This window comes from Loxodonta africana, chromosome 24, assembly GCF_030014295.1.
Source record: "Loxodonta africana isolate mLoxAfr1 chromosome 24, mLoxAfr1.hap2, whole genome shotgun sequence".
Taxonomy (NCBI): domain Eukaryota; kingdom Metazoa; phylum Chordata; class Mammalia; order Proboscidea; family Elephantidae; genus Loxodonta; species Loxodonta africana.
In genome coordinates this window covers 33,520,840-33,586,268 of record NC_087365.1, presented here as the reverse complement: position 1 = coordinate 33,586,268, position 65,429 = coordinate 33,520,840, and the positions used below count along the sequence as shown (strand labels likewise).

The following is a 65,429-nucleotide window of genomic DNA, read 5'->3' as shown; positions in this document are numbered from 1 at the left end:
TCCTGTCAAAGCTGCACGGGTAAAGAAGCAATTGACTGAGAGTCCTGTGGTATCTAGTCTGGTCCTGGCTGGAATTTTTGTTTTTTAAGAAAGGGAGAAGGGAGGATGAGGCTTGAGGGATTTTGTGGAGCAGTGTGAGTAGCCTTTGAAACAAGTCCTAGGTCTGCTGTTAACTCACTGTGTGACTTGGGGCAGGGACAGAAATACCTACCTCACATGGTTGTTTCGAGGCACAAATGATATATATGAGTTATATGACAAGAACTGAGTTTTTTGCTGTATCAGGCGCCAGCATGGGAGGGAGATAAAAGGAACTTAAAATACTTAGAAAATCGCAGGATCTTAGCTAGGAGAACTCCCATAAACAGTTGATTGTCCTGGTTAACAGTTGTTCCCATACCTGCTGTGGGAACCTGTGACTTCTCTTCCTACTAATTGCTGGCTTGTATGTATGCCTGTGTGGTGAAATGAGTTCCTTTATGTGCCCTTTTGCCTTGGTTCTTTGAAAAAACAACTTGAGAGATTTTCCCCCTAAACCCTTAGGAGTTACCTTTGCCCTAGTTTTCTACCCTAGGGAATGTTACTTTTGTCCAGGTTGATTGACATTTCCTGGGTGAGCTGTAAACAGCTTGTGGTTTGATACTATTTGTCTGGTTCTGGGCTGGAGCCTACCCTGTGGTAGGTATGCATCTTGCAGGGATTGGTCAATAGACTATGCAAATTAGATGAGTTGTAGCCCAGCTACACCTACTATGCAAATGAAGTGTCTGTGGCCACAAAGAGGGGATGGGTCAGTTCGTGGCCCTGGTGGGAGAGCCATGCCTTGAAATTGACAAGGAGTTTTATGTATAAATATATATATATATATGCTGCCGTCGAGTCGATTCCGACTCATAGCAACCCTATAGGACAGAATAGAACTGCCCCATAGAGTTTCCAAGGAGCACCTGGGGGATTCGAACTGCTGCCCTCTTGGTTAGCAGCCCTAGCACTTAACCACTATGCCACCAGGGTTTCCATACACACACAAACACCCACACACATACACATATATATATAGCCAGCTCTATTTTTTTTTTTTTTTTTATAGAGGTTTTTCAGACAGGAAGAAGCGGAGAGTGAGAGAGAGGAGGCAAGGAACTTCCTAAAAGAGCTGTAACACAGGTCAAGGCCTGGAAAGGGCCTTGTGGCAAAGTAGGTAGTGACAGATGGTAGGGCCAAGAGGAGGCCTGTCCTCAGGGAGCCTAAGAGAAGTCCTGTATAGTCAAGAGTTGCTGAGAAAGCTGTCCTGCACTGAAGAAGGCAGACTTTGCCTACAGGCTTACTGATTTCAAGTTGTAGCCTGTCCCTTAATAAACCACTTAACTTTAAGTATGATCTGTGAGTTCTCTGTGGCCACTGCAATGAATTATCAAACCCAGAAGAGAAGTAGAGCATGCTGTGGGAGGGATGGCTGGTGTTAGAATTGGTAAAATGATTGGAGAGGAAAGGTATGTTTTATCTCCACATTATAGGGATCAGCCTCGGGCTGATCTTGATTTGCACTATTCCTCCTGAAGTTCAGACAGGTTCTGATGCTACTACTGATACTACTACTCCCTCTCCCATTTTACACCCTGCGAAAGTCTATTCTGTAACTCAGTGGCTCTTAAGCTTGAGTGGGCGTCAGAATCACCTGGAGACTTGTTAGAACACAGATTGCTGGGCATCACCCCTAGAGTTCCTGATTTAGTAGATCTTGGGTAGGGACCTAGAATTTGTATTTCTAACAAGTGCCCAGGTGACCCTAATGACGCTGGTCCATGCCAAGTGCTGTAGAATTGGCCTGTTCTCTGTTACACAACAGGTAGCAACTGCAAAAGAGACCCATCTGTCCTGAAAATGGAGAAAAGGAGCTTTCTTCAGTGGAGGTGGCAAGAAAGAGAGCCTGTAGCTGCTTCTTTGCCCCCATGAGAGGAAGCCTGCTGAGAATGAAGTCAACACAGCATTGAAAGATGGAGAGTGATATATTCCAGAGGACATCATTTGCATGAATGACTCTAGACATGCTTGATACTAACTATATCTACCCTCTGGACTTTTTAGTGACCCGAACCTCCCCACCCCCCCAAAATTACTTTTTTTGCTTAAGTCCATTTGAATTGGGTTGCAATCTCTGGTAATTTCAGAGTTCTGCTGTAGTGGAGAGCACAGGAGACCCCAGGTTGTAGGAAAACAACAGAGAAAAGAAAGGGGGAGAAGACCTTGAATATAGGGCAGTCTTAGGCTCATCCAGTCCCTTCATTGTTCAGATCGGGAGGGACTTGCCCAAAGTCACAGAGAAAGTCAGGGGCAGGATTGGGACAGCAATTTGGACTTCCTAACTCTTAACCTCCTCCATTGCCTCTCATGGCCTCTTAATCCAAGATGAGGTGCAGCCCCTGCCCCCCAGGAGCTCCATTAGAGAAATGGTTCCCCAGATAGTGGCATTGACAAGGTCTTCCAGCAGTGCACTGGGGAGTCAAATGCGGCACTATCTTGTGCTGAGTCTCCAGCAAGGTGTTGGCTCTAGGCAGAAGAGTCCACCATGGCTGGCTTTCAGTGGCCTAGTGGTTAAAGCTTTGGAGTCAGATGGGTTGAGTTTGAATCTCATTGATGAGGTGTGAGGTCTAGGCATATTACACTTTGAACCCAGTTCCTTTAATTATAATATTTACCTCAAAGGTTTAGCGTGAGAAGCAAATTAGGTAGCTTAGGTATTGTGTGTGGCTTGAAGTAGCTGTTCATTAAATAGACACTGTTGGTATGATATTATGATTATCACAGATTACATATGCTTTAAGCTGTGAGCAGGAACCCCAGAGACCCTGGTGAGGGGCAGTAAGCAACCTCAGGATGGCATCTCAGTGCAGGGAGTTCCATGATCCTAATTTGGATGAAATTTAGGATTACTTAGAGTACTCTAGTACAGCTCGGCCTTCCAGGAGGCCTCTGTCAGAAGGGGATCAACTAATTCCCAGACGAATGGAGACCGGGAGACCGAAGGATTCCAATGGTGTAGCCCTTGGCCCATCGGTGAAGTCAACTCCCCAGGCAAGATCTTCTCATCAAGTCTTCATCCTCTCCCCTTGATTTCCCAGCTCCCCAGGGGCTGCACTCCTTCTATGCCTTTCAATCATTTCTACTTTACTGTTGGAACCTTCGACATTATACAGAATTCTAGATGTTGATAGATATTGGGATAAATAATTAGAAAATGAACTGAGATTTTTCCCAGCACTTATTAACCCCAAAACAAAGGCTTTACTTTCAATTTGGGGAGGAGGAATCAGCTTACTCAATAGCTTGTCAATGTGACATCACCAAATTAGGAAGGTTATTTATTTTTATAATCATCTTTTTTTCTCAAGTAGTCATGTTTTTAGTATTGCTGTGGTAGTCTATACAGGCATTGGGTCCAGGAATTCTAAAGAGGAGCTATGAAAGGTGCGAGTAGAACTTCTGGAACCAAAAGAATGAAGCTATTTGCTGTGGCTCCCCAGCAACAAAATGGCACAGTCATCATCATCGTCATTATCATCACCAAGTGGTAACACCTAGTAGACTCCACAACTCTCACATCCAACTGGGAGAGCTGGCAGTTAGCTGCTGTCTCTTCACAAGCCATCAGTAGAAAACTCCTTTCTGGTGTGAACGCTGGCATTTGATGACTTAAAGGGATTTTCCTGATAAAATGAAAGATAACCCCTCCACCACAACATACACCCTATACCCCACAAAAAATATACCTGGTACATGGGAGAAGAAAGAGAGCAAGTCTACTCTAAACTAATCTGAAATTTGCTAATATGGTTTGGCTAATTCAGTTCAAAGCAAAATGCTTTTCTTCACCTACCAGGTCACCCTTCACGCTTGGGAGTTAGCCCTTGCAGTTAAATTCCTTTTAAAAGTTATTGTATGACTGTGGTTAATTTCCTGGGCAGTGGGTAGTGATACCAGATCTGTGGTTGTTCAGACAGATGGTAGAACTTAGAATAAGGATCCAACAGTTGCTTTCAGTTGGCCTGTGGTCCACAAAGTACATTGCTTTATAAGTTTCAATGTCTTCTTTTAGAAACATTGATGCCTTGTAAAATGGAATAAAAAACATGCATGTGTAAGTGGTCTATGTGCCAAATGTTAACACATTGGAGACCACCTGGATCAGATTCTGAAATAAACCTCTTGCTGTTTCTGTTTATAGAAGAATGTTGTGCGGTCATGGGGCAAGCTGTTAAAACTTTTTGCAGCAACTTCTCTGTGTGGGTTAGGCCTCACAGCACTGTGCAGCCAAAACACAAGACAGAAGTAATGTGGGTGCTGAGGCTGATATATTAACTAGGGCAATTATTAATCTCCAATCTCTGATTTCAAATTTGTGTGTGTGTGTCATTACAAAGTTATACTAATTCAAAACTGCTTTAATGTGTCTATAATGAGGTTCCTTAAGATTTCAAATGAGGAAAGGGTATTCCTGTTTTAAATAAAAAGGTTTGAAAACCATTGCTTGAGTTGAGCTTGCAGAATTCCCAGGGCTGGAAGGACCCTCCAAGCAAGTACAGAGTCCAGCCTTCTTGTAGTAGCTGTCTGCAACTTTTGTCCCCCTTCTGGTAACAGCTCCTCAGGTTTTTTCTTGGAGAATTACCCTCCCACATTACAAAGAGACTTTGTGGGACTGTCAGTCAAGACGGCACACCCTTTTCTGGGTAGCAAGTCGGACTATTCAGACTTTCCAGGGAATTTCAATTTTGAATGGCCCAATGCAAGGACTAAAGTGACCTATCCCCATGGCCTCCCCTGGAAGAGACTATCCATTGGTTTTTGCGACCTGGCCCCTCTGTGTCCTGTCCTTCATTTCTGCACTGTAGCCCTTTGTTTGATTTCTGTGAGGTCCCCAGGCCTCTTCACAACACCCCCACCCACTTTTTTTTTTTTTTTTTATTTAGGCTACCTAGAGTTGTTCTGTTGCTCTCAACCCAAGAGCCCTGACAGATTTACTCCGCATTTTACAAATGGGGAAATGGTGGCATCAGGAGGTTAGTGACTTGTCCAAGGCCACACTGTGAGAACTTTGGGCACAAGTTTAAGGCCATCCCTTCCTGGAAGAAACGATCCTGAATCAATAGCCACAATGGGAGACAGGGAGATTTCCTGGCTTCTTTTTCATTTCATAAATGGAGAAGTTTACTGGTTACTGTGTAAAGAGGTAGAACAAATCCTTCTAGGGCAGAATTCACTCATTTCCTCTGTGTGTGTGTGTGTGTTTGAGACAGAAAAAGAGAATCATGATGGTGGACGTGGGGGTGGAGGGCCCCAGGTCTTCATAATAGTAGAACTATAACTCTGAGGCACAGATGGTCAATTCAGGTCACCCAGGACGAATTTTGCATAGGCCTAGAACCATGCTGTCAGCACCCTGATTGAGAAAGAATCCTGAAAAGGTGGAAGAATCTCAGGAATCTCCTGAAGGGTAACTTGGGCAGGTAAATATTTAATCAAGGATCTGAGTCAACAGAAGCAAGAGTGGAGAGAGACTAGACCACATGTTAATGATAGTTCTAGCTTCTAACAAGGGCCAGCGGTCATGGCCCACTGGACTATAAGCTCTGTAAGAAAAGGAGCCATGTTGGACTTATTCACTACAGTATTCACAGCGCACCAGGCACAATTTCTGGCACATAGTAGGTACTCAATAAACATTTACTGAATGAACAAATGAATGAATAAGTTGGTTTTCCACAGTTGTCTGGACCCAGCAGCCTAGCAGCTTTGTCACTAATGGACTGGATCATTGGCTTTGCATCTCTGGCCTCATGCTGGGGGTCAAGTGGTGACTGGTTGGTGAGCAGTGTCTGTAAAACACAGGACAGTGGCTGCAATGTGTTCCAATATTCTCATTACTGATGACATTTACTCAGTAGCAGCTGTGGTACAAAGGAACAAACGGTTCCTGCCCTGTGTACTTGCAGCCTTAATGACAGAAAACAAAACAAGCAATTGGCAGTTTCTCTCTCTGTATGTGTGTTTTATTGTGCTCAGAGAAGCAACAGTGTCCTATATAACAAGAACAGCAGGAATGATTATTTTCCATTTTAGAGACAAATAAATGAAAGCTCAAAGAGATGCAGGGACTTGCCCAGGGTGCAGAATGGTGTTGCCAGCCTAGCCTAAAGCATCCATCTTCTCTTTTTGTGCTCCGTCCAGGTGGCCACTCTCCAGTCTAGAGGCTGGCATTTGCTTCTTTGATTCCATAGTGGCTGTGACACTGCAGGCACGGCTTGGGTCTCCATTTGGGAAAAGGTCCTTGGCAAGGAGGGAGTTTTAAGGAATTTCAAAGAGGATGGGTTGCAAGTGGGCAAGTGGGCCAGGGATATGGCTCCACCTAGCTGGCTCTTGAGCTCCACTGTCCTTAACCTCAAGCAACAGAGACACATGGGGCTTATCAAGGCTGAGGTAACTGCTCCACATTTTTCTGTAGATTCTTTCTTGTGCATATGCCTTTTTTAGTTCTTCATTGTTTGTAGTTTTTTTGCTCTTGATTGGACATAGTGATTCCTTGAGGAAGAGCTCCAGCCTCCGGAGTGGAGGTGGGGCACTGAAAGGTAGTCTCAGCTTTTCTTCCTCTTGGCAGGGATGCCCCTGGCCAAGCAGTGCAAGTAGATGTCATTTGGAGCCCTTCCCCTTCATGCACTGGGTGTTTACCTATTACCCTCCCACCCTGGCTGGCCCTTCCTCACAGACCTTGCTCCCAACTCTTTCCTTTTATCCCTAAAGCAGCATCCCAGGTGCTTTTCTCCCAGGGTCCTTCCGAAGATATAATGCTGCACCTCGGCTTCTCCCAGACTCAGAGCATTTCTGAGGACAGGATTTCAGTCAACAGCCTGGGGCATTTTTGGCCACAGGTCCCTGATAATCCAGTACAAAGGCTGCTGCCTACTCACAACAAGCTCAGACCCATTTTCTCATTCCTGGCTGACAGAGCTGTGATGGGAGGTGAGGAAGGACCCTGGAGTCCTTGCTTCCTACTTGAGAGCCCAAACTCTAGCCTATCAGTTAAAAATGCCTGGGGACCAATGATCAGTATTCATTTAGCCTGGGAGTGGGGGAAACTCCTCCTAGGTTTCAGCACCTCTGCGAACGGCTGGGGAGGGTGGAGTGGGCACAAGTGCATCTGTTTGGCAGAGTCCTACAATTCTAAGGCCCCTCAGCCTAGAGCCTTTGGCTGTAGGGACCCACAGCAACGCTCCTTCTAAATAGCCACCCCAGTCTTTATCCTCAGAGTGCAGACTCCCCTGGAGTTGGAACATTTCTTTTTCTTTTCCGGGGTACAGGGGTAGGAGGGCTCTTCAGGAGAGGGAAAGGGTGAGAGACTGAGTTCCCTGGTTTTGAAGGCATTCCCGGGTGTCCTGAAGTTTAAAGGTAGGAGGCATCAGCGTTCCCAGCTGCAGGACCCGGAGAAGCAATTACAAGGAGCGCAGCCCTATGGATCGGATAGCCGGACTCTCCCAGCTCGGTGCAGATAGTGGGTGCGCAGTCCGCAGGACTTTCTGCGGTGAAGGGGTATCGGCAAAAGGAAAGAGAAAGGGATCTCTTTCAGCCACAGAGCTCGGAACAGCCCACATGTATTTAGATTTTAGCCCAAGCCAAGTCTCCTTGCAGTCCCGCCTCCTGAAAGCTCTGCCCAACCTCAGCCGCCTCGCCTGCGCTCAGTCCTCGGAAGCCACACCTACTAAGATCACCTGCCAAGAAGCGTCCCCTGTTCTCCAGGGAGCCCCGCCGGCCCGCGCCCTGCCACCGGGCCGGGAGGCGGGCGCGCTCAGCAGTTGGGGCTCAGCACGCGGCAGGAGCAGGCGCTGCGGAAGAAGCGGCACTGGCAGGAGGCGCACGGGTCGCAGCAGGCAGGCGCCGGCGGCTTGCAGCTGTCGCGGGTGGCCACGCAGCCAGCGGGCGGCGGGGGTCGGGGCCGCGCCGCCTTCTTCACCGAAGCCTTCTTCTGCGGGGGAAACGCCGGGACTGCCGGAGCGGCCACGCCCGCCCCCTCAGTCCCCACCTCTGCCTGGAGGCGGCCGGCTCGACCCACGACCACAGGGCACCCCAGCCGGTCCCTGCCGGCGCCCTCATCATGTCCCACCTGCCTCCGTCCCCATCAAAAGTTACCTGGCTCCGGCCTGACCCTCTTTTTCCCTTGGCGGACCCCACACAGTTCCCTAGCTTTTAATTACCGTCTCTGTCTTCCCTCTTCCTGTCTATCCGCAGTTCCTGTCGGCTCTGCCTTCACAGTAGTTCCTGAGTCCAGCCCACTTCGCCTCCACTGGGCCAGGCTACCAGCTTTTCTCCTTTGTCACTCTGGGCCCCCTACAATCCATCCTCCAGTGCACTAGAGGGACCTCTCCTAAGGCCATGGGTGGCATCCCACCCCTCCTTAAAGACCCCCAATGGTTTTTCGGTGCACTCAGGATGAAGTACAAACTTTACCTTGGCCCTTGAGGCCCTCTGTGTTCTGGTTCCTGCCCACCCCCGCAACCTATGCTTACCACCCTGCCCTGTGAGCTCTCCTTCTGTGCATTGAACACAGCAAATGAGTTCCTGCTGCAGCTTTGCATGTTCCTCCCTCTGCCAAGACCTTCTTTGCTGTGCTGCCCAGTACAGGAAGCCACTGGTCATATGTGGTTAGACTTCAAGGTACACAAGACTGCAAGTATACCACAAGCCCTATTTCACATGTGTCTAGTGCAACTTGAGGAACTGAAGTTTCAAATGTTATTTTAATCTGAATTTCAATACTGAAACAGTGTTGGATATTTTTTATTGGGTCAGTAGGACTACATTTCACTTTAACTGTTGAAAATCAGTATTACCAGAATTAGGACGTGCTGTGTTTTTTTTTTTGTCAGTGTACAAACATGCACCAGGTTTCAAAGATCAAGAACGTGAAATATCTCGTTAATAATCTTTATATTGATTACATGTCGAAGTGATAATATTTTAGATATTTTGGGTAAATAAAAATGTATTATTAAAATTAATTGCACCTTTTCCTTTACCTTTTTTAATGTGGCTATTAGAAAATTTAAAATTACATGTGGGGCTCACATTCTATTTCTTTTGAACACTGCTGCTCTGGGTTGTTTTCAGGTTTCCAGGCTTTTACTTAAGTGCTTGGAGCCTTGATGGCGCAGTGGTTAAGAGCTATGGCTGCTAACCAAAAGGCTGGCAGTTTGAATCCACCAGCTGCTCCTTGGAAACCCTACAGGGCAGTTCTACTCTGTCCTATAGGGTCATTATAAGTTGCAATCAACTCGAAGGGAATGAGTTGTTTTTTTTTTTTTTTACTTAAGTGCTGCCTCCTCAAAGAGGCCTCTCCCTGACTACTCTTCCCTTCACTCACTCTGTCTCCTTCCAAAAAACCAAACCTGTTGCCATCAATTAATTCTGACTCATAGTGACCCTATAAAAAAAAACCCAGTGCCCTCGAGTCGATTCCGACTCATAGCGACCCTATAGGATGGAGTAGAACTACCCCATAGAGTTTCCAAGGACTGCCCCATAGGGTTTCCTAGGCTGCAGTCCTTAGCTCCTGAGTCTCTTCTCCCACAAAGACTCTGGTGGGTTGGAACCGTCAACCTTTCAGACCTTTCAGTTAGCAGCCAAGTGCTTAACCACTGTACCACCAGGGCTCTGTGTGTCATTACCATGCTTTAATTCCTTCTAAGTGTTTATCATTATCCAAATTTATCTTCTGTATTTATTGATTTACTTGTTCATCTATTTTCCTCACAACTCCATGAGGGCAGGGTAGCTCTCTCTTGTTCACTGCTGTCTTCCCAGTGCCTGTAATGTATATTTGCCAACCATTGGAACAATCTACTTGTTCACTTTACAGCCTGAGAAAAAGGCCCAGAGAGGAACAGATACTTCCTTAAGCTCACCTAGCGTCAGGTGCCTCGTCCAGTGCTCACTGTTCTGGTTACAGTTGGTCTGGGAAACGGAGGCAGACTAAAAGAGGAATAATGTGTGTGCATCAACAATGCTTAAATCCAGTATTTTCCACAATGTGGGAACATGGGCTGCGGTGTTATGATTTTAAGTGGTACACCACTATTCCATGACCTTGAATCCTGTAGTGAGAAAAGTTTCTTTTTTCAGTCTCTTTCAACTTGAAAGGCTCAGTTTGGTGTCAGCATGTTGTTAATGCCTCTCCAACACTTGGTGATCTGTCTTTTAGCACAGAGCAGTCCTCAGATTTACAGCCTTTGACAGGCCACACCATCCAGCTAGAATACACTAACGGTGTTTCATGGCATGGTTAAAATTGTGTGTCAACTTTGCTTGGCCATGATTCTCAATGGTTTGGCAGTTATGATGTAGTGTGGCAGGTTTTTAATGATGTAATCACCTCCATAATGATACATAATGTGGTCACCTCCATGATGAGATCTGTTGTGAGAAGCCAATTAGTTGAAAGGGAGTTTTCTTTCGGGTGTGGCCTGCATCCAATATAGGTGGGCTTTCTGGCAAGGCTCCCTGGCTTTTGCTCACTCTGGATCCTGTAGCTGGCTCCTGTTCATCTGTCAGCTGGTTCTTGGGACTTGAGCTAGCAGTTTACCCGCCATCTAAATTTCTGATCTTAGATTCACAAGCACCTGCAGCTACAGGAATCAGGAGAAGGCTCCAGTCTGACCCACGAACTTGGGACTTTGCTTTACAACCTCTACAACCATGTAAGCCACTTCATTGATATAAATCTCTGTGTATACATTTATGTCCTGCACTGGTTTCCTTCTCTAGAGAATCCAGCCTAAGATATTTCATTTTCATTTTACTTATTTCTATGGTTATCTTCTATTTATGGCAAATGACACTGGTGTTCTATTTATCATAGTTACATAATTTATTAAGTTTTAATTCTAAATAAGTATATTAAATAGGTGAAACTCAGATATGGTAAAAGTTGCAAAAGTAGCTCTGAAATAACTGAGATTTGGAAACATCTCACTAATCCGAAAGAATGGGTAAGGGTGACATTGCAGGCAGGGGCCTACTTAGTATAGGAGGATGCTTTTTAGCAGGTAAGCTATTGTTACATAAAGAAGTAAAAAAACAGCCTGTGTTTATTAGCTCCAGGTTGTTTACTTCTTCATAGCAAGTTGAGGCCCATTAGCCCAAAAATGTCCACCAGTGCCAAGCTCAAATTTGTACATATCCAATTGTTTTAAAAACAGCCCAAATAAGCAGATTTTTAGCTACGTGGAGTCGGCCTGCTTTACATACCCCATGAAACTGCACTCAACATCTGCTACCCCTAAAGAAGATAAAATCCTATACCTTATAAGGACTTTAGGATGCTGTTGTCCTTGGGAGCTCTCTGACCCACCTTGCTGCAGGAAGACATCATCCAGAGACACATAAGCTTTCTCCCCTTCTTTTCCCCAGGGCTCTTCATGCCCTCTTTCCCTTCTGGTGGCTCCCTAAGCCTCTAGTCTCTGGAAGATCTCTTTTTGTGGGGGACTACCTCATGCATGTGGCTGTCAGTGCCTAAATAAATAGCTTGTTGTGCAATGCTATCTCATGGTCATATCTTTTTTCAATCAGCCTCAAATTCCCTCAAACTCACTACAGTTATTTTGCTTAGTGAGCCTTAGCCTCCAGGGCTTCTGTGGGGGTCTGACCCAGGACTGTTAGACCAGGAAGCCTTTAGGTAGCTCTCAGCTTCTTTTGTTGGTGTAAACCTAGACAATCTTCCATTCAGTGACTAGCCAGAGCTTGAGGGTTCTCTCCTTTTAACTCATTGCCGTGGAGTCCATTCCTACTCATAAAAAACCAAACCAAACCTGTTGCTATCAAGTCAATTCCAACTCATAGTGACCCTATGGGACAGAGTAGAACTGCCCCACAGGGTTTCTAAGGAATGACTGGTGGATTCAAACTGTCAACATTTTGGTTAGCAGCCATAGCTCTTAACCACTATGCCACCAGGGTTTCCATTCCTACTCTTGGCAACCCTATAAGACACAGTAGAACTGCCCATAGGTTTTCCAACGCTGTAAATCTTTACGGAAGCAGACTGCCACATCTTTCCACCATGGAGCAGCTGGTGGGTTTGAACCACCAACCTTTTGGTTAGCAGCTGAGTGCTTTAACCACTGTGCCACCAGAGCTCCTTTCTCCTTTTAAGGACCCATTTGAAGTCCTGTCCCACCCCCAGAAGAATAACTCCCAGGCCTACCTTGGAAGGTCCCTTCATCATTTCAGCTTCTTTTCTGCTGAGGATCCTTTTGGATTTCTTGTTCAGTGCTTCAAAGAGAGGCAGAAGAAACAAAGCCAGTTGTTTCTGGGGGCCCTGAGCTTCAGCGCCGTGGGAGGAGGGGAGGGGGCTCAGGAAGTGCCACAGTAGGTGGGAGAGGGGATTAACGGATGAATCATATCTTGGGACACAGGCTAGCAGGTTCTTTTCAGCCTGGCTACTTACCAGCAGCCAAGGACTTTGAGCAAAGTGGCCCCAAGGAGGCAAATGGGAAATCCAAGGAGGCCCTGGGATCTGCCTGTGGCATCTATGAGGGGCCTGATCCCTTAAGTTGGTTGACCCTGGCCCACTCAAAGTCACCCCACATACCCCTTGTTTAGTCTCCACTCTCAGCAAGGGCAAGCACATTGTGATACCCTGAAAATGGTCTCTGTGTCTTGTACACAGATGTGTTTCCTGGAGTCCTATTTTGCAATTCTTAGTGCTTTGAAGTCAGGCAGACCTGATTTGAATCCGGACTCTGTCATATAGCAGCTGTGTGGCCTTGGATAACCTACTTAACCTTCTTGAGTCTCAGTTTTCTCATCTGCAAAATGAATACTGTAGTACCTACCTTGCAATGTGTTGTCTTGACAGTAAATGAGGTGTGTTTATAAAGTGAAAAGTCTGGCGTACCAATAGTGATTGATGACTTCCTGATATGCCTAGAATACTCTTTTCCTTGTGAGAGGGAAGGCAGTAAGGGACGTTAGTTTTGAGCTTAGGTCCAGAAGTTAAGTACCCAGGTTTGAATTCTGGCTCTGCCACATAAGAACTGAGTCATTTTTTTTAAAAAAATTTTTATTGTGCTTTAAGTGAAAGTTTACAAATCAAGTCAGTCTCTCATACAAAAATTTATGTACACCTTGCTATATACTCTTAATTGCTCTTCCCCTAATGAGACAGCCCTCTCCTTCCCTCTACTCTCTCTTTTCGTGTCCATTCTGCCAGCTTCTAACCCCCTCTTCCCTCTTATCTACCCTCCAGATAGGAGATGCCAACATAGTCTCAAGTGTCTACTTGATCCAAGAAGCTCATTCTTCACCAGCATCTTTTTCTATCCCATTGTCCAGTCCAATTCCTGTCTGAAGACTTGGCTTTGGGAATGGTTCCTGTCCTGGGCTAACAGAAGATCTGGGGGCCATGACCACCGGGGTCCTTCTAGTCTCAGTCAGACCATTAAGTCTGGTCTTTTTATGAGAATTTGGGGTCTGCATCCCACTGCTCTCCTGCTCCCTCAGGGGTTCTCTGTTGTGTTCCCTGTCAGGGCGGTCATCGGTTGTAGCCGGGCACCATCTAATTCTTCTGGTCTCAGGATGGTGTAGTCTCTTGTTCATGTGGCCCTTTCTGTCCCTTGGGCTCCTAATTACCTTGTGTCCTTGGTGTTCTTCATTCGCCTTTGATCCAGGTGGGTTGAGACCAATTGATGAATCTTAGAAGGCCGCTTGCTAGCATTTAAGACCCCAGATGCCGCTCTCCAATGTGGGATGCAGAATGTTTCTTAATAGATTTTATTATGCCAATTGACTTAGATGTCCCCTGAAACCATGGTCCCCAAACCCCTGCCCCTGCTACGCTGGCCTTTGAAGCATTCAGAACTGAGTAATCTTATGCTGGTTACTTAACTTTCCTAGCCTCATTTTCCTCAACTGTGAAATATGAATAAAAACAGTACTCACCTCACAGAGTCTTTGAAGATTAAAATGAGATAATCTGTCTAAAGCACTAAGCACAGTGCCTAGCACACAATATGTCTGCTGTTATTACTATTATCAGGTGAAGTCAAACCAGAGATCTCCAACGCCAGGCTCTACTGCCCCTAGTATTTTTCCTTGAGCCGTCATTCTTAACCCTGGCAGACAGGACTGGTTCATCCCAGGCTTGGTTATATTCTGCAGTATTTCCTAAAGTTCGTTACTATTGATAGGGTCTCTGTGATTCAGTAAGTTTCAGAAATGCCAAGTTACATCAAGTTTGCCAAGTGCCTGGACTACAGGCTTTCTCAGAGCCTCTAGCATGCTAATCTGCATATTAGATTGGTGGCAGTGGCATGCAGGGCTTTGCCAAACCAAATGAGTTAAGGGGCACTTTATTCTCCCAGGATTATTTCATGGAATGAACAGGAGGGATCCCTGACCCCATTGCAGTGAATCCAGGCTAGATACCATGAAGCCCCCTCCCATGGGCCAGAGCCCACCCAGGCTAGGCTACTTACCCACGACTGAGACAGAAGGGAAATCCAACAGTTTCATGGAGCAATTGCTCTTCAGGCTCCTGTCATCTCTGGGTTTCTCCTTGAGTTCCAGGTGGCTGTGGGCAATGAGAAAGTACAGGCAGACCAGCAGAGAGGCCAGGAACAGGCGGGTGACATCCATCCTGAGAGGCCTGAGTGGGACAGGGAAGAAGGGGATAGTGGCAACAAGCTGTACCCTCCTGCTTTATGGTGCCTTTTTGGCTGGCGTTCTGACACTATTCAAAAGTGTCCCAGTAGAGCTAGAGGACTAGCAAGGCTTAGGACAGGGAAGAACAATGAAGGAAGAAGAGACACAAGGAGAGATGGGAAGAGGAAGAGAGAAAGACAAGGACAGGAGGAATATTGAAGAAAAGAATGCGCTGGATTGCTTTCTGCCATTTTGAGAGTAGGGTATTGTTTCCGTTTTTTTTTTTTTTTAAAGTCAGTAGCCCTTTGAGACCCTAGGCATAGGCAGAGTTGGTGAGAGGTCCCCAGTAGTGGCTGCGGTAACTAAGGCATGTAGAATAAGGTTAGTAAAGGTAATATGACTCAGTGAGAAAGATGCAGGGATGGACAGCTTCTTAAGACAATCCAAATAATTGCTGGCATCTGCTATATTCCCACGCCCAGGGGGAATAAATAGCAGGTATGGTTTGTGTCAGAAGAATGCACCTGTTGGCATAGGCTAATGGATTTATTTTTTCTAACTGGGTTTCGATGGAAGCAGACAGATCCAGAGTGGATTTCTTCCCTTGAATGCCTGGGTTTGGCTCAATCATGGCTCAGAGCTTCAGCAGCATCTCCATCTTCTCTGACTGCAGGACCCCCACCTCTCATCCCCCATACCCAAGACGGGGGCTGCTTTTCCAAGGATCTCAGTAACTAGGGGGGCCTGCCCCATCCTAGCCTTAAGGTCCTGCAGAAGAGAAAAGGAATAAAACAGTCTGCTTATGCTGGTCCTCCCACCCTGGGCCTCCCCTTATAGCAGCCTGGGCAATTTCTAGCCTGCTCCTCCCGGCCCTCAGCTTGGTTGGAGCAAAATTTTCTGCATGTCTGCTACATCCTGGGAGGAGGGGACTCAAACAGCCACTCTCCACATTCATGCTAAGCTTCTTGAAGCTGGAGGGGACAGTCCCTTCCTGTTGAAGCCCATCTTCTACTCCTCTCAGCCTTGATGCCAATTCTTCTGAGTCCTTCAGATCCTTTCATCATTGGGCATTTGCCTGTCATAAACTGGTCACCAATTTTGTCTCTCAAAGCCTGGTAGTGAGTGAGTGAAATAAGCACTGGGGTGGGAGTCAAGTCCTCCAGTCGTAGTTGCTGCTAAAACGATTACTTTCCATCCCTGACATCATTCCCTTCAGCCTGATTTAGCTGTCCTCGCTCAACAAAGACCTTGGCGGGTAATTTATTGATTTTGTTTTTGCCCTTTAGAAACAAATTTTCTTTGTCCTAGTAATTGCCATGCTGTCTTTTGATTTTGAAACTGAGTAGATGGTGTGTTACAACTCTTAACAGCTTTACAGCAGGAAGAAGGGGAGAGGCTTTGATGTCAGGGAATTTTCTGCAAAAAAGGGTCAAGGCGGAACCAGGGAAATACAGCTGGCAAGCCTTAAGAATATGTGTGAATTAGTTCTGTTTAGGGAAAGTAGAAAAGGTTTTGAGACAGAGTTCTATGAAAGTGTTTTCAGGAGTGAGTCAAGATTTCCTGATCCCAGTCCAGTCCAGCCCAGTTACCATCAAGTCGATTCTGACTTGTGGCAACCCCAAGTGTGTCAGAGTAGAACTGTGCTCCGTAGTGTTTTCAATGGCTGCTTTTCCAGAAGTAGGTTGCCAGGCCTTTCTTTCAAGGTACCCCTGGGTGGACTTGAACCTCCAAACTTTCGGTTAGCAGTCTCTTCCCGTCCTTCTGCTGTAAAATTGTTAACTGTTTGCACTACCCAGGGGCTACTTTTACTCCACTAAGGCCGCCAAAATAACCGAAGAAAATAAAAATGACTCCAATGTGCCATTCACTTAGTCTCCTAGTGTCCCTCCAATAGAATCAGCAGAAAGAATGTCACTGAAGCAGAGCAAACTCATCGGCAATTGAAAACATTAAACTGAGCTTTCTGCTAACGGGAGTTAAAATATTTCAAAATAGGCACCTGCTCTGAAATGTCAAACAATTACACTTAAGAAGGAAAAGGGGGGTTTGCAATAAATGGAATTTTGGTTGTCTATTTTTTTTTTAACACGAATAATATGAAATGAAACCACTGCTATAGTATAGACTGACCCCAAATCCCAAATTCTGCTCTGTGAGAATCATTAGAAATCTGATACTACAGGCTACTTTCTGAAGACATTTAACGAAGTGCTGGGGTCAGGGTTGATATTCTGGAGTACTTCTTTCTTAGGATAATTTTTTTTTTAACTGCTGAGAAATGGAAAAAGCAGGGTAAAGGGAAGTAAGAAGCCTCTAGTTAGCAAAAGACAGATCGCTCCCTTTACACTAAACTCTTCTTAACCGCTCTGACACACAAGTGAAACAAATCTGTTTAACTTTCCTGAAAACCAAGAAATGAGGGATGACTAACAAGTTCTTTAAACTTTTCAAAGTGGCAGCAGCGTCACTCGTTCTGGAAGCAAACTGAAGTTGCCAGCTAAACTCATATGCTTCCCCAAAACAGAATGGACGCCAAAGGAACTTCATTTCTCACCTTGTTAGCAGAAGAAGCTTGTTGCTTGCTTGCCTGCAATTTTAAAGACAAGAACAAGAAAACAACCAAGCGTAGTACAAAAATTATTTTAAACTTCACGCCATCTCATGGATGGGAAGCTTCTCACCAATCCACAATGAAAAAAGGCAACATTTCATTAGTCCAAAAGTAGCATGGAAGCCGACCAGGAGAGCAGGTTTTATAGCTGGCTTGATCCAGAGCCTTCTGATTTGCAAAGAAGCAAAAGTAAAGGGTAGCCCTTATTTTACAGAGGAAATTTCTAGCAACCCAGGTAATTTGAAACTTAAACAGAGAAGGAGATGGGATCTCTGTAAGCAGCAGCGGAAGAAAAGAAAATCGTTTCTCCTACTTATAGCACAAGTGACTATGCCCTTTTATTATCTTCTCTAAGGGAAGCCAGAGCAGAGCATCTTCCCTGTCCTTAGGAGGCAGAGGCAAGGTGTGTTGCTGTGAGTTTTTTTTAAAGACCCCAGGAGCTCCCTGCAGCTGGCTTTCCCATCTCATCTCTTTGATTTCAGCCAAGCAAAAATCTTGCTTTTATATTCATCCTGGTGGCCACAAGTCTTGTTGTCTGGTCTCCCTATATTTCTCCCCAGTCTTTGGAATTGGAATTGGTGTTGACACTGAGGTTAGAAGGGGCTAGGGGAAATGGTTATGCTAAGGATGCTAAGGATACTCCAGGGGCAGAGTTTAATGAGAATTTAATTCAGAATGGATCCCAAGAGACAGATTGAAACTTTGGCCTAGTGAGTTAACCTAGAAAAACAAATCCTGCCAGAGAAGGATTTAACTCAGCTCATGTCAGAATTCTGAGTGGGCTAAATTCTTGGTTAAAAAAAAACAAAACAAACCAAACTCACTGCCATAGAGTCAATTCCAACTTGAAGTAACCCTACAGGACAGAGTAGAATTGCCCCATAGAGTTTCCAAGGCTGTAAATCTTCACAGAAGCAGACTGCCACATATTTCACCTGCAGAGTGGGCTAGTGGGTTTGAACTGCTGACCTTACAGTTAGCAGCTGAGTGTTTAACTACTGTGCTACCAAAAAAAACAAAAAACAAAAAACCAAACCTGATGCTGTCATCATAGTGACCCTATGGGATAGAGTAAAACTGCCCTATAGGATTTCCAAGGAGCGGCTGGTAGATTCGAACTGCTGACCTTTTGGTTAGCAGCTGTGAGTCACTGTAGCTCTTAACCACTGTATCACCAGGGTTCCACTGTACCACCAGGACTCCTTAAATTCTTGGTGGAGAAATTAATCCCTAGATGGGCTGATTGCTGAGACCCAGCCTGTCATATTAGTAAAATCTCCTTGGGGACTTTTGATGATGGCTCGTAACTTCCAGATTTCTGTGTAAAATTTCACCAGTTGAAGGGCTGCGCTTCTGCTGACTCTTTAAACTATTAGGCTGCAGCTCTTCTCCTTATTCACTTGGGTGTTAATTGAAGCAAGTAAAATTTACAAGGTCACAATTTTGACCCCCTGGGTGATATGAAAGAGCCCTGGTGGTCCAGTGGTTAAGAACTCGGCTACTAATTGAAAGGCTGGTGGCTAGAACCCACCAGCGGCTCCCTGGGAAGCAGTCTGCTTGCATAAAGATTTACAGCCTTGGAAACCCTACGGGGCAGTTCTACTTTGTCCTACAGGATTGCTATGAGTCAGAATCAACTCAATGGCAAAGAGTTTGGTGTTTTTTTTTTCTTTTTAGGGTGATATGAAGCTTAGAGGATCTGCAGAAGAAGGCAGCTTAATACAGGGCCTTGCAGGAAGTATTATATGTTTTTGTGGAGATGGGGGTGTCACAGCGCTACATTGATTTATCCTCATTTCTAGGGACCAATTTCTTTTTAGTGGTTTGTAGAGATAAGGGCAACTGAAAAGAGACGTAATTAAGGTAAGGAGTCGGGAGGCCTGGATTCCAGTTCAGGGTTTGTTACTTTCTCTCTGTGATCCTTGGGCAAGTCACATTAACTGTCTGGACCCCACTGTCTCATCTGCCTACCACACTGGGCTGAAAAGAAGATCAAATTAGATCATGGTGACACCTTGACAACTGCGAAGCAATCCACAAATGTGAATGTTTTCTAAATTTTAATTCATTATATGGCCCATCTTTTAGCTTAACCAAGGATGCCTTATGGATAGATAAAGAATTTGAATACAGGGTTGGAGGGAAGGGAGCAACATTCTGAATGTTATGGATGTTTGTTGTTGTTGTGGGCTGCCGAGTCCGTTCCAACTCACAGCAACCCTATATGACAGAGTAGGACTGTCCCATAGGGTTTCCTAGCTGTAATCATTACAGGAGCAGATTGCTGGGCCTTTTCTTCCACAAAGAGGCCGGTGGGTTTGAACCAATGACCTTTCAGTTAGTAGCCAACTGCTTAACCATAGCACCACCAGGGCCCCTTTTATGAATGCTATGTGACAGGAATTGGGGAATGGAGGAGGTAGGGTAAGTAGGAAAGAAGAAAGAAAAGGCAGGAAAGCAAACAGAAAAGACATCGAATTTCTAGAGAAAGCCTTGGCTCTGGTCCTGATTGAGGCTTAACCCCCAGCGCCGTCAAGTTGATCCTGACTCATAGCAAACCTATAGGACAGAGTAGAACTGCCCCATAGAGTTTCCAAGAAGCACCTGGCGGACTTGAACTGCCGACCCTTTGGTTAGCAGCTGTAGCACTTAACCACTATGCAACCAGGATTAAGATTGAGGCTTATGACCCTAAAATATAATCCCGTTTGTGTATGGAGAGACAGAATGTGATGTGAAAAAAAAAAAGATTTCCTTAAAAGTGTGCATGTGAACCTTAAAACTGAAGTGCTGAAATGGGTGACTTCAGGCCTAAATTAAAACTCCATTTTAGATCAAATTGCAATTTAGCCCAGAGTCTTTGCTCTTGCTTTTCTAACAAAAAAAAAATTTAAGCTCACATAAAAGTTTAACTACATGTAACACAAAGAGAGCAAAGATCAGGGCTTTAGCAGTGTAAAGAATTGTCTGTTAAAATGTTTATGCAGCTTGCCTTAGAAAAGATACTTAGGAACAGAAGGTTAGGAAATAGAATTGGTAATGTTAAGTAAATGTGAGGCTTACCATTGTTTCATAAATCTGTAACCAAGATTCAGCCCTTGTCATGGATTGAATTGTGTCCCCCCAAAATATGTACAAGTTGGCTAGGCCATGATTCCCAGTATTGTGTAGATCTCCTCCATTTTGTGATCTGATGTCATTATCCTCTATTTGTGGTGTTATAAATCCTGACCTCTATGTGTTAATGAGACAGGATTAGATTATGTTATGATGATTAGTTTATGTTTGTTATGTTAATGAGGCAGAATTAGGGTGGGATACAACACCCTTACTTAGGTCACAGCCCTGACCCAATGTAAGGGAAGTTTCCCTTGGGTATGGCCTACATCACCTTTTATTTTACAAGAGGTAAAAGGAGAGAGAAGTGAGCAGAGAGAGAAGGACCTCTTACCACCAAGAAAGAAGAGCCAGGAGCAGAGCACATCCCTTGGACTCTGGGTCCCTGTGCTGAGAAACCCCTAGACCCAGGGGAAGGTTGATGCCAAGGTGCATGGAGATCTCCAAGGAACGCTGGGCCCACAGATGTTGAAAAGATACGAGGACCTTCCCCCAGAGCTGACAGAGAGAAAAAGCATTCCCCTAGTGCTGGTGCCCTGAATTTGGACTTCTAGCCTCCTAAACTGTGAGAGAATAAATTTCTGTTTGTTAAAGCCATTCACTTGCAGTTTTCTGTTATAGCAGCACTAGATAACTAAGGCAGCCGTATAGTCCCTAATTTTCTACTTTGACTCCCTCAAATTAGAGCATTTTAAGTTGACTTCATCCTAAATCACTTACTGAGAACTTTGCTCCATTTCTGCTGACTCCTTGTACAACTGCAACTAAGGTAAACCATACATCTGTTACTTTAAGATGAGAGGAAAGACAGGCATGTGGCTGTGACAAAAATTGACGCAATTTTTTTTTTTTATTCCTGACAGAATGCTTTGTCAAACAAATCTCAGGTTATAGCAAATAGGCTTATAAATGCTAAGAAAATGTTTAAGATTGTATTTTAACTACGCTCTTGTAACTTTCTGCTATGCTCCCCCCTCACTCTGTGCTTGTGAGTACAGCCTTTGATTGTTTCACCTGATAAAAACCGCTCACCCTCTCTCTGCAACACAGAGCACACTGCAGCATCTTGTCTGGGTGCTTGGGTGTCTCCCTGTTTTGTGAAACATTTTATCCCTCAATAAAAACTCTTATTTTTAGTAGAGTGTAAGTCTGGTGTTCCACTACGACAAAAGTAATTAACCAATAGAAAAAGCACAAATTGGCCGACAGGCAAAACGCCGGTGGCGTAGTGATTAAGAGCTACATCTGCTAACTAAAAGGTCAGCAGTTCAAATCCACTAGGCGCTCCTTGGAAGAATGGCAGGTTGTAGGAGGGTGAGAGTGGAAAGTACCCTGGAAGTCAGGGGATCTCTGGCTCTGCCACTGAGTTGGTGGGCCTTTGAATAAATTACTCTCTGGTCATTGGTTTCCTAATCTATACAATGAGAGAATTAGACTAGGGGATCCTTTTTTAAAAATCTGTCTTTGCTGCTTACCCTATGTGACCTTGGACAAATCACTATTATATTCACCCCAGAAAGAAAAAAAAAAATTTTTTTTTCTTTTCTGTGCATTCCAAAGATGTTAATATTTTTTTTTCCATATTTGCTTCAGATTTTTAAAACTGAAATAGAACATTATAAATACAGTTCCCCATTCTGTTCTCCTTTCCCTGGAGATAACCACTGTCCTGAGTTGGTGTGTACCACTCCCATGAATGTTTTTATACTTTTTCTGCATATATATGCTTTCAAAAAAATACAGAAATGTTTTGAAAGTTTTAAACATTTATAGAAATGGTTTCATACTATACGGATTCTTTTGTACCTTTCTTTTTTCAGCAATATCACACTTTTGAGAAGCAGTATAGCCTGGTGGTCAAGTACTTAGATTCCAGGAAAGACAGCCTGGGTTCATATCCTGTCTTCACATTACTAGTTGTACGATCTTGGGTAAGTTCCTTAATCTTTCTGAGCCTATTTCCACAGATATAAAATAGGAACAGTGACAGTACTAACCACATAAGGCTTCTGTAAGAATTAAATGTGTTAAAACATGTAAAGCCCATAGAACAATGGCTGCGCATACCAAGTACTATGTGTTTACTACTATTTTTTGAGATTTATCTATGTGGCTACTTAAAGATCTAGTTCATTCATTTTAACTGCATTATAGTAGTTCCTGTCTGGAGCTCTGGTGGTGCTTTCGGCTGCTAACTGAAAGGTCAGCAGTTCAAACCCACCAGTTGCTTTTTGGGAGAAGGATGTGGCTGGCTGCTTCTGTAAAGATTACAGCCTTGGAAACCCTATGGGGCAATTCTACTTTGTCCTATAGGGTCACTATGAGTCAGAATTGACTTGATGGCTTCAGGTTATAGTAGTACCTAGAGGGGGCACTTAGGTCACTGGTTACCCCTATATGTAATCTCTTTGCGCACAGGGGTGATCTCCTTTAGAAGTGATCCGGCTCTAAACTATTATGATCTAATGGGATCCTGTTATGATCTAATGGGCTCGGATTCATGCCCATCTCTTATGTACTGCCTGGATATGGGCATTTATCAAATGAATGTCTTCATCTATTTATTTTACCTGGAGACCAAGAGAAGAATTAATAGCTAATTCCCTTAGTACTGTTCTGTTTGCATTTGAGTTGTCAAGGTTAATTATTGGCTTCTTTTCATGATACCTTGACTTCGTTAAATCCAAGAATGCTCAAAGATAAGTAAAAGCCTGTTTATATTTCCATGGTATACCTGATTTGCTTATCAGGGACTCAGAATTACTCAATATTTCCTTGAACTGACACCTGTAATCAAGGCATAATGATGACCCCTCCCAATAAACTATGTTCTAGCTATCTAAACCTGTATACTTAAGTTTACAAAGTCTAAAGTTAATTTTATCTTTATCATACTTCTAATAAAAATCTAAGAATACTTTAAATCTGATCACCTCTCCTTTGAGTCAACGTATTTTACTTGTCCTGTAATTTATAGATTGCTGTGTTCCACCATGTATTAGATATTTCTATTATTATCAACATTTCTTAAATTTACTCACATTTTAAACCAGTATCTTTGCTCACTATTCCTTGCTGTAACATAGATTTTCCATTTGGATAATTTTTTTTTTCCTGCCTGCATCCATTAACATTACCTTTGATGCAATTCCTTTGGTGTTAAACTTTTCCAAATTTTGTTGGTGTAAAAATATCTTTATTCATAGAGTTTCTATTTGGGATGATAAAAAAGGTCTGGAAATTGATAATGATTATGGTTACATAACATTGTGGATGTATTTAATGCTGCTGAATGGTACATTTAAAAATGATTAAAATGGTAAATTTTGTGTTATGTATATTTTGCCACAATAAAAACAACAATAACAAGGAAAGTTTTCCCTACCAAAAAAAAAAAACCTTTATGTTTACAGTTCAAGTTAGTTTCTCATGCAAAAATTTATGCACACATTGTTATGTGACCCTAGTTGCTCTCCCTGTAATGTGACAGCACACGCCTCCTTTTTACCCTGGATTTCCTGCATCCGTTTAAGGAGTTGCTGTCCCCCTCTGCTTCTCGTCTCGCCTCCAGGCAGGAGCTGCCCATTTAGTCTCATGTATCTACTTGAGCTAAGAAGTATCATTTTATGTCTTAAAGTCCAGTGTAATCTTTGAAAAGTTGGCTTCGGGAATGGTTTTAGTTTTGGGCTAACAGAGAGTCCAGGGGGCCATGTCTTCCAGGGTCCCTCCAATCTCAGTCAGACCATTAAGTGTAGTCTTTTTACTAGAATTTGGGTTCTGCACACCACATTTCTCCTACTCCGTCAGGGACTCTCAGTTGTTATTTGTATTTCATTGTGGTAAATATATTTGCAACAAAACATTTGCTGTTATAACATGTTTTACATGTACATGTACAGTTTAGTGACAACAGCCCTCATTAAAAAAAATTTATTGTGCTTTAAGTGAAAGTTTACAAATCAATTCAGTCTCTCATACAAAAATTTATATATACCTTGCTACCCAATATACTCTTAATTGCTCTACTTCGAATGAGACACCCTGCTCCTTCCCTCCACTCTCTCTTTTCGTGTTCATTCTGCCAGCTTCTGAACCTCTCTGCCTTCTCATCTCCCCTCCAGTTAGGAGGTGCCAACAGTCTCAAGTGTCTACTTGGTCCAAGAAGCTCATTCTTCACCAGCATCTTTTTCTATCCCATTGTCCAGTCCAATCCGTGTCTGAAGAGTTGGCTTTGGGAATGGTTCCTGTCTTGGGCTAACAGAAGGTCTGGGGGCCATGACCACTGGGGTCCTTCCAGTCTCAGTCAGACCATTAAGTCTGGTCTTTTTATGAGAATTTGGGGTCTGCATCCCACTGCTCTCCTGCTCCCTCAGCGGTGCTCTGTTGTGTTCTCTGTCAGGGCTGTTATCGGTTTTAGCTGGGCGCCATCTAGTTCTTCTGGTCTCAGGGTGATGTAGTATCTGGTTTATGTGGCCCTTTCTGTCTCTTGGGCTTGTAATTACCTTGTGTCCATGGTGTTCTTCATTCTCCTTTGGTCCAGCTAGGTTGAGACCAATCCATGCATCTTAGATGGCTGCTTGCTAGCGTTTAAGACCCCAGACACCACTCTCCAAAGTGGGATGCAGAATGTTTTCTTAATAGATTTTATTACGCCAATTAACTTAGATGTCCCCTGAAACCACGGCCCCCAAACCCCTACCCCTGCTACGCTGGCCTTCGATGTATTCACTTTATTCAGGAAACTTCTTTGCTTTTGGTTTAGTCCAGTTGTGCTGACCTCTCCTGTATTGCGTGTTGTCTTTCCCTTCACCCAAAGTAGTTCTTATCTACTATCTAATTAGTGAATACCCCTCTCCTTTCCTCCCTTCCTTCCCTCTCTCATAACCATCAAAGAATATTTTCTTCTCTGTTTAAACTATTTCTTGAGTTCTTACAGTAGTGGTCTTATACAATATTTGTCCTTTTGCAACTGACTAATTTCACTCAGCATAATGCCTTCCAGATTCCTCCATGTTACGAAATGTTTCACAGATTCATCACTGCTTTTTATCGATGTGTAGTATTCCATTGTGTGAATATACCATAATTTATTAATCCATTCATCTGTTGATGGGCACCTTGGTTGCTTCCATCTTTTTGCTATTGTAAACAGTGCTGCAATGAATATGGGTGTGCACATATCTGTTCGTGTAAAGGCTCTTATTTCTCTAGGATATATTCCAAGGAGAGGGATTGCTAGATCGTATGGTAGTTCTATTTTTAGCTTTTTAAGGACACGTCAAATCGATTTCCAAAGTGGTTGTACCATTTTACATTGCCACCAGCAGTGTATAAGTGTTCCAATCTCTCCACAACCACTCCAACATTTATTATTTTGTGTTTTCTGGATTAATGCCAGCATTGTTGGAGTGAGATGGAATCTCATTGTAGTTTTAATTTAAATTTCTCTAATGGCTAATGATCGTGAGAATTTCCTCATGTATCTGTTAGCTACCTGAATATCTTCTTTAGTGAAGTGTCTGTTCATATCTTTTGCCCATTTTTTAACTGGGTTATTTGTCTTTTTGTAGTTGAGTTTTTGCAGTATCATGTAGATTTTAGAGATCAGGCGCTGATCGGAAATGTCATAGCTAAAAACTTTTTCCCAATCTGTTGTTGTTGTTAGGTGCTGTCAAGTGGTTTCCGACTCATAGCGACCCTATGCACAACAGAACAGAACACTGCCCGGTTCTACGCCACCCTTACAATCGTTGTTATGCTTGAGCTCATTGTTGCAGCCACTGTGTCAATCCACCTCATTCAAGGTCTTCCTCTTTTCCGCTGATCCTGTACTCTGCCAAGCATGATGTCTTTCTCCAGGAACTGATCCCTCCTGAAAACATGTCCAAAGCATGTCAGACACAGTCTCGCCATCCTTGTTTCTAAGGAGCATTCTGGTTGTACTTCTTCTAAGACAGATTTGTTCATTCTTTTAGCAGTCCATGGTATATTCAATATTCTTCGCCAACACCACAATTCAAAGGCATCAATTCTTCTTCGGTCTTCCTTATTCATTGTCCAGCTTTCATATGCATATGATGTGATTGAAAATACCATGGCTTGGGTCAGACGCATCTTAGTCTTCAAAGGTGACATCTTTGCTCTTCAACACTTTAAACAGGTCCTTTGCAGCAGATTTACCCAATGCAATGCATCTTTTGATTTCTCGACTACTCCTTCCATGGCTGTTGATTGTGGATTCTAGTAAAATGAAATCCTTGACAACTTCAATCTTTTCTCCATTTATCATGATGTTGCTCATTGGTCCAGTTGTGAGGATTTTTGTTTTCTTTATGTTGAGGTGCAATCTATACTGAAGGCTGTGGTCTTTGGTCTTCATTAGTAAGTGGTTCAAGTCCTTTTCACTTTCAGCAAGGAAGGTTGTGTCATCTGCATAACGCAGGTTGTTAATGAGTCTTCCTCCAATCCTGATGCCCCATTCTTCTTCATATAGTCCAGCTTCTCGTATTATTTGCTCAGCATACAGATTGAATAGGTATGGTGAAAGAATACAACACTGACGCACAAATTTCCTGACAAACTAATCAGTATCCCCTTGTTCTGTCCAAACAACTGCCTCTTGATCTATGTAAAGTTTCCTCATGAGCACAATTAGGTATTTTGGAATTCCCATTCATCGCAATGTTATCCATAATTTGTTATGATCCACACAGTCGAATGCCTTTGCATAGTCAATAAAACACAGGTAAACATGCTTCTGGTATTCTCTGCTTTCAGCCAGGATCCATCTGACATCAGCAGTGATATCCCTGGTTCCACATCCTCTTCTAAAACCAGCCTGAATTTCTGGCAGTTCTCTGTCCATATACTATTGCTGCAGCCGTTTTTTAATGATCTTCAGCAAAATTTTGCTTGCATGTGATATTAATGATATTGTTCTATAATTTCCACATAAGGTTTTCACTGGCTAATGCTTTTCAGAAGTAGGCTGCCGGGTTCTTCTTCCTAGTCTGTCTTAGTCTGGAAGCTCAGCTGAAACCTGTACTCCATGGGTGACCCTGCTGGTATCTGAATACCCAATCTGTAGGTACCCTTTTTACTCTTTTGGTGAAGATTTTGGATGGTCAAAGTGTTTGATTTTGAGGAGCTCCCAGTTATCTAGTTTCTCTTCTGTATTGTTAGTAACGTTTTGTATACTGTTTATGCCATGTATTAGGGCTCCTAATGTCCCTATTTTTTCTTCCAAGATCTTTATCATTTTAGATTTTGTATTTAGGTCTTTGGTCCATTTTGAGTTCATTTTTGTGCATGGTGTGCATTGTATGGGTCTTGTTTTATTTTTTTGCAGATGGATATCCAGTTATGCCAGCACCATTTGTTAAAAAGACTGTCTTTTCCTCATTTAACTGATATGGGGCCTTTGTCAAATATCAGCTGCTCATATGTGGATGGATTTATGTCTGGATTCTCAATTCTGTTCCACTGGTCTACGTACCTGTTGTTGTACCAGTACCAGGCTGTTTTGACTACTGCGGCTGTATAATAGGTTCTAAAATCAGGTAGAGTGAGGCCTCCCACTTTGTTCTTCTTTTTCAGTAATGCTTTACTTATCTGGGACCTCTTTTACTTCCATGGGAAGTTGGTGATTTGTTTCTCCATCTCATTAAAGAATGTCATTGGGATTTGGATCGGAATTGCATTAAATCTATAGAACGCTTTTGGTAGAATAGATATTTTTACAATGTTAAGTCTTCCTATCCATGAGCAAGGTATGTTTTTCCACTTATGTTAGTCACTTTTGTTTTCTTGTAGAAGTGTTTTGTAGTTTTCTTCATATAAGCCTTTTACATCTCTGGTAAGATTTATTCCTAAGTATTTTATCTTCCTGGTGGCTACTGTAAATGGTATTGATTTGGTGATTTCCTTTTTAATGTTCTTTTTGTTGGTGTAGAGGAATCCAACTGATTTTTGTATGTTTATCTTGTATCCTGATACTCTGCTGAACTCTTCTATTAGTTTCAGTAGTTTTCTTGAGGATTCCTTAGGGTTTTCTGTGTATAAGATCATGTCATCTGCAAATAGAGATACTTTTTCTTCTTCCTTGTAATTTGTATTCCCTTTATTTCTTTATCCAACCTAATTGCTCTGGCTAGGACCTCCAGCACAATGTTGAATAAGGGTGGTGATAAAGGAACAGCCCTCATTTTTGAAAGATATTTTTGATGGGTACAGAATTCTGGGTTAATTGTTATTTTCTCCCAGTACTTTGAAGATATTGTCCCACTGTTTTATTATGGTATCTATTGTTGCTATTGAGAAATCACTGGATTATTTTGTTGCTGTTCCTTTGTAGGTTGTGGTAGATTGTTAAAAAAAAAAAAAAAAAAAAAAGATGGCTGCAGATTTTTTGCAGCTCTTTCAGTCAAAAATTGAGTGTGTTTCTCTGCCCCTTGAATCTGAGATTGGTCACATGACTTGCTTTGGTTAACAGAAAATTACCAAATGCAACTCAGCCAAAAGATATTTGTGTGTTGAGGTGTTCCCCCTCTTGCTTCTACTAGGAACTCTTCTGCTACATTATGAAGAAGCCTGGGCTAGCCTACTTGAGGATAATACCACATGGAGCAGAGACAAGCTGATCCCAGCCAAGACCCCTTAGATCAATCAGCCTGACAACTACCAAATATTTGAGAAGGGCCAGTTTCATGGGTGTGTGACCTGTGCAGTTACAAAGGGCCCTGTGCTCAGGAGGGCCCTGGATTTGGTTTAATGCTCTGTTGTCACCATTTAAGAATTTTGAACAAGGAGCCTTACATTTTCATTTTGAACTGGGCCCCACAAATTATGTAGCTGGTCCTATATGTGAATAAGGCCTTCCTAAATTAGTTGGCCCCTGCCAAGTTGTCAACTGATGGCAGAGATCAGCCAAGCTGACCAGAAGAACTGCCCAGGTGACTCATAAAATGATGAGCAAATAAAATAGTCATTGTCTTAAGCTACTAAATTTGATACGTAGGTGATCAGACCTTTCTCTCTTGATGCTTTTAAGAGCATCCCTTTTTCTTTTGTATTCTGTGCTGTCTTAGTCTGGGTTCTCTAGAGGAGCAAAACCAGTGAAGTGTACATACAAATATAGATAGAGAGATTTACTTCAAGGAAATGTCTCACGCAATTGTTGAGGCTGGCAAGTCCCAAATTCATGGGTTAGGTGGTAGGCTAAAGAACTCTTCTGGCTCATGTGGTTGCAAGAGCTTACAAACCCAAAATCTGTAGGTTAGGTGGTAGGCTGGAGATCTTTGCTGGTTCACAGGGTTGTGGGGGCTGGCGAATCCAAAATCTGCATGTCAGGAGGTAGACTGAAGACTTCTGCAGCCTTATGTCCCAAGAACTGGAGGTCAGGTGATGAGAAGAATGCAGGGTCAAGAGAGAGAGTGAACTTTGCCTGAACATCTATTTATATATTGGAGGCAGGCCATGCCCCCAAGGAAACTCCCCTTTCAGCTGGTTGGCTGCTCACATCAGATCACAAATGGAAGTTGATTACATAGTCAAATCACTGAGAATCATAGCCTAGCCAAGTTGACACATAATATTAACTATCACATGAAGTGTCATTACCTAGACACAAATTTCTTTTTATTTACCCTGTTTGGGATTCGCTGGGCTTCTTGAATATCAAGACTGGTGTCTTTCAACCACTCAGGAGAAAATTCTCAGGTACCTCTTCAAATTTTGCCTCTTCCTTATTTTCCCCTTCTGTTAACTTCAGTTCTTATCCAATACAACAATTCCCTCTTCACAGTGTCTGAATTGCTGCTTAAGACTTTCGCTAAGTTTTAAATTTCAATTTTTACATTTTTCATTTCTAGATGTTTTTTTTTTTTCAGTTTCCACAGAGTGACTGGTGGATTCGAACTGCTGACCTTTGTTTAGCAGCTGATCTCTTAATCACTGTGCCACCAGGGCTACAATTATTCATTATAGTCTTTTATTCGCTATTTCTTTTTTCAAGTTTCTCTTCTATTACTTTACATATTTTAAATCAAAACAAACCAGTTACCACAATTGACTCATGGCGACCCAATGTGTGTCAGAGTAGAATGTGTTCCATAGGGTTTTCTATGGCATATTTTTGGAAGTAGATCACCAACCCTTTCATCTAAGGTACCTCTGGGTGGACTCAAACTACCAACATTTTAGCTATTGTAAACATACTAAATATTATTATTTTATATTTGCTGTTAAGTGACATCGAGTTAGTTCTGACTCATAGCAACCCTATGTACAACAGAATGAAACACTGCCCAGTACTGCCTCATTCTCACAACTGTTGCTATACTTGCACCCATTGTTGCAGCCATTGTGTCAACCCATCTTGTTGAAGGTCTTCCTCTTTTTGGCTAACCCTCTACTTTATCAAGCATAATGTCCTTCTTCAGAGACTGGGTAGAGGGTAACATTGTGTATCTAGAAGCTCAGTTTACAGTCAGAATTCATACTACCTGGATGTTCTGAAAAAACACCAAAGAAAAAAAATTAAAGTGATGTTGAGTAAATGGCACCCCCAAGCAACTGTCAAAAGCAAACTCATATCTGGAAAAGCTCACATCAATCCAAACTTGAAACAATCCTTTTAGATAATTTCACAGGAAAATGTGCTGCCCACAGTTAAAATCCCAAAATACAAGGAAATAATGGATCATAATTGAGAAACTTCAGAGACCAGAAATAGTTGTACAAAGTTTCAGGTATCATAATTATCAGATACTAAATAGGAATACACAGAGCCACTGTAACAAAAAGAATTGGTCCATGTTCAACCATTTCAGGAAGTAGCATACGATCAAGAACCAATGATACTGAAGAAAGAAGTCCAAGCTGCACTGAAAGGATTTGTGAAAAACAAGGCTCCAGGAATTGACGGAATAACAACTGAGATGTTTCAACAAACAGATGCAGCACTGGAGGTGCTCACTCATCTATGTCAAGAAATTTGGAAGGCAGCTACCTGGCCAAGCAACTGGAAGAGATTCATATTTGTGCTCATTCCACAAATGTGGAATGGTGATCCAAAAGAATGTGGAAATTATCGAACAATGTCATTAATATTACACACAAGTAAAATTTTGCTCAAGATCATTCAAAAGTGGTTGCAATAGTACACTGACAGGGAACTGCCAGAAATTCAAGCCAGATTCAGAAGAGGACATAGAACAAGGAATATCATTGCTGATGTCAAATGGATCGTGGATGAAACCAGGGAATACCAGAAAGATGTTTACCTGTGTTTTATTGACTATGAAAAGGCATTGAAATTTGTGGGTCATAACAAATTATGGATAGCATTGCAAAGAATGGGCATTCCAGAACACTTAACTGTGCTCACGTGGAACTCGTACATAAACAAAGAGGCACTCGTTAGAAGAGAACAAGGGGATAGTGCGTGGTTTAAAGTCAGGAAAGGTGTATGTCAGGGTTGTATCTTTTCACCATACTTATTCAATCTGTATGCTGAACAAATAATCCAAGAAGCTGGACTATATGAGGAAGAATGCGGCATCAGGATTGGAGGAAGACTCGTTAACAGCCTGCGATATGCAGATAACACAACCTTGTTTGCTGAAAGTGAGGAGGACTTGAAACACAGTATGGATTGCACATCAACAAAAATCTTCACAGCTGGACCAATAAGCATCATCATGATAAATGAAGAAAATATTGAAGTTGTCAAGGATTTAATTTTACTCGGATCCACAATCAACCCTCATGGAAGCAGCAGTCAAGAAAGCAAATGACGTATTGCATTGGGCAAATCTCAGCAAAAGCTCTCTTTAAAGTGTTATAAAAGCAAAGATGTCACTTTAAGGACTAAGGTGCGCCTGACCCAAGCTATGGTATTTTCAGTCACCTCATATACATGCTATCCAAAAGGCTGGCAGTTCATATCCACCTGGCGCTCCTTGGAAACCCTGTGGGGGCAGTTCTACCCTGTCCTATAGGGTTCCTATGAGTTGGAATCAACTCGATGGCAACAGGATTTTTGGTTTACCCAGTGCCAAAGTAAAGTGAGAGAGTTTCCTTGTTATCTTTCCACATGTCAAGGTTTGGTAGGCCCATTGAGGTTCTGGATTAATGCAGGGGTTTTCTATTAGATTTCCATCTTGGGTGGGCTATATGATTTATCTCTTATCTTTATGCCTTGTGCAGACATCAAAGAAGAGGTTCAAATTTTCCAAGGATCAGCAGAAGCCTTCTTGGTGAAACACAGCTTTAGTGCTTACTTACTTTGTTTTTTGGACTCTGTGGATTTTTTATTTTGGTGCCAGTTTAGTGATGGATTTAAATATACCTAAAAAAATACGTATCATACTATATTTTATCTGTTTTAGGCAGGAAGGTTATTTAAGGTATCAATCTGTTATCCTGCAAGAAATGAAAGGCAAGTATTTACATTTTTAACTTGATTAAAAAAAATAGATATTACCAAATTGCTCTACAAAGTGGTTGTACCAATTTAGAATCCCACCACAATGTATGAGAGTTTTTCTATTTCCTTAATCCTTGCCAATACTTGAGTTGGTATGCCAGACTAAATTTTTTACCAATAGGGCTATGTCTTATCATATTTCCAGCACTTAGCACAATGCCTGGCACAGAGTAAAATCAGGGTTAATTTTTGCTTACTGAATAAATCTATAGAGAAATAGTGTTCACTTTCACATAAGAAAGAACTTTATAGTAATTTAAGCTGGCACAAGATAGAATGGGCTATAAAAGGAGGTCGTGAGTTCACTATTACTGAAGGGTTTTAAGCACAAGCTAGATTATCACTTAGAAAGGCAATGGTAGAGGAAGTGTCAACCTTCCAGTAGCAGGTTCAATGCTATACCCTTTAAAGTTTAAATCAACTCTGTATTTTAAAGACTTGAAAGAATGGGACTTATATTTTGATGGAGGTAGTGGTGAAGTGGGGGAATGGTTGAAAGCACAAGTTGTAGGGCAGGCTTAGAGGAGTGGCATGGGCAGGCATTTGTATGTAAGCCAGAGGAAGGGTTGTAAAAATGAGGAAGTAATACTACAGATGATGGAGTAATACCAAAGACACTCTTAGCTTACTTTATCATTTGGATGGCATCCAGCTCCAAATTGGAGCACCACAAAGACAGAGTTCTCCTTAGTGTTTTGACTAATTTGGTAGCATGGTCTTTATGTGGAATAGCAGTGAGTCATAAGCTTTTGCTCCCTCACGAGTCAAGGCCCTGGAGGCTAAGAAAGGAGAGGCTAGCTTTAACCCTAAGCCAACCTCGGGAAAAATAGAACAAATGAAATTGCCACAGCCTAATTAGAAAATGCACACGTGTCTGTCAGTTTGTCACTCCGTGCTAGGTTGCATGTTGCTGTGATGCTAGAAGTTATACTACTGGTATTTCAAATACCAGCAGGGTCACCCTTGGTGGACAGGTTTCAGCAGGACTTCCAGACTAAGACAGACTGAGAAGAAGGACCTGGTGGTCTACTTCTGAAAAAACTGGCCAGTGAAAACATTATGAATAGCAGTGGAACATTGTCTCATACAGGGCCAGAAGATGAGCCCCTTGGATGGAAGGCACTCATAATAAGACTGGGGAATAGCTGCTTCCTCAAAGTAGATTTGACCTTAATGACATGGATGGAGTCAAGCTTTCAAGACCTTCTTTTGCTGATGTGGCACGACTCAAAATGAGAAGAAACAGCTGCAAACATCCATCAATAATCACTACATGGAATGTAAGAAGTATGAATCTAAGAAAATTGGAAGTCATCAAAAATGAAATGGACCACATAAAATCGATATACTAGGCATTAATGGGCTGAAATGGACTGGTATTGGCTATTTTGAATCAGACAATCATATGGTCTGCAATGCTAGGAATGACAAAATGAAGAAAACTGGCATTGCATTCGTAGTCAAAAAGAACATTTCAAGTTCTATCCTGAAGTACAACACTGTCAGTGATAGGAGAATATTCATATACCTACAAGGAAGACCAGTTAATAGACTATTATTCAAGTATACAAACCAACCACTAATGCCAAAGATGAGGAAACCAAAGATTTTTACCAACTTCTACAGTCTGAAATTGATCAAACATGCAATCAAGATGCATTGATAATTACTAGTGATCGGAATGTGAAAGTTGGAAACAAAGAAGAAGGATTGGTAATTGGAAAATATGGTCTTGGTGATAGAAATGATGCTGGAGTTGCATGATAGACTTTTGCAAGACCAACAACTTATTCATTGCAAATACCATTTTTCAACAACATAAATGGTGACTATACACCTGGACCTCACCAGATGGAATTCATAGGAAACAAAATGGCTACATCTATGGAAAGAGATGATGGAGAAGCTCAATATCATCAGTCAGAATAAAGCCAAGGGTCGACTGTGGAACACAGCCTCAATTGCTCATATGCAAATTAAACTGAAGCTGAAGAAAATCAAAACAAGTCCAGGAGAGCCAAAATACGACCTTGAGTATATCCCACCTGAACTTAGAGACCATCTCAAGAGTAGATTTGACCCATTGAATACTAATGACCGAAGACCAGACGAGTTGTGGGATGACATCAAAGACATCATACACAAAGAAAGCAAACGGTCACTAAAAAGACAGAAAAGACCAAAATGGATGTCAGAAGAGACTCTGAAACTTGCTCTTGAACATCGAGTATTTGAAGCAAATGGAAGAAATGATGAAGTAAAAGAGCTGAACAGAAGGTTTCCAAGGGTGGCTTGAGAAGACAGAGTAAAGTATTATAATGAAATGTGCAAAGATGTGGAGTTAGAAAACCAAAAGAGAAGAACACACTTGGCATTTTTCAAGCTGAAAGAACTGAAGAAAAAATTCAAGCCTCGAGTTGCAATATTAAAGGATTCTATGGGGGAAATATTGAATGACACGAGAAGCATCAAAGGAAGATGGAAGAAATACACACAGTCACTGTACAAAGAAGAATTGGACCATGTTCAACCATTTCAGGAAGTAGCCTATGATTAAGAACCCATGGTACTGAAGGAAGAAGTCCAAGCTGCACTGAAGGCGTTGGTGAAAAACAAGGCTCCAGGAATTTATGGAATACCAATTCAGATGTTTTGACAAACAGATGCAGCACTGGAGGTTCTCACCCATCTATGTCAAGACATTTGAAGACAGCTTCCAGGCCAACTGACAGGAAGAAAACCCTATTTTGCCCATTCCAAAGAAAGATGATCCAACAAAATGTAGAAACTATTGAACAATGTCATTGAGTAAACTTTTGCTGAAGATCATTGAAAAGTGGTTGTAGCAGTACATCAACAGGGAACTGCCAGAAGTTCAAGCTGGATTCAGAAGAGAATGTGGAAGGAGGGATATCATTGCTGATGTCAGATGGATCTTGGCTGAACACAGAGAATCCAGGAAGATGTTTACTTGTGTTTTATTGACTATGCAAAGGTATTCAACTGTGTGGATCATAACAAATTATGAATAACATTGTGAAGAATGGGAATTCCAGAACACTTAATTGTGCTCATGAGGAACCTGTACACAGACCAAGAGTCAGTCGATTGAACAAAACCAGGGAATACTGTGTGCTTTAAAGTCAGGAAAAGTATCAGGGTTGTATCCTTTCACCATATTTATTCAATCTGTATGCTGAGCAAATAATCCGAGAAGCTGGACTATATAAAGAAGAATGGGGCATCAAGATTGGAGGAAAACTCATTAACAACCTGCATTATGCAGATGACACAACCTTGCTTGCTGAAAGTGAAGAGGATTTGAAGCACTTAATGACGAAGATCAAAGACTACAGCCTTCAGTACGGATTACATCCTAACATAAAAAAACAAAAATCCTCACAAATGGACCAATAAGCAACATCCTGATAAAGGAAGAAAAGATTGAAGTTGTCAAGGATTTCATTTTACTTGACTCCACAATCAATGCCCATGGAAACAGCAGTCAAGAAATCAAACAATGTATTGCAGTAGGCAAATCTGCTGGAAAAGATCTCTTTAAAGTATTAAAAAGCAAAGATGTCACTTTGAGGACTATGGTGTGTCTGACCCAAGCTATGGTATTTTCAATTATCTCATATGCATGCAAAAGCTGGACGATGCATAAGAAGACCAAAGAAGAATTGACACCTCTGAATTATGGCATTGGCAACGAATATTGAATATATTATGGACTGCCAGAAGAATGAACGAATCTATCTTGGAAGAAGTACAGCCAGAACACTCCTCAGACACAACAATGATGAGACTTAGTCTCATGTACTTCGAACGTGTTATCAGGAGGGACCAGTCCCTGGAGAAGGACATCATGCTTGGTGAAGTAGAGGGTCAGCAAAAAAGAGGAAGACCCTCAAAGAGGTGGACTGGTGCAGTGGGTACAACAATGGGCTCAAGCATAACAATGATTGTGAGGATGGTGCAGGGCTGGGCAGTGTTTCATTCTGTTGAACTTGGGTTGCTATGAGTCTGAACAGACTCTACAGCACCTAACAACAACAATTAGAAAATGTTACATGTAAACATTTTGGTAATTCAATACTACTATGTGCCAGTCATTATGATATCCCCCTACTGCTGTCCAGTAGATTCTGACTCATAGTGACCCTATAGGACAGGGTAGGACTGCCACATAGGATTTCCAAGGCTGTAAACCTTTATAGAAGCAGACTGCCACATCTTTCTCCCGAAGAGTGGCTGGTGGGTTCGAACTGCTGACCTTTCAGTTAGCAGTTAACCACTGCACCACCAAGGCTCCTTAGTCATTACCGTCAGTACTGAAGATACAGAGGTGGAGATATCACATTTTCTATATTAAAAATGTTCGTAATACAATAAGGACCTAAAGTAAATCCAGATAGGCCAGGATGAGGCAAACACATGACATTATGCTTTGAAACCTGCTACTCCCAAAGTTTTATCAGCTTGCATGGGTTTGAACTTGCTAAACCTGTGTTCATGATGTAAAATTCCAGATATACCAAAATAAAGTACAAGTGCGCTGGAACTAGAAGTTACAATTTTAAATACCCAATAAAGTAGTATTTCTTCAGTTTGAGCCTTCTATACCTGCATTAGAATGATGGGGGATGGGAGGTGCTTGTAGAAAATGCAGTTTCCAGGACCCCATTCCTGATCTACCAAATCAGCATCTCAGAGGGTGGGGCTTGTAATTTTCAGCTGAAGCAAGCATCTCAAGTAACTCCAATTCACTGCAAAGTTTAAGACTCCCTGCAATGTAGTGAGAAAATCCATTCACTCCCCTTCATCCAGAGAGTATCCTCTTGACCTCCAGCACCTTGGCATTTATTTAAAAATAGTAGCCATGGAAGAGGCTGTTTCTCCTGACACCAGGAGCTCTTATGGCACTTAATTCTAATAGGAATGCCTCCCAAGAATGGTTACACCCTCCTGGAACAACCAAGCACCATTTTGTCACACGTGTTACGGAGCCAATAAATTCTCATTCAGAACTTTCATTTTCTACCTTGGCACACATTTGCTGTTTCTCTTTCAGCGTTTATAGATTTCAGACCCTACTCTGCCCCGACCCTGGTCAACGCCTTTCATCAATCCTCAATAGTTTTGGAGGAAGAAGACCTTCACCAAAACTTCTGTGGTTAATGTTACTCAAGGAAATAACATGTGGGGAAGTACTTAGCACTATGCCAGGTATTAGTAGGTGCTCAATAAATATTTGTTGAATGGAAAAATGAGAAAGAAATGCAAAACAATATCAAAACTTCAATTCATTTACTAAAAATTATACTCAAGGCCAAAGATCTTATTTAAATTATTAATAATGAGAATATCAGTTTAGACATAAACATAATTCACAAATCTGTTCTTTTTTTCACTGAGAATATATGCTCGTTATCATACCACCTCTTGCCATAAAATGTATATATGTGTGTATACACACACCAACAAGACTAATGGGTGACAGCAAATCTTAACCTGAGGTTATATTCTAAAGGCAGTATATACAGTGAAAAGTGTATATAGTCAAAATAGCCCTTTAAATCCCTTAAAAAGATGCCACGTTGGATAACTACTTTCTCTCAATAAGTTTCATACAGTTTTTTCTCCAGTTTTGGAACATATTGCTATTACTTCAGTTGAGCACCAGATCAAGCAGTTGGCTTGCATTTAGGGGCCATGATGTAAAGAAAGGAAATTCTTTAATCATCAGACTCACAACTCAGGAAGAAGTTCATACTCTGAGAGGCATCCAAGAATTCAGACATTCTAAGGAAACAGCATTTCACACTCACAATAAGGTTATTGAGTAGAACAACAGAGGAATCCCCAGCACTATATAAATCCTTCCTCTTTCTTTTTTCCTTCCTTTTTGCTGAGCAATATGATTGGTTTTATAGCATGAAGCATTAAGAATGAGTTGTAGATGAGACATCTACATTTTAACTGCCTCTTTGATGATACACAGTCTTAGTCCAAGGACATAGGTCTTGAGGGAGACCATTTCTGACATTGGGACAGGAAACGAATTGAAGGAATTTTTAGATAAGGTTGGCTTTCTCCACAAAGCAATCGTCTAATGTGGTTTGATGTGAGCCTGGATCAGACTGCAAGTTAAGGCCTGAGTCAGGGCTGAGACACAGGTCTCTCAGTGTTAAATTTGTGTTAAAACTCAGCAGTCGTTCTTCTTTTCCTCTCAGAGGATCCCAATCTTAACCCAGCTTCCCATCTCTTAATCTATATCCTTCCCCCCAACACTCCTCACCTTTAGTTGTTATATGAACTCCAGATGCACCGCAGAGATCTCGGTCTGATTATATATCGGAAACGATGGGAGAAGGCTTGGGGGACTTGCCTTGGGGCCTTCAGAATCTGGGGTTGTAGAGAGTTTAGGCTGAATCTGAGAGCAAGAGAAAGATCCCATTTCCAATCATGAAAGAAAATCTTTAGGGAAAGGGTTCACGTCGTCGCAGGGACAACTGGAATGAGGGGCCAATTATCTGAGGCATAGACCATCTGACAGTGTTCTACCACAACCATTTTCTTGTGTTTACAGAACTAGCTCATAAATTGTTGAAATATTCAGTGTTGCTTAATGAATAGTAATAACAAATACTGCCACTGGCATTTGTGGATATTCTGAACTTGTGAACTTCTCAGAGATGCCAGAGAGCACTGTGGTCCAATGCTATTATTTATTACTTCGAATTCCTATAGTTCCAAGTTAGGACAGAATTAGCCTTAAGTAGTTTTTGCCTGGTTGTTAGCTGCTTTTTTTTTTTTTTTTGCCCCAAGACTGGTTAGGGCTTTCTGGTATACACTCTCACAGCAACCTGTACTTTTTTTTCTTAGAGTCAATATAATTATAATCATTTGTGTGATTTGTTCAGTGGCTGTATTACTGTTCTAGAACGTAAGCTCCATGAGGGGAGGAATTTAAATGCCTTTCACCACTGAAACTCCAAGTCCTAGTGCAGGGCCCCAAAGATGCTCAATTAATGACCAATAAAAGAGAAATGAATACATGATCTGGGAATTGTAGACTATAAGAACTGAGAGCAATTTTGGGGGCTGGTTTAGTCCAACCCCGTTAGTTTATAGAATAGAAAACTGAGTTTCAGAGAAATGAATGAATATGCCCATTGTCACATATTTTCTTGTGGAAGAGTCAAGACTTCAACTGGGCCTCTTAATTTCCTTTTCTCTCTACCTTATTGTCACCACACACCAGTTGCTGTTGAGTCAATTCTGACTCATGGTGACACCACGTGTATCAGAATAGAACTGTTCTCCGTAACATTTTTAATGGCTGATTTTTTGGAAGTAGATTGCTGGGCCTTTCCTCTGAAGAGCCTCTCGGTGGAACTTGAACCTCCAACTTTTTGGTTAGCAGCCAAGCATGTTAACCTTTTGTACCACCCAAGGTCTCATAGAACAACAGTAACACGCTAGATTATTATTTTGTGAATAGGGTAAAAATCAAATCCCAGACCCAAGAAATTTGAGAATGGGATGCTGACAGAGACAGGACTTTCTGGAAGAGGAAGGATATGGGCCTTATGGCCAGAATTGGAGGTTATGAGGAGGCTCCTTGGGATCTGGTAGTGAATGCTCTAGCCCAAGTGGTGAATGGGTGGGTATGGGAAGGGGAGTAATAATGAATTTGATTCCAGCCTCTATCAGCCAGATTAATCAGAGTGGCAACAGAATGGCATAAGCATGTGAAAATTTACCAGAAGCCAAGACAACAGAGAACCAAAGGGTAGATGTTATTGGGAGACATTCCTCCATGGGTATCTTACACTCCTCTTCATCTTAGCAAATATGCCAAGAATGCAAGGCTCTGACTGTTCTTCACCCAAGGCATTTCTCAGGATTGTCTTTGCAACAACCAACCTTGAGGTATAACTTGACATAATAGCTCTTCCTAGGACAAAACACAAGCTTACTTACTGCTTGCTATAAAGCTGTGGGTTCCCGGAGCTCAGCGTTCCTCTCACGTAACATGTCCCACCACATATGCAGACATCCATCTGTGTTGTCCCTGTTGGACTTGGGGAGCAAGGGGGACTGATGCAAAAAGACTAATGTTCATGCTGCTTACCATGCAATGAGTAATAATTTGTCTCTGACCCAAGAGTCTCAAGCCTTCTGTCAGCATCCATGAAACAATAACAAGCTAACTTATTAGATTGTAAGTAGGGTAAAATCAAATCTCAGATCTGACACATATGAGAGTTCCATTTGTTCCATGTCCTCATCAATACTTGGTATAGCCAGTCTTTAAAATTTTCAACATTCCAATAGGTGTGTAGTAGTATCTCATTGTGGTTTTAATTTATATTTACCTAATGAGCTTATTTACATTAGTATGAGTTTATTTCAGCCTGTATATCTTTGTTTTTTAAACTGCATTGTTTATTTTCTTGTATTTCTTATTATATTCTGGGTACAACTCTTTTATCAGAAAAGTGATTTGTAAATATTTTCTCCCAGTCAGAGGCTTGGCTTTTCATTCTCTTAACATTGTCTTTTTAGAGTAGAAGTTCTTAATTTTGGTGATGTTTAATTTATTAATCTTTTCTCTTATGGATAATGTTTTTCATGTTATATTTAAGAAATCTTTGCCTAACCCGAGGTCACAAAAATTTTCTGTTTTCTTTTAAAAGTGTTATAATTTTATATTTTGCATTTATGTCTACCATCCATTTTTTTTTATTAACTTTTATTAAGCTTCAAGTGAACGTTTACAAATCCAATCAGTCTGTCACATATAAGTTTACATACATCTTACTCCGTACTCGCACCTGCTCTTCCCCTATTGAGTCAGCCCTTTCAGTCTCTCCTTTCGTGACAATTTTGCCGGCTTCCCTCTCTCTCTATCCTCCCATCCCCCCTCCGGACAAGAGCTGCCAACACACTCTCAAGTGTCCACCTGATATACTTAGCTCACTCTTCATCAGCATCTCTCTCCCACCCGCTGACCAGTCCCTTTCATGTCTGATGAGTTGCCTCCGGGGATGGTTCCTGTCCTGTGCTGATAGAAGGTCTGGGAAGCATGGCCGCCGGGATTCCTCCAGTCTCAGTCAGACCATTAAGTATGGTCTTTTTATGAGAATATGGGGTCTGCATCCCACTGATCTCCTGTTCCCTCAGGAGTTCTCCGTTGTGCTCCCTGTCAGGGCAGTCATAGATTGTGGCCGGGCACCAACTAGTTCTTCTGGTCTCAGGATGATGTAGGTCTCTGGTTCATGTGGCCCTTTCTGTCTCTTGGGCTCCTAGTTGTCGTGTGACCTTGGTGTTCTTCATTTTCCTTTGTTCCAGGTGGGTTGAGACCAATTGATGCATCTTAGATGGCCGCTTGTTAGCATTTAAGACCCCAGACGCCACATTTCAAAGTGGGATGCAGAATGTTTTCATAATAGAATTATTTTGCCCATTGACTTAGAAGTCCCCTCAAACCATGTTCCCCAGACCCCCGCCCCTGCTCCGCTGACCTTTGAAGCATTCAGTTTATCCCGGAAACTTCTTTGCTTTTGGTCCAGTCCAATTGAGCTGACCTTCCATGTATTGAGTGTTGTCTTTCCCTTCACCTAAAGCAGTTCTTATCTACTAATTGATCAGTAAAAAACCCTCTCCCTCCCTCCCTCCCTCCCCCCTTTGTAACCACAAAAGTATGTGTTCTTCTCAGTTTTTACTATTTCTCAAGATCTTATAATAGTGGTCTTACACAATATTTGTCCTTTTGCCTCTGACTCATTTCGCTCAGCATAATGCCTTCCAGGTTCCTCCATGTTATGAAATGTTTCAGAGATTCGTCACTGTTCTTTATCGATGCGTAGTATTCCATTGTGTGAATATACCACAATTTATTTACCCATTCATCCATTGATGGACACCTTGGTTGCTTCCAGCTTTTTGCTATTGTAAACAGAGCTGCAATAAACATGGGTGTGCATATATCTGTTTGTATGAAGGCTGTTGTATCTCTAGGGTATATTCCGAGGAGTGGGATTTCTGGGTTGTATGGTAGTTCTATTTCTAACTGTTTAAGATAACGCCAGATAGATTTCCAAAGTGGTTGTACCATTTTACATTCCCACCAGCAGTGTATAAGAGTTCCAATCTCTCCGCAGCCTCTCCAACATTTATTATTTTGTGTTTTTTGGATTAATGCCAGCCTTGTTGGTGTGAGATGGAATCTCATCGTAGTTTTAATTTGCATTTCTCTAATGGCTAATGATCGAGAGCATTTTCTCATGTATCTGTTAGCTGCCTGAATATCTTCTTTAGTGAAATGTGTGTTCATATCCTTTGCCCACTTCTTGACTGGGTTGTTTGTCTTTTTGTGGTTGATTTTTGACAGAATCATGTAGATTTTGGAGATCAGGCGCTGGTCTGAGATGTCATAGCTGAAAATTCTTTCCCAGTCTGTAGGTGGTCTTTTTACTCTTTTGGTGAAGTCTTTAGATGAGCATAGGTGTTTGATTTTTAGGAGCTCCCAGTTATCGGGTTTCTCTTCATCATTTTTGGTAATGTTTTGTATTCTGTTTATGCCTTGTATTAGGGCTCCTAGGGTTGTCCCTATTTTCTCTTCCATGATCTTTATCGTATTAGTCTTTATGTTTAGGTCTTTGATCCACTTGGAGTTAGTTTTTGTGCATGGTGTGAGGTATGGGTCCTGTTTCATTCTTTTGCAAATGGATATCCAGTTATGCCAGCACCATTTGTTAAAAAGACTATCTTTTCCCCAATTAACTGACACTGGGCCTTTGTCAAATATCAGCTGCTCATACATGGATGGATTTATATCTGGGTTCTCAATTCTGTTCCATTGGTCTATGTGCCTGTTGTTGTACCAGTACCAGGCTGTTTTGACTACTGTGGCTGTATAATAGGTTCTCAAATCAGGTAGAGTGAGGCCTCCCACTTTCTTCTTCTTTTTCAGTAATGCTTTGCTTATCCGGGGTTTCTTTCCCTTCCATATGAAATTGGTGATTTGTTTCTCTATCCCCTTAAAATATGACATTGGAATTTGGATCGGAAGTGCGTTATATGTATAGATGGCTTTTGGTAGAATAGACATTTTTACTATGTTAAGTCTTCCTATCCATGAGCAAGGTATGTTTTTCCACTTAAGTATGTCCTTTTGAATTTCTTGTTGTAGAGCTTTGTAGTTTTCTTTGTATAGGTCTTTTACATCCTTGGTAAGATTTATTCCCAAGTATTTTATCTTCTTGGGGGCTACTGTGAATAGTATTGATTTGGTTATTTCCTCTTCGGTGTTCTTTTTGTTGATGTAGAGGAATCCAAGTGATTTTTGTATGTTTATTTTATAACCTGAGACTCTGCCAAACTCTTCTATTAGTTTCAGTAGTTTTCTGGAGGATTCCTTAGGGTTTTCTGTGTATAAGATCGTGTCACCTGTAAATAGTGATAACTTTACTTCTTCCTTGCCAATCCGGATACCCTTTATTTCTTTGTCTAGCCTAATTGCCCTGGCTAGGACTTCAAGTACGATGTTGAATAAGAGCGGTGATAAAGGGCATCCTTGTATGGTTCCTGTTCTCAAGGGAAATGCTTTCAGGTTCTCTCCATTTAGAGTGATATTGGCTGTTGGCTTTGCATAGATGCCCTCTATTATGTTGAGGAATTTTCCTTCAATTCCTATTTTGGTAAGAGTTTTTATCATAAATGGGTGTTGGACTTTGTCAAATGTCTTTTCTGCATCAATTGATAAGATCATGTGGTTTTTATCTTTTGTTTTATTTATGTGATGGATTACATTAATGGTTTTTCTGATATTAAACCAGCCTTGCATACCTGGTATAAATCCCACTTGATCAGGGTGAATTATTTTTTTGATGTGTTGTTGGATTCTATTGGCTAGAATTTTGTTGAGGGTTTTTGCATCTATGTTCATGAGGGATATAGGTCTATAATTTTCTTTTTTTGTAATGTCTTTACCTGGTTTTGGTATCAGGGAGATGGTGGCTTCATAGAATGAGTTGGGTAGTATTCCGTCATTTTCTATGCTTTGAAATACCTTCAGTAGTAGTGGTGTTAACTCTTCTCTGAAAGTTTGGTAGAACTCTGCAGTGAAGCCGTCCGGGCCAGGGCTTTTTTTTGGGGAGTTTTTTGATTACCGTTTCAATCTCTTTTTTTGTTATGGGTCTATTTAGTTGTTCTACTTCTGAATGTGTTAGTTTAGGTAGGTGGCGTTTTTCCAAGAATTCATCCATTTCTTCTAGGTTTTCCAATTTGTTAGAGTACAATTTTTCGTAGTAATCTGAAATGATTCTTTTAATTTCATTTGGTTCTGTTGTGATGTGGTCCTTCTCATTTCTTATTCGGGTTATTTGTTTCCTTTCCTGTATTTCTTTAGTCAGTGTATTTAGTCAGTCTAGCCAATGGTTTATCAATTTTGTTAATTTTTTCAAAGAACCAGCTTTTGGCTTTGTTAATTCTTTCAATTGTTTTTCTGTTCTCTAATTCATTTAGTTCAGCTCTAATTTTTATTATTTGTTTTCTTCTGGTGCCTGATGGGTTCTTTTGTTGCTCACTTTCTATTTGTTCAAGTTGTAGGGACAGTTCTCTGCTTTTGGCTCTTTCTTCTTTTTGTATGTGTGCATTTATCGATATAAATTGGCCTCTGAGCACTGCTTTTGCTGTGCCCCAGAGGTTTTGATAGGAAGTATTTTCATTCTTGTTGCATTCTATGAATGTCCTTATTCCCTACTTGATGTCTTCTATAACCCAGTCTTTTTTCAGGAGGGTATTGTTCATTTTCCAAGTATTTGATTTCTTTTCCCTAGTTTTTCTGTTATTGATTTCTAGTTTTATTGCCTTGTGGTCTGAGAAGATGCTTTGTAATATTTCGACGTTTTGGACTCTGCAAAGGTTTGTTTTATGACTTAATATGTGGTCTATTCTAGAGAATGTTCCATGTGCGCTAGAAAAAAAAGTATACTTTGCAGCAATTGGGTGGAGAGTTCTGTATAAGTCAATGAGGTCAAGTTGGTTGATTGTTGTAAGTCGGTCTTCCGTGTCTCTGTTGAGCTTCTTACTGGATGTCCTGTCCTTCTCCGAAAGTGGTGTGTTGAAGTCTCCTACTACAATTGTGGAGGTGTCTATCTCACTTTTCAATTCTGTTAAAATTTGATTTATGTATCTTGCAGCCCTGTCATTGGGTGCATAAATATTTAATATGGTTATGTCTTCCTGACCAATTGTCCCTTTTATCATTATATAGTGTCCTTCTTTATCCTTTGTGGTGGATTTAAGTCTAAAGTCTATTTTGTCAGAAATTAATATTGCTACTCCTCTTCTTCTTTGCTTATTGTTTGCTTGATATATTTTTTTCCATCCTTTGAGTTTTAGTTTGTTTGTGTCTCTAAGTCTAAGGTGTGTCTCTTGTAGGCAGCATATAGATGGATCGTGTTTCTTTATCCAGTCCGTGACTCTCTGTCTCTTTATTGGTGCATTTAGTCCATTTACATTCATCGTAATTATAGATAAATAAGTTTTTAGTGTTGTCATTTTGATGCCTTTTCATGTGTGTTGTTGGCAATTTCATTTTTCCACATACTTTTTTGTGCTGAGACGTTTTTCTTAGTAAATTGTGAGATCCTCATTTTCATAGTGTTTGACTTTATGTTAGTTGAGTCGTTACGTTTTTCTTGGCTTTTATCTTGAGTTATGGAGTTGTTATACCTTTTCGTGGTTACCTTTTTATTTACCCCTATTTTTCTAAGTAAAAACCTAACTTGTATCGTTCTATATCGCCTTGTATCACTCTCCATCTGGCAGTTCAATGCCTCCTGTATTTAGTCCCTCTTTTTGATTATTGTGATCTTTTACCTATTGACTTCCATGATTCCCTGTTATGTGTATTTTTTTTTTAATTAATCTTAATTTGTTTGTTTTTGTGATTTCCCTATTTGAGTTGATATCAGGACATTCTGTTTTGTGACCTTGTATTGTGCTGGTATCTGATATTATTGGTTTTCTGACCAAACAATATCCTTTAGTATTTTTTGTAGCTTTGGTTTGGTTTTTGCAAATTCTCTAAACTTGTGTTTATCTGTAAATATCTTAATTTCGCCTTCATATTTCAGAAAGAGTTTTGCTGGATATATGATCCTTGGCTGGCAGTTTTTCTCCTTCAGTGCTCTGTATATGTCGTCCCATTCCCTTCTTGCCTGCATGGTTTCTGCGGAGTAGTCTGAACTTATTCTTATTGATTCTCCCTTGAAGGAAACCTTTCTTTTCTCCCTGGCTGCTTTTAAAATTTTCTGATTATCTTTGGTTTTGGCGAGTTTGATGATAATATGTCTTGGTGTTTTTCTTTTTGGATCAATCTTAAATGGGGTTCGATGAGCATCTTGGATAGCTATCCTTTCGTCTTTCATGATGTCAGGGAAGTTTTGTGTCAGGAGTTCTTCAACTATTTTCTCTGTGTTTTCTGTCCCCCCTCCCTGTTCTGGGACTCCAATCACCTGCAAGTTATCCTTCTTGATAGAGTCCCACATGATTCTTAGGGTTTCTTCATTTTTTTAAATTCTTTTATCTGATTTTTTTTCAGCTATGCTGGTGTTGATTCCCTGGTCCCCCAGATGCCCCAGTCTACATTCTAATTGCTCGAGTCTGCTCCTCTGACTTCCTATTGCGTTGTCTAATTCTGTAATTTTATTGTTAATCTTTTGGATTTCTACATGCTGTCTCTCTATGGATTCTTGCAACTTATTAATTTTTCCACTATGTTCTTGAATAATCTTTTTGAGTTCTTCAACAGTTTTATCAGTGTGTTCCTTGGCTTTTTCTGCAGTTTGCCTTATTTCGTTTGTGATGTCTTGAAGCATTCTGTAAATTAGTTTTTTATATTCTGTATCTGATAATTCCAGGATTGTATCTTCATTTGGGAAAGATTTTGATTCTTTTGTTTGGGGGGTTGGAGAAGCTGTCATGGTCTGCTTCTTTATGTGGTTTGATATGGACTACTGTCTCAGAGCCATCACTGGGAAACTAGTTTTTCCAGAAAATCCACTGACTGGTACGCTGGCTCCTGGCTCTGAAAACAATCGCTGCCTCACCGTATCTGTTCGTTCTCCGTCTCTAAATCTGTGTTTGTTGTTCAGGGTTCGTAGATTGTTATGTATGTGATCGATTCACTTGTTTTTCCGAGTCTTTGTTGCAAGAGGGATCCGCGGTAGCGTCCACCTAGTCTGCCATCTTGGCCCCGCCTCCTCTACCATCCATTTTGAATTAATTTTTGTATATGGTGTAAGGTTATGGATCAAAGGTCATTTTATTTAATAAGGCTATCCAATTGTTCCAAAACTATTTGCTTAAAAGACTATCCTTTGTACCATTGCTGGAAATCAATTGATCATATGTGTGAGTCTATTTCTATACTTTCTACATTGAACTATTGATCTATTAGTCTATCTTTACACCAATACCATACCACCTTGATTACTAAAACTTTATAATATGTCTTGAAGTAAGGGTGAATAAGCCCTTAAACTTTGTTCTTCTTCAAAGTAAATTTGTCTAGTCTAAGGATGTTGTATTTCCATATGAATCTTAGAATAAGCTTGTCAATTTCTCCAGTAATCTTCTGAGATTTTGATTGGGGTTGTGTTGAATCTATAGATTGATTTGGAAGAGAAGTGACGTATTAACAATATTGAGTCTTCTGATCCATGAACATGGTATATCTGTACACTTGTAAAGTCTTCTTTAATTTCTGTCAGCAATGTTATATTCCAGTGGATAAGTCTTGCACAGATTTAGCTTTAAGTATTTCATATTTTCTGATGCTAAAGTCACAAGTATTTCACTGGATTTTCTATAAGAACAATCACATCTTTTGCAAGTAAAGACAGCTTTACTTTAGTTTCATATCCAAACTGGGTACCATTTATTTCTTTTTCTTGCCTTACTGCATTGGCTAGAATCTCCACAACAATGCTGAATAAAAGGTGTGAGAGCAGACATTCTTGCCTTGTTAATTACAGTAGGGGGAAAACATTGAGTCTTTTATCACTAAGTATGATGTTTGCTGTAGGGTTTTTGTAAATGTCCTTTATCAGGTTGAGGAAGCTCTTTTCTATTCTTAAGTTTTCTGAGAATTTGTATTAGAAATGAATGTTAGATTTTTTCAAATGATTTTTATGCATCAGTTGAACTGATCATATAGCTTTCTTTTTTGTCAATATGATAAATTACAGGGACAGATTTTGAATGTTAAAATAACCTTGCATTCCTTGGATAAATCCCATTTGATCATAACATATTACCCTTTTAATAAACTGTTGGATTTGATTGGCCAAAATTTTGTGAAAAATTTTGCATCTATATTTGTGAGGGATGTAGATCTTTAGTTTCTGTTTCTTGTAATGTCTTTGGTTTTGGTCTGAGTGTAATTTGGTATAAGTTTTGGCCTCATAAAATGAACTGGAATGTAGTCCCTTCTTTTCAATTTCCTGGAAGAGTTTGTGGAGAATTGGTATTATTTATTCCTTGCATGTTTGGTAGAAGTCATCCGTGTAGCCGTTTGAGCCTGGTATTTTCTTTGTGGAAAGATTTTTAACCACAGTTTCTTTAATAGATAAAAGAATATTCATGTTATATATTTTTTTCTTGAGTGAAATTTGGTGGTTTTTGTCATCGAAGAAATTTGTCTGTTTCATCTCAGTTGCCAAATTTATTGGCATACAGTTATTCATAATACTCTGTTATTATCCTCTTGGTAGCTAAAGAATCTCTAGTGGTGTCTTTCTCTCATTCCTGACATTGGTAATTTATGTCTTTCCTTTATTTTCCTGATTGGTCAGGCTATGTGTTTATCAACTTTATCGATCTTCTCAAATAACTAGTATTAAAAACAAAACAAAACAAACAAACCAAAAAAAACCCACCAGTGTTCAGTTGATTCTGACTCATAGCTACCCTATAGAACACAGTACAACTGCCATAGGGTTTCCAAGAATGTAATCTTTACAGAAGCATTCTGCCACACCTTTCTCTCATGAACCAGCACTCCCCCAGTGCCACTGAGCTGATTCCAACTCATAGCACTAGAGTTCACTTATTTTCTCTACTGTTTTTCCTTTTTCTAGGTTCTAAGCCATCTGTAAAAGCCAAATGTATACAACTGATTCTTTTTATTCATGGTAGTTATTTTTTTTTAATTGCACTTTAGATGAAGGTTTATAGAACAAACTAGCTTTTCACTGAACAGTTAGTACACGTATTGCTTTATGACATTGGATAACAACCCCACGACATGTCAACACTCTCCCTTCTCAACTTTGGGTTCCCTATTACCAGGTTTTCTGTCCCCTCCTGCCTTCTAGTCCTTGCCCCTGGTCAGGTGTGCTCCTTTAGTCTCATTTTGTTTTATGGGCCTGTCCAATCTTGGGCTGAAGGGTGAACCTCAGGATTGACTTCATTACTGAGCTGAAAGGGTGTCCGGGGGCCATACTCTCAGGGTTTTCCAGTCTCTGTCAGGCCAGTAAATCTGGTCTTTCTTTTTGAGTTAGAATTTTGTTCTACATTTTTCTCTAGCTCTGTCCAGGACCCTCTATTGTGATCCTTGTCAGAGCAGTCAGTGGTGGTAGCCAGACGCCATCTAGTTGTACTGGACTCAGTGGTGGAGGCTGTGGTAGATGTGGTCCATTAGTCCTTTGGACTAATCTTTCCCTTGTAGCTTTAGTTTTCTTCATTCTTCCTTTCTCCTGAAGGGGTGAGACCAGTGGAGCATCCTAGATGGCTGCTCACAGGCTTTTAAGACCCCAGATGCTACTCACCAAAGTAGAATGTAGAACATTTTCTTTATAAACTATGTTACGCCCGTTAAGATAGACATTCCCCGAGACCATGGTCCCCATAGCCCTCAGCCCAGCAATTTGGCCCCTAAGGGAGTTTGGATGTGTCTATGGAGCTTCCATGACTGTGCGGTGTACAAGTTGTGCTGGCTTCCCCAGTATTGTGTACTGTCTCACCCTTCACCAAATTTACCACTTACCTATTGTCTATTTAGTGTTTTTTCCATCCTCACCCCTCCTCTCCCTCGTAATCATCAAAGATTGTTTCTTTTTGTGTGTAGACATTTTCATGAGTTTTTACAGTAATGGTCTCATTCAATATTTGTCCTTTTGTGATTGACTTAATTCACTCAGGATAACATCCTCCAGATTCATCCATGTTATGAGACGCTTCACAGATTCATATAATGATCAAACTAACTGGCTCAAGTAGCCTATTTGGGCATATCAAAACAAAACAAACCAAGAAGCTAGGACACAGTAAGCAAACATAAAAAAATAAACACAATAACTTATGGATGGCTGAGACACCAGCCAATATCAAATCGCACAAAAAGGCAGACCATGATGGCTTCAGCAAGCTCCCAAAACAAAGAATCAAGAATTCTTCTGAATGAAGAGAACTTCCTGGAAGTATCAGAGGTAGAATACAAAAGATTAATATACAGAGCTCTTCAAGAGGTCAGGAAAGAGATCAAGCAAAATGCAGGACAAGCCAAGAAATGCATGGACAAAACATTAGAGAAACTTAAGCAGGTTACAGAAGAGCATAATGACAAATTTAATAGGCTGCAATAATCCATAGAGAGACAGCCAACAGAAATCCAGAAGTTTAACAACAAAGTTTCAGAATTAGACAATTCAATAGAAAGTCATAAAAGCAGAACTGAGGCAATGGAAGTCAGAATTAGTGAGACTGAAGATAAAGCACTTGGCACAAACATATTTGAGGAAAAATCAGATAAAAGAATTAAAAAAAAAAAGAAGAAACCCTGTGGGACTCTATCAAGAGGAATAACTTATGAGTGACTGGAGTACCAGAATAGGGGGGATAACAGAAAATACAGAGAGAATTGTTGAAGATTTGTTGGCAGAAATCTTCCCTGATATCATAAAAAATGTGAAGATATCATCCAAGATGCTCATTGAACCCTGCATAAGGTAGATCCCAAAAGAAAGTCACCAGGACATATTATAATCGAACTTGCCAAAATCAAAGATAAGGACAGAACTTTAAGAGTAACTAGGGATAAATAAAAAGTCACCTACAAAAGAGTGCCAATAAGACTAAGCTTGGACTACTCAGCAAAAAACAGGCATGCAAGAAGGCAATGGGATGACATATATAAAGCCTCGAAGGAAAAAATTTGCCAGCCAAGACCTATATATCCAGCAAAACTGTCTCTCAAATATGATGGTGAAATTAGGACATTTGCAGACAAACAGAAGTTTAGGGAATTTGCAAAAACCAAACTAAAATTACAAGAAATACTAAAGGGAGTCCTCCTGTTAGAAAATCAATAATATCAGATACCAACCTAAAACTAGAACACAGGACAGAGTAACCAGATAATCAACCCAGATAGGGAAATCAAAAAAATAAATCAAAGCTGAAACACTCAAAACAGGAAAACAGAGATGTCATTATATAAAAGATGACAACATTAAAAAAAAAAAAGGGACTACAAAATGTAGTCATAGATCTTTCATATGGAAGTCAAGGCGATATAAAGAAATAAAATATTAGTTTAAACTAGAAAAATAGGGGTAAATATTAAGGTAACCACAAAGGAAACTAACAACCCTACACATCAAAATAAACAGCAAGAAATACATAAAGACTCAGCAAATACAAAATCCACAACAATGAAAAAGAGGAAAAGAAAACATATAAAGAAAAACGACTCAGCACAGAAAATTAAACTCATACTTATCAATAATTATGCTGAATGTAAATGGATTAAATGCACCAATAAAGAGACAGAGAGTGGTAGAGTGGTTGAAAACATGACCCACCTATATGCTGCCTACAAAAGACACACCTTAGACTTAAAGACACAAACAAACTAAAACTCAAAGGATGGAAAAAATATATCAAGCAAACAATCAAAAAAGAGTAGGAGTGGCAATATTAATTTCTGGCAAAATAGACTTTAAAGTAAAATCAATCACAAAGGATAAGGAAGGACACTATATAATGATTAAAGGGTCAGTACACCAGGAGGATATAACCATAATAAATACTTAAGCACCCAACTACAGGGTTCCGAAATACCTAAACTCTCACAGCGTTGAAAAGAGAGAAAGATAGCTCCACAATAAAAGTAGGAGACTTCAACACACCAATTTCGGAGAAGGACAGAACATCAAGAAAGAAGCTCCATAAAGACACGGAAGATCTAAATGCCACAATCAACCAACTTGACCTTATAGACATATACAGAACACTCCAACCAACAGCAGCCAAGTATACTTTCTTTTCCAACGCACATGGAACATTCTCTGGAATAGATTATGTATCAGGCCATAAAGCAAGACTTAGCAGAATCCAAAACATCAAAATATTACAAAGTATCTTTTCAGACCATAAAGCCATAGAAATAGAAATCAATAACAGAAAAAGCAAGGAAAGAAAATCAAATACATGGAAACTGCACAACACCTTACTCAAAAATTAATGGGTTATAGAAGAAATTAAGGACAGAATAAAGAAATTCATGGAATCAAATGAAAATGAAAACACATCCTACCAGAACCTTTGAGACACAGCAAAAGCAGTGCTCAGAGGTCAATTTACAGCAATAAATGCACACATCCAAAAAGAAGAAAGGGTCAAAATCAAAGAATAAACCCAAGAACTTGAACAAAAAGAAAGAGAACCACAAAAGAAACACTTGGGCACCAGAAGAAAGCAGATAATAAAAATCGGAGCAGAATTAAATGAAACAGAGAATAGAAAAACAATGAAAAGAGTTAACAAGACCAAAAAACTGGTTCTTGGAAGAGACCAAAAAATTGATAAACCGTTAGCCAAACTGACAAAAGAAAAACAGGAGAGGAAACAAATAACTTGAATAAGAAATGAGATTGGCGGTATCACAACAGACCCAACTGAAATGAAAAAAATCATAACAGATTACTATGAAAAACTGTACTCTAACAGATTTGAAAATGTAGAGGAAATGGACAAATTTCTAGAAACACCCTACCTACCTAAACTAACACAAACAGAGGTAGAGCAACTAAATAAACCTATAACAAAAGAAGAAATTGAAAAGATAATTAAAAAACTTCCAACAACAACAAAAAAAGCCCTGACCCTGACAGCTTCACTGGGGAATTGTACCAAAGTTTCAGAAGAGTTAACACCACTACTACTAAAGGTATTTCAGAGCATGCAAAAGGATGGAATACTCCCACACCCATTCTATGAAGCCAGCATAACCAGGTAAAGACACCACAAAAAAAGAAAATTTCAGACCAATATCCCTCATGAACATAGACGTAAAAATCTTCAACAAAATTCTATCCAATAGAATTCAACAACATATCAAAAAAATAATTCACCATGACCAAGTGGGATTCATACCAAATATGCAGGGATGGTTCAACATTAGAAAAACAATCTATGTAATCAATCACATAAATAAAACAAAAGACAAGAACCACATGATCTTATCAATTAATGCAGAAAAGGCATTTGACAAAGTCCAACACCCATTAGCGATAAAAACTCTCAGCAAAATAGGAATAGAAGGGAAATTCTTCAGTGTAATAAAGGGCATTTATACAAAGCCAACAGCCAATATCGTCCTAAATGGAGAGAGTCTAAAAGCATTCCCCTTGAGAACCAGAACCAGACAAGGATGCCCTTTATCACCACTCTTATTCAGCATTGTGCTGGAGGTCCTAGCCAGAGCAATTAGGCTAGATAAAGAAATAAGGGCATCCAGGTTAGTAAGGAAGAAGTAAAAGTATCTCTATTTGCAGATGATATGATCTTATACACAGAAAACCTTAAAGAATCTACAAGAAAGATACTGGAACTAGTAGATTTCAGCAAAGTATGAGGATACAAGATAAATATACAAAAATCAGTTGGATTCCTCTACACTGACAAAGAGAACGTTGAAGAGAAAATCACCAAATCTATACCATTTACAATAGCCCCCAAGAAGATAAAATACATATGAATAAATCTAACCAGAGACGTAAAAGACCTATGCAAAGACAACTGCAAAACACTGCTGAAAGGAACCAAAAGAGACCTACAAAAGTGGAAAAACATACCTTGCAAATGGATAGGAAGACTCAACATTGTGAAAATATCCATTCTACCCAAAGCAATCTAGAGATAGAATGCAATCTTGATCCAAATTCCAATGGCATTTTTTAATGAGATGGAGAAACAAATGGCCAACTTCATACATAGAAAGGGAAGAGGCCCCAGATAAGTAAAGCAATACAGAAAAAGAAGAACAAAGTGGGAGGTCTCACATTACCTGATTTTAGAACCTATTATACTGTCATAGTAGTCAAAACAGCCTGGTACTGGTACAACAATGGATACACGGACCAGTGGAACAAAATTGAGAATCCAGACCTAACTTCATCCACCTATGAGCAGCTGATATTTGACAAAGGCCCAAAGTCCTTTAAATGGGGAAAAAACAGCCTCTTTAACAAATGATGCTGGCATAACTGGATATCCATTGGCAAAAAAATGAAACAAGATTCATACCTCACACCATGCACAAAAACTAACTCAAAATGGATCAAAGACCTAAATATAAAATCTAAAACGATAAAGATCATGGAAGAAAAAATAGAGACAACGCTAGTAGCCCTAATACACAATATAAACAGTATATAAAACATTACTAACAATGCACAAACGGCAGAAGAGAAACTAGGTAACTGGGGGCTCCTAAAAATCAAACACTTACGCTCATTCAAAGACTTCACCAAAAGAGTAAAAAGACAACCTACAGACTGGGAAAAGATTTTTGGCTATGACAAATCCGATCAGCATTTAATCTCTAAAATCTACAAGGTACTACAAACCCTCAATGACAAAAAGACAAATAACCCAATTCAAAAATGGCCAAAGGATATGAACAGCCACTTCACCAAAGAAGACATTCAGGTAGCTAACAGATACATGAGGAAATGTTCACGATCAATTAGCCATTAGAGAAATGCAAATCAAAACTACAATGAGTTACCATCTCACCCCAACAAGGCTGGCAGTAATCCAAAAAACACAAAATAATAAATGATGGAGAGGTTATGGGAAGACTGGAACATGTATACACTGCTGGTGGGAATGTAAAATGGTGTAACTACTTTGGAAATTGATTTGGTGCTTCCTTAAAGAGTTAGAAATAGAACTACCATACGATCCAGCAATTCCACTCCGTGGAATATATCCTAGAGAAATAAAAACCTTCACACAAATAGATATACGCACATCCATGTTCATTGCAGCACTGTTTGCAATAGCAAAAAGATGGGAACAGCCAGAGTGCCCATCAATGGATGAACGGATAAACGAATTATGGTATATTCACACAATGGAATACTACGCAACAATAATGAACAATGATGAATCCGCAAAACATTTCATAACATGGAGGAATCTGGAAGGCATTATGCTGAGTGAAATTAGTCAGTCGCAAAAGGACAAATATTGTATGAGACCACTATTATAAGAACTCAAGAAAAGGTTTAAACACAGAAGAAAACATTCTTTCATGGTTACCAGGGTGGGGAGGGAGGGAGAGAGGTATTCACTAATTACATAGTAGACAAGAATTATTTTTGGTGAAGGGAAGGACAATACATAATACAGGGCAAATCAGCACAACTGTACTAATCAAAAAGTTAAGAAGTTTCCTGAATACAACCAAACACTTCAAGGGTTTCAGGGGATATCTAGGTCAGTCGGCGTAACAAAGTATATTTAAAAAAATGCTCTGCATCCCACTTTGGTGAGTGGTGTCTGGGGTCTTAAAAGCTAGCAAGCAGCCATCTAAGATGCATCAATTGGTCTCAACCCACCTGGAGCAAAGGAGAATGAAGAACACCAAAGACACAAGGAAAATACGAATCCAAGAGAAAGAAAGGGTCACATAAACCAGAGACTCCATCAGCCTGAGAGAGAAGAACTAAATATAAAATCTAAAACAATAAAGATAATGGAAGAAAAAAATAGAGACAACGCTAGTAGCCCTAATAGACAACATAAACAGTATGTAAAACATGACTAATGATGCACAAACGGCAGAAGAGAAACTAGATGACTGGGTGCTCCTAAAAATCAAACACTTATGCTCATTCAAAGACTTCACCAAAAGAGTAAAAAGACGACCAAGCAGTTACCACCAGTGACTGCCCTGACAGGGAACACAATAGAGAATCCCTGATGGAGCAGGAGAGAAGTGGGATGCAGACCTCAGATTCTAGTAAAAAGGCCAGACTTAACGGTCTGACTGAGACTGGAGGGACCCCAGAGGTTATGGCCCCCGGACTCTCTATTAGCCCAAAACGAAAACCATTCTTGAAGCCGATTCTTCAGACAAAGATTAGACTGGACTATAAGACATAAAATGATACTGGTGAGGAGTGTGCTTCTTAGCTCAAGGAGACAGATGAGACTTAAAAAGCTCCTGTTCTCAGGCGAGATGAGAAGGCAGAGGGGACAGGAGCTGGCTGAATGGACACAGGAAATCCAGGGTGGAGAGAAGGATTGTGCTGTCACATTGTAGGGAGAGCAACTAGGGTCACATAACAATGTGTGTATAAGTTTTTGTATGATAAACTGACTTGGATTGTAAACTTTCACTTAAAGCACAATAAAAAAAAAAAAAGGGAAAAAATAAAACTTTTGAAAAAAAATCAAAGGATGTATTGCATTGGGCAAACCTGCTGCAAAAGATCTCTTTAAAGTGTTGAAAAGCAAAGATGTCACTTTGAGGACTAAGGTGCACCTGACACAAGCCATTATATTTTCAATTGCCTCATATGTATGCAAGAGCTGGAAGACTGAGGAAAAATTGATGCGTTTGAATTGTAGTGTTGGTGAAGAATATTGGTGGCCTAGTGGTTAAGAGCTACCACTGCTAACCAAAAGGTTGGCAGTTTGAATCCACCAGGTGCTCCTTGGAAACTCTGTGGGGCAGTTCTACTCTGTCCTACAGGGTCACCATGACTCAGAATCAACTCAATGGCAATGGGTTATGGGAAGAATATCGAATATACCATGGACTTCCAGAAGAACAAACAAATCTGTCTTGGAAGAAGTACAGTAAGAATGCACCTTAATAGTGAGGATGGTGAGACTTGGTCTCATGTACTTTGGACATTTTATCAGGAGGGACAAGTCTCTGGAGAAGGACATTATGAATTGCTGATTCAAACCCACCAGCTGAGTACTTCGACCACTGCTCCACCAGGTCACCTTTGTTTAAGTGTCACAAAGGACATAAAATCAAGGAACTATAAAAATTCAAAGGAAAGAGAAAAAGTCTTGGTCAGATTTGCCAGGCTGTGTATTCTGCCTCTGGTAATTCCAGGAAGCCACTTTCATCTAGAAGATCCCTTGATTCTTTGTTCTGAGAGCTTGTTGAGGCGATCACGGTCTGTTTCTTTATGTGACTTGATATTGACTGTTGTATCTGGGCCATCTATAAGGTATTGTATTAGTTCATTTTATGTTTGCTTACTATGTCATAGCTTCTTGTTTTGTTTTGTTTTGATATGCCCAAATGGGTTGCTTGAGTGAGCTAGCCTGATTATTTTCACCTTTGGAGCTCTGATGTCCTGTCCCCAGATGGCTAGAGCTGTTATCAGGTATATCAGTCTAGGAGTCCATTCACTTTTCTTGTATGAATTCAGCTCAGGTGTCCAGGTAGCTGATCATCAAGTGTGTGGTACAGGCTCTGTCCTACAGTCCTAGAAGGGCAAGGGTGATTGGTGTAGGTACCGGTATCTGGTTGTAGAAGGGGGTCACACCCTGAACAAGGCAGGGGACTGAGAATCGTCCCCCATGTGTCTCTGAGGAAAGCATGTCCCTGATCCCTAGAGCGTACAGGTGGGTGGGCTCTGCAGACGGACCATGGGCACCCAATGTTTTTGGTTGTAAGGGCTGGGAGGTACCAGTTATCCTTGGACCACTATCATGGGTGGCTGGGTGACCTGAGTGGAGCTACCAGTTCTTAGGCCCCTGATGTGGGTAGATGAGGACCCTGTTTAATAGGCAAAACAATGTCAAACATCAAACACCAACTCTCCGCCACAGAGCTGAAACAGTTGGAGTCTATTTCAGGAGAATAGGCCCACACAGGTCCACGTAGGGGGGAAAGGTACTCAAAGTCCACAAACCATTTATGCCTGGACAGGAGCCGCTTCTGTCCTGAGCTCCTCCAATTAGTGGATCTGGCAAATTATCTTTTCCTCCAATTGCAAATTTTTTCCTTCTCCAAGGCTGGGAGGATGGCTCTAGGTGGTCAGCAAGGCCTATCTCAGGCCCAGGGAATTCAGCCACTGAAGCTGGCTTGGGAGGGAGGGTGGCGTGGTAAAATATACACAAGCGCTTAGCTTTTGCTGAAAGCGTCTTTTTTCTCAGGTTCTGGAGGTGTGAGTAGGCTGTGTGGCTGGCTGCTTCTCCCTGAGGAAACCACAGCCAAATGCTAGTACCAGCCTGCCACTGCAGCTCTCGGGGATGGTGCCTGAGCGCTCCCCGCGATTCAGGTCTGGTAACTCCTCTTCACTTCTGAACCATCTCTTCCTCCCTCTGCCCCTCAGTTCGTTTTCTAAGCTTGCCTTTGATGCTCAGGGCTCCTAGCTTGTCATAAATATACTTGTTTCACTTGTGTTTTTGGGTCTTTGTTTTAAAGGGGGCTCGCGGGAAGCATCTGTCTATTCCACCATCTTGGCTCTGCCACCCCAGATTTGCCAAGCTTTGAATGTTACATCTTCCTTCTCTTCTCAAAGGTTGTCAGCCAACCCCTGGTTGTGTGATTTCAACTGGGATTAGACCAATGTGGGAGCCACAGAGGCTACTCCACCACACTTTTAAGTCATCTCATTAAGTCTCCTCAGAAGTCTTGGTGGGATGATCCCAGGAGTCCTTTTCAGTTGCCTTGCTTGATTTTTCAAGCAAGTCCATTTTGCTTGACCCCAGAGGCAGCCCCTTCCTTTTCTACTCCAGTTCCCACAGGGTCATTTAGGAAAAGACATGATTGTTTCTGATGCAGTGTTACATTATGATGATCATTTGAAAAAAACCCTTTTGACATCTAAAAGCCTTTAGGGCCGTTCAATAGGCTTGTCTGAGCCAGTCTTCTGGAACACGAGTATCTCCTTGTTCTTCATGACCAGTAAAGCAGAAAGGCCTTGATTAGAGGGAACAGTTTGGCAGTCATGAGGCTGGGTCTGGTGAAGGCACATGGATCCTGAGAAGCCATATACAGGCACCAGCCCAATCTTCCTGGGGAGGCAGTTTATCTTCCCTAAATTGTGTTTTGAAAGGTCTCCTGTGCTCTTTTGCTTTATTGTTGTTGTTAGGTGAGCTGTCAAGTTGGTTCTGACTCAATGACCCCATAAGACAGAGTAGAACTGGCCCATGAGGTTTCCAAGGAGTGGCCGATGGATTTGAACTGCTTATCTTTTTGTTAGCAGCTGTAGCTCTTAACCACTGCACCACCAGGCTCCACTTTTGTATTAGTATTATCTTAAGTGTTTGTTAAAGATTCCTGGGCTCCACTTCAGATTTGCTGAGTTAGGATCTCAGTATATCTAGGTCCTGAAAACATTTTTTTTCACAAGCTTCTCTGCATGTTAAGCCTTCTAAAATGCTCCCTGATTTGTCTCTACTTTTGGAGTTGCTCAATCTGATAAATATTGCCCTCTAAGCAATGATTCTCCTAGTTTGGGGTCCTCACTCGTTTTTTGAAAAGAAGCTTCACAGGCCCTAAATCCTAAGCCTTAAAGGAAGACACCTGAGTCTGGGCTGCACAGCAGTTACAGCCTCATCCTCAGCCTGCATCCTTTTTTGCATTCCCTTCCTCCCTTGCTCTACCACTCCCAACCCAAATTCCTTTTAGGTTTTGGAGCTGTAACTGAATATTTCCAAAAGTAAAAACCAATATCCTGGAGCTAAAGATTCTTTATACCCTGAAGCCCTGTCCATTCTTTCTTTAAAATGTCAGTTGTTCCTTTCTATTCCTTCTGCTGTGTCCTAGAGACGGTTAGTGCCAGAATTACACTCATACACAGCCTCCTAGTCTGTATGATACCAGTCTTCCCTTTCTCAAATCTTTTCCAACCACTTTCTGCTCAAAGACCAAAAGAACTCTTGGTATCAACCATGTCATTGTGTTGATTCTGACTCATATCAACCATAAAAATAAATAAATAAATAAATAAACCACATCAACTATAATTCCTCTCTTTGGCTTCCAGGCCCTTTCCCATCTATCCCATTTTGATTATTAGACTATTTCTACTGTTTCACATACGCTTTCCATTTACTGCTCACAAACATGTCCTGCTTATTACAATCCGTGTGTCAGATTCATCTCAGAGTCTTTAGCACTATGTAATGATTCAGGATAGAGACCCAATGAATGTGAGCTGACTGGCTAAATAGTTGGTATTCATTTTCCTTTTTATGTTATGATGGTTAAGCTTATGTATCAACTTGACTGGGCCATGATTCTCAGTGGTTTGGCAGTTATGATGCAGTTTGGCAGTTATATAATGATATAATCAATTCTGTGATGAGATCTGCTATTAGCAGCCAAGCAGTCGAAAGCGAGTTTCCTTGGGGATGTGGCCAGCCTCCAGTATTGTCCCAGTTATCTAGTGCTCCTATAGCAGAAATACCACAAGTGGATGACTTTAACAAACAAAAATTTACTCTCTCACAGTTAAAAAAAAAAAAAAAAACTAGTGCCATTTCACAGTTTAGGAAGCTAGAAATCCAAATTTACTGTATCAGCTCTAGGGGAAGAATTTTTCTTCCTGTTGGCTCTGGGGAAAATTCCTTGTCTTCTTTCAACATCTGTGGGCCTGAAGTTCCTTGGAGATCTCTATGTGTCTTGGCATCAATCTTCCCGTTGGTCTAGACGTTTCTCAGTGCAGGGATCCTGGGTCCAAAGGATGTACTTCACTCCCAGCCCTTCTTTCTCAATGGTGATGTGGTCCCTCTCCTCTCTGCTTGCTTTTCTCTTTTACATCTCAAAACAGATTGACTCAAGATGCAGTCTAATCCTGTATATTGTGTCCTGCCTCATTAACACAACTGCCTCTAATCCTGCCTCATTAACATCATACAGGTTAGGATTTGCAACACACAGGACAATTAGGTCTGATCACAAAAGGGAGGATGACAACACAATACTAGGAATAATGGCCTAGGCAAGTTGACACACATTTTTGGGGAGAACAATTCAATCCATAACAAGTATATAAATGCATGTTCCATCAAGGCTCTTGCTCTGGATCCTGCATCCGGCTCGTCACCATCTGACCCTTGGTTCTTGGGACTTGAACTAGCAGCTTATCTGACGATCTTGGGATTCATTGGCCTCTGCAGGCTGTGAGCCAGTGGCCTGCCATCTGACCTGCCAATCTTGAGTTTGTCAGCCCCTGCAGCTACGTGAGTCAGGAGAAGCCTCCATCCTGATGCCTGGCCCACGGACTTGGAACTAGCCAACTTTTAAAACCGCATGAGTCATTTTCTTGAGATAAATTTTTCTCTCTCTCTATGTGTGTATGTATGCCTTCCCTTTTTATATTTAAATCCAATGGATCTTTCAAGTCTCACATTCTGGTTGAAGACTTCCCCAGTTTTCTCAGGCTCTTATAACCTTCCCATTCACTGTAAAAAGAAAAAGGAAGGAAGGAAGAAAGGATGGAAGAAAGGGAGGGAGGGAAGAAGGAAGGAAGAAAGGGAGGAGGGGAGAAAGGGAGGAAGGAAGAAAGAAAAGAAAGAGAGGAAGGGAGGGAGGGAGAGAGGGAGAGGGAAAGAGGAAGAGGGAGACAGAAGGACAGAGAGGGAGACAGAGGGAGAGAGAAAGAAAGAGAAAAAAAGAAAGAAGAAAGAGTAAAGAAAGAGAAGGGAGGAAGGGAGGGAGGGAGGGAGGAAGGACAGGAAGGAAGGAAGGAAATCCTCACAACAGACAATGGGCTTTAGGAGTTGCAAAAGCAAAGGGAAAAGGAAGGTTACTAGTCTGATAGCTCTCACTCTGAAGTTACTCAGGGATTCACCTCAGCAATGGAAAATTCATTGCATTTCTACAGTGCCATATAATCTGTATCATTCTGTTTAGAACATATATACTGTCAGTACTGCTTGCTAAGTGTTTCAGGTGCATTCATTCTGCTTCTCCATCATAGTTCAGGAGTCATTTCTTCCTGGAAATCTTCCTTGATTCACCATGTTGAGTTAAACGACCCCTCCCCATGATCCCAAGACACCCTGTGGCTTTTAACTCAGTATCTCATGTTGAAATTGCCCATTTACGGGTCTGACTCACCCCAAAACTGCAAGTTTCATTGAGAGAAGGTCCAGGCTTACTTGTCTTTGTATCTTTGATACCTTACACAGGTATGTAAATTCTGTGCATGTAGATGCTACATAAAGGACACTGAATTAAGTAGCTGTATGCTTTGGAGGGTAGGGATCATGTTGTACACCTGTATCTTTGTATCTTAAATACCCAGCTCAGTGCTGAGGTGTTCAAAAAAAAGTTTGTTAATGCGAACATTTCTGTGTTCTGTTCTTTCACTGTTCAAACCCAACCTTACCCTTGCCCATCAAAACCTAGTAACTGAGCATTTAGTAAGTGCTCAACAGACCCTTATTCACTGAGATTAATGTTGATGGCCACTGCGAGAGAGAAACAATTAACAAATTTATTAGCTATACTTCTGTTTAGAAACTCTAGTATAGAGCCTAGTTGTTTAAATAAGAACTTCTGCCTCTCTTTCATACTCTCAGAGAACAGGCTTTGGAGTCTGTCGGAACTGGATTTGAATCTTGGCTCTGCAAATGCACTAGCTATTTGACCTTGGGTATGGAGTTTCTGAGAGCCTTAACTGAAAAATAAGGATAACAATACCTATTCTGTAGGATCATTATGAAGGCTGAATGTGATAATATATACAAGGTTTTTTAGCATCATACTTGGCACATTATGGGCATCAACAAACATTAGCTCTTATTCCTTGATCCTGTCCTTCCTCAAGAGGGTCCTTTGGGTCACCTCTTTCCACACAATACCTGATAGATTACAGGACCTTATCTAGTTTCACATAAGGTTAGGCTACCTGTTCTCAGACTATCTGTTCCATAACCCATTGCCAACAAGTCAATTCTGACTCATAGAGGCCCAAATAGGACAGAGTAGAACTGCCCCACAGGATTTCCAAGCCTTTAATCTTTACAGAAGCAGGCTGCCACATCTTTCTCCCCCAGAGTGGCTGGTGGGTTCAAACCACTGATTCAAATCCACCAGTTGAGTGTTTTGACCACCACACCACCAGGTCTCCTTTTCTTAAGTGACAGAAAATTAAGGAACTATAAAAATTCAAAGAAAAGAGAAAAAGTCTTGGTCAGGCTGCCAAGCTTTGAATGTTGGACCTTCCTTCGCTTCCCAAAGATTGTCAGCCAACCCCTGGTTGTGCAATTTCAACTGGGATTAGACCAGTGTGGGAGCCACAGAGTTTATTCCACCACACTTTTAAGTCATCTCGTTAGAGTTTCCTCAGAAGTCCTGGTGGGATGATCCCAGGAGTCCTCTTTTATTTCCTTGCTTGATTTTCTCAAGCAAGTCCATTCTTGCTCGACCCCAGAGGCAGCCCCTTCCTTTTCTACTCCAGTCCCCACAGAGTCATTAAAGAAAAGGCATGATTTTTTTCTGTTGCATTACTATGTCATGATAATCATTAAAAAAAAAAAACTCTTTTGACGTCTAAAAGCCTTTAGGGCCATTCAATAGGCTTGTCTGAGCCAGTCTTCTGGAACATGAGTATCTCCTTGTCCTTCATGACCAGTAAAGCAGAAAGGCCTTGATTAGAGAGAACATTTTGGCAGTCATGAGGCTGGGTCTGGTGAAGGCACATGGATCCTGAGAAGCCATATACAGGCACCAGACCAATCCTCCCGGGGAGGCAGTTTATGTTTCCCTAAATGTTTCTCGAAAAGTCTCCTGTGTACTTTTGCATTGTTGTTGTTGCTGTTAGGTGCTGTTGAGTTGGTTCCGACTCACAGCGACCCTATAGGACAGAGTAGAACTGGCCCATAGGGTTTCCAACGAGCGGCTGGTAGATTTGAACTGGTGACCTTTTGGTTAGCAGCCAAGCTCTTAACTACTGTGCCGCGAGGGCTCCATCTGTTCCATAAAAGTTTTGAATCTATGTCTAAAAAAAAAAATACATTGGAATATGTAAATATAATATATATGTGCTGGGGAGCGTGTACATGAATACCTATGTGGCTGCCTGTGTATGTACATCCGTGTACATGAGTCACAGACTTCTGACTCGCCTCACTTTTGGTTTGAGAAACTTCAGGGGCTTAAGTTAAAATTACCAAATAGGGCACATTCTCCTCTCCTGTTGCTGCCGCCACCTCCACCAGCCTGATTTCCTCGTTAAA

The 65,429-nt window shown here is 41.1% G+C and overlaps 1 protein-coding gene across 1 annotated transcript; it reads right to left on the bottom strand.

The window, feature by feature from the left end:
- Window positions 1–4,987: 4,987 nt before the first annotated feature.
- On the bottom strand, window positions 4,988–39,690 carry ASIP (agouti signaling protein). Its single transcript, XM_003411665.3, has 4 exons — window positions 39,199–39,690; window positions 14,517–14,686; window positions 12,245–12,312; window positions 4,988–8,011 (listed from the first exon to the last, which is right to left on the bottom strand). Exons 2-4 carry the CDS (start codon window positions 14,674–14,676, stop codon window positions 7,835–7,837), a joined length of 405 nt encoding a protein of 134 aa, XP_003411713.1. The 5' UTR covers window positions 14,677–14,686; window positions 39,199–39,690; the 3' UTR covers window positions 4,988–7,834.
- Between the last annotated feature and the right edge of the window lie 25,739 nt (window positions 39,691–65,429).

Bases quoted from the DNA above. Each gene is read 5' to 3' on its own strand.
- ASIP (XM_003411665.3), bottom strand. From the start codon at position 14,676: ATGGATGTCACCCGCCTGTTCCTGGCCTCTCTGCTGGTCTGCCTGTAC. The intron at 12,313-14,516 runs GTAAGTAGCCTA...CTCTCTTTGAAG, and splicing joins CCCTTCTGTCTCAGTCGTGG to CACTGAACAAGAAATCCAAA. The intron at 8,012-12,244 runs GTAGGCCTGGGA...TTTCCCCCGCAG, and splicing joins TGATGAAGGGACCTTCCAAG to AAGAAGGCTTCGGTGAAGAA.